The sequence below is a fragment of the Labrus bergylta genome, chromosome 14 (genome assembly GCF_963930695.1).
Source record: "Labrus bergylta chromosome 14, fLabBer1.1, whole genome shotgun sequence".
NCBI lineage: Eukaryota > Metazoa > Chordata > Actinopteri > Labriformes > Labridae > Labrus > Labrus bergylta.
In genome coordinates this window covers 9,253,279-9,310,768 of record NC_089208.1, presented here as the reverse complement: position 1 = coordinate 9,310,768, position 57,490 = coordinate 9,253,279, and the positions used below count along the sequence as shown (strand labels likewise).

Sequence of the window (57,490 nt, the reverse complement as noted above, 5' to 3'; positions counted from 1 at the left end):
TTTTAAAAGCAGCTCATTTGTCTTTGATTTTGAAACTCCCCTTATCAGCTTTGGTCAGAGAAAAGGAGAATGTTCTCAGTGAGGGTGTAAAGTGTTGAGAATTGGACAGCATACCCTTACTCCTCTAATCTGTCCAAATACACACTCATCCTCCCTCCCCCCCGGGTTCCTGGGGTTATCACACAAACCCCCCCCCCAAGCTCATGCCCAGACACCAGCAGCTGCCTCTAACACAGCCCACTTGCATCACCGGTAACACAGGATACACACTCACACACATACACGCACATACTCGTAACCGCTTACGCACTCAATCATATCTCAAACTGGAGTCGGAGTGAGGAAACAGAATGTCAGGGAAGGAAGCGCTGAAGCCAGTGGGAAAGCACAATTCGCCTCACGTCTGCAGGGCTCCTTTCTGACCGGCTCTGTGAGGGAGTTCAGTTTGGAGTTTGGATTTAAAGCAGGAGGGAACTTTCTCATTTTTTAGGCCTGAATTCAAGAGGAGGAAACTTAAGGTTTAAGTCAATTGAAACTGAAGCTCACTTGGATACCAGCCTGAGAAAATCTGGATTTTCAAACAGAGAAGACACACATCAGGAGGAAATTCTTGAAATTCTCTTTGTCTCTGACCACTCACCGCTCTCCAGGTCTCTCAGAGTGCCATCATCTGTTGCTTCCATCCAACTACAGGACACTCTAACACGTTCGACACACAGTGAGTAACCAACATTATGACACTACTCTTTTTTTAATAGAACCATCTTTAAAAAAAAAAAAAAAGGGGAAAAAAATGAGCAATCTTTTTCCTGAGCCTAACAAATTGGGACATTGAAATATTCTGAAACTGTTTCTTGGTTTATGTTATTCCTGGGTTTCCTTTTTTATATTCCTGAGGTTGATTAAACAACAGGGCCGTGTGCATGACGTCATTGGAAGGCAAGTGTTTGAGCTGCTCGATGATTGAATGGAAGACATACGTAGGCCTACTGTGCTGACAAACTCTCACTAACAGAACCTCTCCAAAGATGAATTCACATTCTCGGAACAATTGGAGTCCTTTGTTTTTTCAATGAAATCGAATCTAAAGGTCATATAACAAGAATTCCAGAACATTTTCTTAATGATCAAAAGTCTTATTCTTGGGGTCTTTATACGTCCTGGAGGAGATATTTATCTTCTTTTTTTTTTTTAAATATAAATCGTAGTGTCTCAAATCCTAAAATGCATGCGTCCAGTTTTAGGGCAGATTATGTCTTCATGGAGCATCACAACAAGTGAGCTGATAAAAAAGTAATCAATTGGTCTCTATTATAGACAGAGCAACAAATGAAAGATTGCTTGTAAGCCCAACGTGTTTGTACAGTACTACACCAAAGAACAAAGGGGAAAAGGCTATTCTTTCAAAATAGAAGTCATAACATTTTCCTGACACCCACGGTCAGAGATTAGTGGTATTTTTCTACAGATTTCAAGCCTCTTATTGTTCTTGCTCGCGGTTATCCTGGAGTTTGGAGGTGGGGTCAGTGGAGCCCATTTCCTTGCACTCAGAGCAGTGTGGCTATCTGTGTTGACTTTCCACACCTTTCACCACTTTACTTTAGTAACCCAATGCTAATGGATTAACATTCTTTAGTTCTGCATGTTTTTAATGGGGAGAATGAAGAAATCAGGACGGGCAGGAAAGAGTAGATTTTAATTAAACAGAAAACATTTTTTTGTGGAAAGCCTTTTTCAACATCAAGCACAAAGGGAGACACTCAAAATAGTTTGCACTCTCTTGTAAACAAGTTTTTAGTTTTAATTCAAACGTTAAGTCTTTGGAGCATGGTTAAATTGACTGTAATCTACTCTAATCTTTTACATTGTAGTCATAATTATCATTTGCTTTTACAAATTACCCAGCAAAACTATTTTTTCCCTGCAGCAGAAAGACCTCAAAAGAAGATGAGTCTTTCACGGAACGGGACCCTGGAGAAGACGATGTCTGAGAAGGCCCACTCTGAGCGGGGCTCCCCCTCCAGAGCGGGGTCAGGGGTCGTGGTGCCGCCTCCATACTCCCTGGGAGGAAGTGAAGCCCCTGACACCTCCCTGGAGTTACGGGGCTCTCTGGACTGCTGGGCATGCTCGGTGTTGGTCACTGCACAGAATATGATCATTGCTCTGATCAACGCTGGGCTGGCCAGCGTCGTGTTCGGCACCATCCTCACCCCGGCACTTGTCATGATCATATTTGGCTTCCTCTGCCACTCCACAGTAAGAAACAAAGCTGCCATGTTATGACTTTAAAAATAGGCAGCAATCAATGTGTGTGTGCGACAGATCGTGCATATGGTACCCGAACTCGATCCACCTTTATAGAATTTTTCCCCCTCAAAAGTTGACTTTTTCTATTTCACTCCCTTAAAACCCACTTTGGCCCTAAAGTACCCTTAAAATACACAATCAAGCCCCCTTGAACTCTGTTTTACCCCCTCCCTCCCCCAATGTAAATGAGTCCCCTGTTGCTACGTAGAACATTTTCAATTCAGGGGGGGGGGGAATCAAATTTTTAGGGGGCCCAACTATATTATTAAAGGGCCTATTTATATTTGAGGGGGGCATTAAAGTTGCAGAATTAGAAAAAATCGGGCAATATTTAAGTCTAGTTGTTGAAATAAAGTACGTTTAAGTGTAGGTGTTGGGATTCATATCAGAGAGGTAAAAACAGTAAAAACATTTATAGCAAGAAGCTCCTGTGAAAACCTTTCGGTATCTCACCAGAAGAAGTGAAAGAGTCACAAAGGTCAGGCTGCTGCTGCTGCTGCTCCAGTTTACCATGAACATACATGACACTGTCACAATCAAACGTTACAATAGATGGTTCCTTGCATTAAAATACAATGAATCTTTTGTTCAAACAGAAAATGATGTTGGCTGTCAATCAAACTCCGACCTGTGAATGCCACAGACAGTCAAACCACACAGGGAGAAAGAAAATGTTTTTCTAGACATCGGATACTGTTTTCAAAGATCTTACTGGATCTTCTGGAAGCTTAATTTTAATCAGAAACAGCTGTGACTAAGCTGCTCATGTTCCTTCTTGCAATGCATTGTGGGAGAGTGGTGGACCCCAACTGCATTACAAAGTGCATCGGATACTCCAATGTATTTATCACATACGTGTAAGAAAGAATACATATTCAAAACCTCCTTAAAATAGATATGAAATATTGAACTGTGCTGAAGGTTAGGACTCAAAGTATATACTGAAAACTATACATCCATGCTGTTACTCATTCACTGTCTCCTTGTTCTTCAGGTGCAGCCTCATGGCACCTCTCTGTACTGCTCAGACCTTCTGGATGATGGGGGCTGCGTGGCTCTGCTGGTTGTTGGCTTCCTGCTGCTGACCCCCCTGCTGGTCCTGGCTCTGGCTGCTTACTGTCGCCTGGCCCGACACCTCCAGCTGGGCATGTGTTTCATTCCCTACAGCCGCGCCGTCTACAAGAACCTGCCCGCCTCTCGCCACCGGGGGGGTGCAGCAGGAGGCTGCTGTGGCCAGCAGGGTACTGCAGACAAGGAGAGGAAGGGGAGTGTATGGGTGTAGGAGGAATCAGAGGAGGAAAAGTGTTTATATTTTTTTATATATACCTCTTTTTAATGACAAGGGTTGGATTTTTTGAGCATGGCTCCTTTGAAAAAAAAAAAAAATTGATCTTGCGATTGTATTTCTACTTCTAAACCCATTGTAAAAATATCATATGTCATCATTTATAGTGGTTGTGTTGAAATCAATATTGCTTTTTGTATACAATTTTTATGTAATGAATGTATTTTATACCTTTTTACAATAAAATGTCATTTAACTTTAAAGTTGTGTTTTACACCTGCACACTGAAAGCTAATGGAGGGTGAAACAAACCAAGCTTATTAAACTAAAGGTAACCTATAGTGAAGTTTAAATACACTGGAAATGGTAAATGGGGGGAGATATACACCCCCCATAGAACTTTGATTATTAGTATCTTAAAGCATTATTCAAAATTAGCACCATGTAAAGGAATAAAGGAATAAAGGTTTGGTACTTGGTTCTAATTTTTATTTTTTTATTACCAGCTGCCAACCCAATCTTCTTACCTTCATTCAAATTCACTGTTTAATCAAGCAGCTGACAGTCATCATGGCAGGGGCTTTATCAAAGTATTACTGTTCAAAATAGTGGCACATGTGCTATTCTGTTTACCTGAAGTCAGAATGTTTTAATTTAGTTATTTGTTAAACTTCATGATTATTGAAGAACAACCAATAGGCCTACATACAAAAATAAGTTGTAATTTCAAGTCAGACCAGCTGATTTTTATATGAAATATCTCAGAACAAAGGATGTGGTTTTTGACCCTTACCTACATCTTCTTGTGACTCAGAGGAAATATATAGTTTTACTCTTTTTCAAAACGATTATCCCTTGGTCTTTTTGCCTTCATTTGGACAGGACAGCAGAGAGACAGGAAATGTGGGGAGAGAGAGAGGGAGATAACATGCAGGATGCACCAAACAACATCCGGATCAGGGGTCGAACCTGCAACTAGTACAACGAGCACATCTAGACTCCTCACGAGGCACCCGCTTCACCAACCGAGCAAAACCAAGACAACTAGACTAAATTCAGACTAGATTAGAGATTATTTTAAACCACATGGAAATTAATTTTTCTTCTGAGACTTGACATCGTGATGATAAACACCATTACTAATAGTCAACTAATGTCACAGGATTACACATTTAGGGTACTTAGGGTAAAACCGTTCAAGGTATCAATAGGTTAATTTGAGTGTCAATACCCTTTGTATCCACAAGGTGGAGCCAGAGGTACAGATGACAACACATGAGAGCTGCAAAAACTTCAGTAAACATACAGTCAAAGTTTTTCAACGAGATATAAAACCTTTATTTATATATAAATTACAAACATAAGGCATGTGTTCCTTTAAAATGGTGGATAATACTGTGCTTCAATAGTTCTGTATTTCACATTGTAATGTTTGCGTGACTGATAATTCATCTGAACTTCCTGATGTGGACAGATGTGAGGTTAGCAGGGTTGGTTGTTGATGTTCATTAATAACTTGTCATGTGGGGCTTTGTATGGAGCTGTGAATGCACCGGGAGCCAGAGTGCCACGTCCGTCTTCATTCACCTGACCCATGATTATGTAGTTCCCGCCTATTGGAATGAAAATGAATGACATTATTACATTTTTGAGCAAGCAGAGAAGTTAATACATAACCATTGGTGTATGAAGGTTTACAAAATCCAAAATCGTGATACCTCTGCGGAGCAGCGGGCACTTCTTGCACTGTGCCACCAGCTTCACAGACATGGTCTCTCCCACTTGTGTGATTGTCAGGCGGCCTGCCTTGTAAGCCTTGATGAGGGAGATGCTGACCTGAAGAGTTCCCCGGGGCCCTGGGGCCAGTGAGGTCACCTTCCCGGTAATTACTGGAAAAAAAGGAGGAGGTTTCATTGAGAGCCAACCAACTTCTTTTACCATATCCACCCTCACTGATCATGAAATGGACATGATATTTCATTAACATTCTGTCATACAGAGTGATCCATGGTCTCTTTATAAATGTGTTTGTCCCTTTGCAGCTCAGCAAGAATTCAGCTTTTCATAACTTTTGACAGTCTACTTGAAAAGTTTATTGATTTCCTTCTTACCCAATTTTTCTGAACCCAATTTTAGGAATACAATTTAGGAGTATTTTATCCATAGCTTTAAGTGTTTAAAAGCCACAACCCCCAGTGATGGGTTCCTTGAAGTTTATGAACACGAAAAAGCAACAAAACACAAACAACGTTTTTTGAGCTTTCAGACATTTGTAAGAGAACTCTTAGCTTCCTATTTATTTATGTTTAATTTATTTTCTATTGTTTGTCCTAGTGTATTGTTCTGTTATCATTGTGCTCCACTCTGTAAATGGTCACTGTTGAAGGTTAATCTCTACTACTCTCTACTTGCTAGTCATTGTTGTGCAATTTTTTTTTATTTTTTTTTTTAAATGGAACAATAAAGTGACTCAGTGAAAACACAAACGCTGAATGTTTGAATGTTGCATATTTGAGGGGTAGGAAACTTACCAAATTCACTGGCACAGAAACTTGTTTTGATGGTTCCGTCTCGCTTACAGGCTTTGGCACACAGAGGATTCTGAGCTACTAAAAACACAAAGAATACATCAAAAATGTGATTTACTGTTCATGTACATTTTTCCTCTTCTGTTCAATATCTGACATGTCCACATGGCGAGACAGTATCTTCATCCACCTGGTCTCTTTCCATTGGGCCTTGTGACGGGCACCCTCTTGTCCTGGCCTGTGTTGCCCTGTCCTCTGCCTCTAGTGGGTTTGACTGGTCTGGGTCTCTGTGTGGGTGCAGGTGGTGGTGCAATGGTAGTGGTGGGTTTAGGGGCAACAGGTTTTACTGCAGGTTTTGGAGGAACTGCCCTTGTACCAGCCCCTGCATCAACTGGGGGTATATGAGAACCTTGTGGGATGCTGGTGTACTGGGCGAAGAAGCCGTCAGATGTCACACTGAGGTCGGACACAAACTGGACCAGGAGCACGTTGCCGCTGGTGATAATGGGCCTGGACAGAAGACAGGTGGAAGATAAGACAAAAGTTTTTTTCATTTTAAAATGCCAACACAGTGCTGTAGAAAGTAGCCATCACTTACTGAGGGGCCTGATCGCCACAGTATCTCCCAATCAGGCGGGAATCGTCTTTCTCCCCACCATTAAAGAACGCTACGTAGTCAAACCGACAATAAGTGTCAGCCTCCAACACAAACTTATCAAACTTCACCTGGATCACCTGGTACCCAAACAGAAACAGAAACATCACTTTATACTATCAGTTCAAGTATTTGTTCCATGTGGTGTGTAAAGGCTTTGTAATTAAAAGCTTTGCATGCTGGGAGTGAATAACTTTTTCCGACCATATTAGGCTCCACGGTGATAAGCCAGGAGCAGCTGGTTCCTGGTGGGTACTTCTTCTCAGGCCAGTTCGGCGTCTTGATCTCTCCCTGGGACTTTGTTGTCTTCCCCCCACAGAACTGTTGGTCTGAAACAAGTCATACACACTACATATATAAGGATAAAGAATCAATGAATTTAAGTTTCCCAAGAAGTATGCAAGGTAATAACTTTGTTTCGGTACCTCTTGATGACTTTTTTTTTTTTTTTTGGCACACTGCTGGTCCCAAGTTTCAGAAAATGTGCCCATCTGACGGCTAAAGTTGCACAGAGATGGTTTTCTTTATCTGGTTGTTAATGTTGGCTAAACCAAAAGTATTTAGGGGAAACATTCTGTATGAGGCATTGAAGTTAATGGTTAGCAATTTTACCTGGGGTAACCTGGGGGCCCCCATAAAAAATATGTTAATATCGACAAATGCAATGCAGTGTTAATTATGTTCACCATAAATGTCCTCTCTCCTATTCATGTCTCTCTTTTACCATAAAAATAATGATAAAAAGGAAGTATGAACTTATATTACTCTTATGCAGTAGCTCAAAGTGCTTTACATAAATTCAAGCCTTTATGAGAGTCCAGCTTCTTGAAAGACATGACAATCTGCTGCAAAAGTATCAGCACAGTTACAGATAGAATTATACGCTAAACTGTCCGTGTCCAGCCGATGATAATTTTTATATGAGGCAAACAAAAAGCTGCAAAACAAAGACATTTCAGGCTTGAGGGCCCTCCAGATGTTCAGGTGTTTGGTATTTATTCCATTATTTCTCTCAGTACCACAACCATATGCTGTATAATCCAGAGAATTAGACAGTAAGTCCCATTTTCCTTTGAATTGTGTCACCACGGTAACTGAAGAGTGTCAGAAGTTCAACAATGACTCAACAAAGCCCTGATTCATATTTTGTACCACTTTGAAAATATCCTTTTTTTAAAACAAGCCTAAAAGTCATATATAATGTTTTAATGGTCAATAATTAACTCTTAATCGGTTAAAATATTTGCCTTTGGCTATTGTTTATTTTCTCTATTTGACTTTGATAGAGTTTCATATCTTGGGATGCTTTTATTGAAAGTTTTATCAGTCTTCACTAAAATTGGATTGTGGTTCTCATCCTCTGAAACTTTTTTTCAGAATACAATGGGTCATTCAGTTCAATCTGTAAACATATTTTTCACAAGCTGAAAAACTAATCATCTAACAGTTTATAAATCCATCAGATAAGATGTTTGAATGGAGCCTTATAAGAGAGTGATACTTTATTGGACCAGTTGGTTTGAATTAATATCTTGAAGTTGGGTAGCACTCTCAAAAGATATGAAAAGCGAATAATGTCTTCTGCTTTGTTAGTCCTCCAATTTCATGCTTTTTAAATTAAGAATTTACTTGGGTAGAGATCTAAAAATCTTATTTACAGATTAAAATGTATGATTACATGATTTATTGTTTGCAGTAAAGCAGTACTGATTAAGTCTTATGTGCTTCATTCTGGGCGTAGTTTATACAACATGTGGTACGTTGTAGGCTGAATTAAAAGGGAAAAACAATTTAATCTCCACTTAAAGCAGTAACGACATACCATCTACGTATGGTTGGGCTCCACTGAAGTAAGCCACAAAGCCTCTGCCCTGCGTCTCTCCATCACTCCCCATCTCCAGCATCATGGAGTTTGTGGTGGAAATAAGAGTGCCAGGTCGGAAAGTTCCACAAAAGCGACCCAGTTTTTGCACCAAGTTGGAATTGCCATTGTAAACATCCAAATAGTCGTAGCGGCACTGTGAGTCAGCCTCCAAGTCAAAGATGCGGAAGGAGAGCATGACCACATTCCCCTCTGGGACCTTGAAACACAGAGATGGATATGAGTCAAACTCTGAGAGACTGAGAGAGGAAGGAGTCAGTATCGAGACATGCAGGAGGGTAAATGACTCACAGTGATATGCCAGCTGCATTTACTGTTAGGTTTGTAGAAGCTTGGGAACCCCTCACTGCCAACAAAGCCTGAGTCCGCAACCAGGTTTCCTCCGCAGTGAAATACAGGCCTGTGATGAAGACAGCAGTAAGACAATGTGGATAACATTAGACGGTGCTATTGGCAGTGTAAGCCTATGAGACAATTAAACTGCATTTATGAGTCTACAGAGCCTCACAACACCCACAGATACGAGTTGTTTTATGTCTTCTATAACAGTCTGTCTGTGAACTCTGACTACTCTGGTCCACAGAGGAATTGTTGGATTTTAAACACAGTGTACTGTTGGTAAACAAGTATTGTATGACAGTCAGTCCACAATTTATAAGCCTCCACAGGATGTTACTACATTAATTGTTTTCTTAATGAAAGTCTGTAATTAGATGACCTCAAATTTAAAAAAAAGGCAAACCCATCAAGTTATTTATGGTAACATGCACTTATGCTCACGAGCAGAAAACACAGGATTGATTTATTGACACAGTCATATTGCGGTCATGAAATAGTTCAGCCTTAAAATAGGTGGAGGGCACATTTCAGTTGAGAGGTCAAGTGCTGATACGTATTGTTTGTATGAAGTCTGAAAGTGTTTAATACAAAATAAACAAATGTATATTTGAATAATTTGTCAAACAATAAGTGATTCCTTAATTGAATGTTAAAAATGTTACTCCATTGTTATTTAGCCTATATTATAACAAAGTCTTAATGGAGTTAATTTTATAGCTGAAGGGTTTGAGCTTGTTTTAGTTCAGCTAACTTTGGCTGGTTAATTCAGAGCTAATTTCGCTGGTTTATGATTGTAAGAAAACAAAACTAAGCTCTGAAAAGAGCAAAAAACAAGACTATCTGAGTGGTGGCTCCCAGACTCTCATTATCAGGCTGGGTAATATAAAGCTAACAAACTGGCATAGGTAGTCAGCCAGGTAGGAAGGCAGTATTTGCATCCTTCTTAATGTAAGGTTTTAAAAAGTAAGGATGTTTGAATAAAGTGTCTGTTCACTATGATTTTTTACAGCTGCCACCTCTGTACCATCTGTGTAACATGAGTAACTTTCTCTGTGGCGGATCAGACTAACAGGAGCTAGCTAACTCAGGCTCACTATCAAGCTGAGCACTCTTACCTAACAAGCTGGACTAGCTAGTAAGCTATATAGGAATGTTAGCAGCCTTATTAATTTCATTTCATTTCATTTAATTAAGGAGTTTCGGTAGCAGTATCTGTTTACTGTGATTATTTACAGCTGACGCTTCTGTTGGGTTCAACTGAGTTTAACTTTAGATGCTGGTTGCTCTAGCTAACAGGCTAGAATGTGTTGTTGACTTTTTGAGTTTGCCAGAGGCAGGAGGCTGAAATATTGCAACCCAGTCATCTCTTAGTAGAAAGTTAAATACAACTTGACATGAAAATAAACAGGAAATAAATGCAATGAGCTATCCAGGTAAAGTGTTTCCCGCTTCAACAGAAACACAACAAAGCTGGATTTGAGACTTCCACATTTTGAGCACTGACAAAACTGAGACACTGTTGTTGATGGTTTCATGATATAATAATGTTACTGACTTAATTTGACGTCTCGTAATCTTATTCATTCCAATAATTGAAGCAGTTGTTCTATGACAGATTTATACATAAACAGTACATTAAATATTTGTGCATGCAATGTTTTAATCAAAAGAAACTCAGAATAACCAGATTCTGTATTTCTGACCCTATGAAGTTATGCCAACACAACTAAATTGGTCTAGATGGCTGCCATGGTTTTATAGGATGAGGAGTCAGGGTTGAAGTGTTATAGAAGCATTACCGAAAAGATCTAGCTCAGTTTTTCAGATAAAGATGACAAGCACATTTTGCAGTTGACCAAATATATCAACCACAGAGTTACTGTGTCAACACATTTTCTGGTGTTTTCCAAACATCCCCAGAGCTCAATGAATGTCAAAGCTCATTTTCAAGCTCAGAACATTTCCTATTAAAGGCCAGAAAGGTCACACAAGACTTTTTTTTTGTACAGTGTACATGAGCCAAGAAGAATTAGCCTGTTATTTAAATGTTATCATGGAATCTGTTGATGGAGATCGGTTTGTTTTGGGCTCAGCTGTGCAAATTATGCTGTTGGAGTTATTTGAGAAGGAGAAGAAGAGGGAGGATTCGAGAAGGAGAAAGAAGGTTCCAGAAAGATTTGTCTGTCATCCCTCTATCCTGGAGGAACCAACATGTACTCACATGCAATTGAAAAAAAACCATTTTCCACTAACTACAGACTCAGACGGCAGATCCCCAGCAAAGTCACAAGCCTGCTGATTAGAGCCAAGCTGTCCAGGGCTGGAGCCAAGTTGCTCTGATTCGACCCCACAGGCAGAACCCAAAGCATTAACATCTGGTTTAGCCACTGTAGACTCAGCGTGCTTCACATCATGAGCCAACAACCGACAGGACAACTCTGTGCCCAATCAAACAGTGAAGTGGAAAGAATGTACTTACAGACACAGGAAAGAATTCACAAAGTTGCTGACTAGTGAACTCCATTTGCTGATTTGTATTCAAACTAAGAATATTATCCCAAAGTACAATGATAATCCATTTCTAGAAGACAATTTACACACGCTCACCTGGTGGAGTTGCTCTGCTGAGCACTCGTCCATCCTAAGCTCAGACACAGGAACAAGGAGAGACCCAAGATGTTGCCCATATGCATCATGATGCAGCGTACATGCAAACCAAAGCAGACTGTTTAAGAAAGAGATGATAGTCAGAGGCGAGAGGTGAAAGACAAGGGGGGAGGAGGTGGAGGCTGTTGAGTCAGGATGGGCGGAGAGCATGAATAAGTGGGAGAGAAATAAGAGGGGCGAGAAAGAGTTGGAGAAGGGATGAAGAGTCAGACAGAGATGCTGAAAGGACAGTTGCTACAAAGAGCCATGAGGGGGGATGACGTGAGCAGGGAGGGAGGGAGGGAGAAGAACGCCTTAATTAGAGCCAGATGTTCCTGCAAAATAAACCTGGTTTTAGTACAACAAAGGGGGTCAATCGGAATGAGGGACAGAGGAAGAATAACAAAAGTTGTGGCTGAGGCTTTGCAGACATTCAGAAAATGAATCTTTTTACCAAAAAGGTTGAAATGATTCAAAGTTAAGGTAATGGAACGGCCCTGCTAACATCCATCCTTGATGTCAGACTAATTACTAGGTTTGGTGCACAGGTAAAGCTATACGGCCTGAGGCTCTACTGGCTCGAAGACTTGACAAGTAGGGCTGTAAATCTTTACATTCCTCAACAAATTATGAGACCTCCAATTTTCAAAAACCCTGCAGGATTTTTTCAGAATGAAATCATCATCTTTGGCCATCTATTTTAAACAAAATACTAGAAAGCGGCTCAAATCGGAATCACAGGGAGAAATATCATAAAATGAATGATCTCCTCCCTCTCACCGTACTTCCCCAAGCCCCAGGGACTCCTTTGGCTCCGTTACATCTGAGTCGTAGAGTTTCTATTGCCCCCATAATCTACCAAGGCAAGGAAAGCTCTGTAGGGAGGGGGAGTGTTGTTTCTCTGCTAGAATCCACTGATGAGCCAACCCCCTGGACTACATTACAGGGGCCTATGGAGGGGATGCTGTTTCATTAATAAAGCTATAAAATGAGCCACTTTTGCAGACTACAGATCTGCAACACCTTGCTGAGTCTGGAGGCTTAAAGCAAAATGGCCACCTCATAAAAGCACACAGCAGAGTGTCATGTGGCATATGACTTTAGCAGATTTTCTTACAATGAGGTTTAAATAATGGTCCTCTTTCAAGCTTTTTTTTGCAAGCTCAAACTAGTTCAAGGGAGGATTTTTGACAGTTTTGGGGCTCCAACAGAGCGGGAGGAATCAGAATTCTCTTGTCCTGCTGTGCTGTGTTTGTTTTAAGTCCTGATAAGAGACAGCAGAAGCAGGAATGCGATGACGTGCAGAGTCAGCTGGGGGGCGCACAGCGTCTGAGTGTGCAAGAACTCTGCAGCCTCTGCCATGATGTGTGGGAGTCACAGAGACCTTTACACTTAGAGGGAATCCAATCTGGATCCCTCGGACTGGACATGCATTCCTCTTTAGAAAGTCAATGCGAAGAGCAGCGGGGGAGTAGATGACCGATGATGGGGGGGGGGGGGGGTTGGAGAAATTTGGGAAAAATGGAAAATGATCAAGCACACAAGAAGTTTAACAAAGTGAGAGGCTGTTTTTGAATGCACCCTGCACTTAGGTCATGTTCAGGCCTTTCTGAGCCAACTCTATTATTGCAGAAAAACATTCTACCCAAGTTAATTGCTTTAGATGTAAAATATGATTGAATGTGAAACTATGCTGAACATCCGGAAAACAGAATGAAAGTGCATGTGTGCATATATTTTAGAAGGTGACAGAGCATAACTGATGATTTCATAACAACCGTTCCCCTCTCTGTCCTCTGTAATTGTGGCTCCTCTCATATTCCCTCTCCACCGGATAAAAAAAGATCAATCTTTCAATTATGCAGTGCAGTACAGTAGGCCGGATTTCATGTGACCTAAGCAATAAATTAAATCACAAGCACAGATATAAAGATTTGACTGGAAACTTGTTGTATCCTGCTTTTCATTATAGAAGTCCAACAAGGAATTGGAGATGGTGCCAGGAACAGGAAGACTCCAGACTGTAAGAAACATCAACATGTCATCCGTTTACTTTCTAACAACAGCTGAGTTGTTTCAAAGAGCTTGTGTACGTTTCCAAGATTTAAAGAGGGAAGACTAGAAGAAATAACAGCTTTTTATTGCATAAACTTCATGAAAAAAAGTAATATTGTGCATACAAAGTTCTCAGCGCTTAATCTGGTATGAACAGGATGTTGCACTGAAATTAAACTAATAAATCTAATAGTAAAAGTATGCAGATGATTATTTTTCCGAACAAAAGCTTTAATTAAAAACCCAGGATCACACTTATGTTGCCCTCACATGGCAGCTGCTAAGGAGACACATCTTTAGCTCTAAGTTAGTCCAGAGCAAGTAGCCTTATGAGAAAATCATTCATAGGAATGTGAAGCCCTTTTCACTGTGGAAAGAGAAATTGAGCAATAGATGCTGTGAATTTGCAAAAGTGACGAGCATGGCGTACATTTTGGACTCCACGGACTTGGTTGAAGACGGCTGACTAACTGGAAAAAAACTGAGGTCATGAAAAAGGGATAGCCATTACAGTGATATCATTTGAAACTGATGACTAAAGGTTAGACCTACTGTAGATTAGACTTTTCCCTCTTTATTTGTAGGCCCAATCTAAACCAGTGATGTAGCCTAGTGTAGGCTATGATAGGCCTTTTAACAGATAAAAACTAATAAAGCCTACCATCCGGATAGCTGTGTGGTGCAGGCATAGGCCTACATGTTGATTGAAGAAGTTTAGATTCTTAGCTCGCATTTTCACCTTTCAACAGTTATGTGTTTTTCAGTATTATTATTTTTTTCCTTCATAACCATGGATTTAATTTTAAACACATAGGCTTTGAAGAATGGAATGTTTTAATGCAGTCATTCACGTTATTTGAATGTTTTAAGCCTATATTATGAATTAGCTCACGTCTCTTTCTCAACACCGACAGATGGCTGTTTGTCTTCCTGTCGGTGGGTTAACATCAACATGCGGGAGCTCACTGTTGTCATGGTGACACCGGGTGGCGAAAACCCGGAACTACAACTAGAGTGTTGGAGCTGCCGCTGTATGTGAGAGAGAGAGAGACAGAGAGAGAGAGGTGGGTTCATTACACTGAAGAGATTATATGACTCTGATTACACCACACCGTGATCGTAACTCGTGTTGTACATCTGTTATCTGTGGTGGACAGGCTTTAAAACCCCTGAAAATACTCATTTATGTCACTGAAATGAAAGAGAGACAAAGCAGACCATTGATATTAGCTCGATAGGCTTTCGGATAAAATCATTTTAGCTCCAGCTTTTGAGATTCGGCCGGATAGAGAAACAGGGTTTCAGGGACAGTTAATTTAGTAACTTCAGGACAGAATATCAGACACACTGCAGAGAGTGTCAGATATCCTTCAACCTCCAACCACTAAATAATCTAGCCTATGTTTTGTAGCATTTTTGTGCTAGGTGTGCTATGTCCTGTGTCCTTGGGCAAGACACTTAACCCCGCACTGTCCATTGGTGTATGACTGGATTTGTGTTCTACTCTCTGATGTCCGTCTGATAAGTGAATTAAAAAAATGACTAGCAGTAGGCTATAATGTTGATAGTCCTGTGAATAAAGCTTGTATAAGGACAGGAATTAAGGTATTAGTTATTACATACAGTATGGAAACTGCTTTTACCTACATGTCCTTATATTGGCACTACTAGACTGTAGGTAGGTGTGTGTGTGTGTGTGTGTGTGTGTGTGTGTGTGTGTGTGTGTGTGTGTGTGTGTGTGTGTGTGTGTGTGTGTGTTGGTCGGCAGCATAGCAGAAACACGACTCTTAGAAGAGATAAATGTCGAAATGTGCACCTTTATGGCTCCAGGTCTCCATGTTATTTTAAACACACTTACATGTCATTAGGATAAATTAAATAAAGAGCTGTATCTTTGAATTGATAATAAATTTATAGGTATTCGTACAGGTCAGATAAGGTCCCATAGTTGCAGTCAAAATTGCATCTGCCCATTGTTGCACACCCACAAAGCACATGAAGCACACACAAAAGTACAAGTTGTCACAGGTACTGTTTTTTCCAATATACATATATTTCATGATGTTCATCAATATAATAAGACATTGATAGATTTACACTACAATTATTTTATGTACTTTAGTTTTCCATTCAGTCTCCTCTCCATTACGTTTAATTTCTAATTCCATACCAAATGACAGCACAATAAATCTATTCAAATAAAAGCAAGAGAAAGAAAAAGATCAAATAAAACTGATCACATTGCCAATGATCCTCCAGTCTTGTCCCTCCTGTGAGGCCAGACAACCAGCGGCAATATGGGCTTTCATCCCAGAAACCCCAGTCCCAAAGAGAAATCAAAATCTTTCCTCAAGCGTAAACCGATTTAAACAAAAAAAATAGATCTTGTAGATACAAACAGCAATCTGGTGTAAACTGTAGACTCATTCTAAGCATTTTGGACAACTCAAGGTAAAAATAGTCATTTTCCCCCATTAATTCCCCATTTGCTTAACCTTTCTCCATCAGTGCTTACACACAAGTATGTGACATCTGGATTTATTACTAAATCAATGCAAAAGAAAAACACAATATTTGGTTAAAAAAAACATACATAAAGCAGAATATTGTACATTTATAGCCACCCAGTGAATGTTCAGGGACTCAAAAAGGTTCCCTCCTTTTACTGCATTCAGCCCATTTGGTGGTGACAGTAAACGTTAGTTAAAACTCTCCACTCTGTACACTCCAAGGATTTCAGTAGTTTTTAATATCTGTCTTTCTCATGGCAACTTGTATTTTTTTGATCACCACCAAATGAACCTGAATGCAGTGTTAGATTGAGATCCCCGAACGGTTCCCTTAGGTTGACAATAAAACAATATTCTCCTCTGAATCATGTTCCCATTCCAACAACAAAATGAACAAATCACAACAGAAAAAGTGCCACGGTGTTAAAATAGATGCGCACTTCTTTTTATACAGACAATAAAGCAACAGAAAGAGGGAGCACTCACTTCATTTTCACTACTGTGATCAAATTGGTTGAGCACTCACAACGGTCGGATTTATAACACAGAAGTCCTACCCCAATCAGTAGTGTGATTTCACTTCAGTCCACTGTGTGGTTTAATCCTGCAGGATGGCTAAAAGGACCACTTTTGTAACCCTATTGCGATTTTCTATTACCATAAACCATACACTTTGATTAAGTACTTTTTTGTCATCATTTACGTTTTGGTAAAATGCCAATGCCTTAAACCTGAGGATATAGGAACCCCCTACCCCCAAAACACCCCCATTATACAACACCAAACAAAGCAGATTTTTACATCAGTTTTCTTTATGTTTAACAGCTATAGTTAGTTCATTTCTTTTTCATGTAGGAACTTGGCAGTTAAATGGAGACAGAAAAAAGTAGAGTTGTGCTATTATTAGTTATAGGATCATGTGTCTCAAACTTTTACCTTCAAAGAAGCTCTTTAAACCAGGAATCACATGATCACAGGTGGGCGCTGTATTTTAGATTCAAAGCATGGGGGCCTTATGTTTTGGTTTCATTTGCATATGTTAGAATGGCACACACAAAAGCCAAACTGACACACCGTATAAACAGTGTGCCGTAGTTAAAAAGGTCCTGTTATTGTGGATTGATTAGGGTTTAAGATATTTCAAACAGACTTGGATAGTTTGGATAACCTGTTTCTCTCCGCTTGTTTTTGATGGCAATTGGCAGCACAAGAATGGAAATCTGGTCTTTGGTAATCTTTTACAATTTATTGTTGTTCTATTTCAGGTGAAACATGTAGGGCAATCAGGGAAATGTGGGTCGGTTAAGGTTTGGGTCCTTTGTAATAGAACTAGCCGGCAGATCTGTAACCTCTCTGCTCGTGTACTTCAGTGGTCAAGGAAACAACGTGCCCTCACTCTGAGATTTAAGCGGCCTAATCTGTTGGGATAAACTGGGGATATTCCCAAGACAGAGCTATTCTAACACACACATGCACACACATTGATGCACCTGAACACACACAGAAACACACATATTCACTGTAGGATGCAGTGAGTTTAGCTAAGGGGGGCAGGTTGGTCTTCTCAGCTGGTGGGGAAGATAAAAGTCATGTTGCAAAGAGACAAGGCTACTAAGGCATCACACACTCCTATTTTCAAATTGTGTGGTTTCATGGTCTTTATATCTTCCTTTTGACTGTAGCCTACTGTTAGATCTGAAAGCCTATCTTCTTACAGTTTAGCATTGTAAAGTAATGGCATCGGTAAGCAAGAGCAAGTTGCCTTCAAACTTTAAAATCCTATTTCAGGAGAGCCAGACATGATTGAATAACTGAGCTCCAACAATTTTAGGGCCGAGATTTCACATTCACAAGTAAAATACTGTGAATTTAGTTTAAACTCCTTTTTAAAATACCAATTTGAGTCAAAAGGATTTTAAGTTTGTGTCATTTTATAGTTCAGTGTACAAGGCTTTAATTCTTCAGAGCGTTAAAAAACAGGTGTGTCACACTGCGTTCCTGCTCATAAAATAGCCACAAAGGGTACACAGGAGTGGATGTAAAAGTAGGTTGAAGACCAGACCAGCGAGCGCACCACTGAAATAAATTACAATAAGGATAGAAGCCTCTCCCTTGTTGCTTGGCAGTGTATAACGCACAGAGCTGGATTACAAAAAACACAGCAGACGAAGGTAAAGAGGTGAATCGTACTGATCGCACACTTCCTCTTTACCCGTCTGTATCACACAAAAATATACTATAATAAAAAATAGAATCTATTATATTTAAAAAAGAAAAAAAGGCCTTAACTATAGGGAGAAACACTGAGACAGAACCACTGCGCTAGCAAAACACTCGTCTTCAGAGTGCTACTATGTTTTTGAAGAATTTTTTTTCAGTCATGCTAAATATCTGAGCCTACCCCAAAGTTGCACAACTTAACTCAACTGGGATTTTTTTTTTCCTGTTCCTCATTAGCCTCTTTCCCTGTTTCAAGATTTGCAAATAAGGCTAAATTATCCCTTTTCTTTATGTGCTCTTCATTTGGAGAGGTTTTGCTGCACAAGGATCTCCTTTGGCCAGGCTATTGACCAGCCCGACAGCGCCATCAAAAACAAGGATGGTTTGTGCATTTTAAACAGATTCCTTTTTTTTTCCCTGCAGTCAGCCACTCCCCCGACACTAACTTCAAGTGTGAGGAGTTTCTGACTGGAAATGTTCTACAGTAACTAATAGAAGTGACTGAAGACTAAGGCTTTTATGTGTCCATGTAGTAATGGGCCAATGAGTATTAATTAATTGTCAATATAGGCATTGGCCCCGCTTTATCTTCATTTTCACAAGCCTGTATCCACAGTTGTATGCTTATGACATCTCCACAGTATACTGTAAGTGTAGGATAACATCAGTTATATTACAAAATAAAAACATTTGGACAGATTGAGCTTTATCCCGTCTATCCAAAACTTACCCTTACAGCTATTAACTAGAACTATTTTTTTCCTATGGTTTGTATGACTGACGTTTTCTACACAAGTTCATCGCATGTATATTTTTTCTTTTTAAAGATACTTACATTTAAATGTGCTACGGTAAGACCATTTGCACTAGACTGCAATGAAGGAATGTTTTCGAAATAAGACACTACGTAATATAGAAATAAAAAAGAAACATCTACAGACATTGGTCAAACTGTACTATGGCAGTATTGAAATAATCAGAAGAAATTGAGGTGTTCGAGCATGCTGAGAGACAGATGAGCGGTGGAAGTTAAAGACGCAACAGATGAAAGTTAGTCGATGGAGAATGAGAAATGACACTTCGATGATTGGGGGTCAGATGGAAAGGTCTGTGGATGTAGATTTGAAGGGATACGTTGAACAATTCATGCATAATTTTTTTTTTTTTTTTTAAATGTTTGATCAGTTACAGTAACTGTAACTCTCTCCGAGAGCCTAGAAAGAAGAAAACTTGGATTTCGATGGCATCAGGTTACAGAAATCTGGAGCTAACGATTTGTTATGGGCAGTTTCGTTGATATAGTTGCTTCAATTTTTGTAACTTGATACAACTTTTTTTAAAGTCCAAGTTTTGGTTCTCTGGCTTATTTTGAACTGTCTAAAAAGACAAGAGATGGACTGGATACTCATTTGGGTATTTCCTTAATAAAGTGGAGTTAACTCCAATGTGCAAAATTACACCAAAAATAGAGAGTAAGCAGGGGAAAGACAGATGATGATAACATGCAATACACACTGATTAATAGGCAGTATTTAACGCTGAAGCATACGTAAAATTAATACAAAAAATAAAAAATACAAAATGCACACACACACGCACACACACCTACAAAACAGTATATATATCAGAATAAAACTCTACAAAGAACTATATATATCAGTTATGTAACAATTATCGCCAATCGTTGTTTCCTTTTCTGTTGTTGCATCATCACAAGTGTTTGGTTCTCATTATGGCAGGTTAGAAAAGCCAAGAGGACCCAGAAAGGAGACAGGGCCACACACTCACAGGACAAATATTGACAGGGGGTCCAGAGGCCAGGTGGTGGAGGTGGGGGAGCCATGGGGCCCTGAAGGGTTTAGGGGTGTTATACCAAGGCTAATTGGGGAGATATATAGAATCACTTTTTCATGGTTAATTTCGTTATCGATTTGAGGTTTTTTTTCTGTAGCGAGGATGTTGGGCTTAGACTGGGGTAGGAGCGTCTCTTCTTAGGTGCTGAAGTACACTGTGGAGAAAAGAGATAAGGGTGATGAAGTCTCATTGATCATTTCAAGGAATGCTTCAACAGGAAGATTATATAACATCAATATGACAAATATTTTATAATGTGTATATAAATAATATGTTTTCAAGAAAACTATCTTTTTCTTTCAGAAAATATCAAATTATTAAATACAAAATATTGTGTGTATAAAACAGAAAATGTTAAACGTTTTTGTTGTTTTATGTTAAAAGACAACATTTTTAAATCTTTGTGCACAAAATAGTTCAATAGATATCTTACCAATAATGACGATGAGGACAATCACGCATATCACGCCCAGGATAATCATCATCTGTAGTCAGAGGTTAGACATAGCAGGTTGTTAGAAAAACAGATGAATGAAAGTATATGACCCTGTTTGTAAAACTAATTCTCAATTTTACAAATAATGAAAAAGAAAGGCAATCTCAGCTCAAATCAAGTTGATAAAGTACAGACTAGATTTCTCTTCCACACAAAACATTCACTCACTTCATATTTTGAATCATTCATTCTAACACATCATTTGTCAACTGTTGCATAATCCTCAGTTACATTCACCTCACTGACTTCAAATTGCAGCACCCCTAACCCTTTTTAAACACTAAAGCCAGCATGAGTGCAATGGCAGTACAATCACCATCGTGTTACACCATAATGATGCAGAATCTATTTGTAAAATGGCAAAATAATATTGATATTCCTGAAAACAGAAATTATGCATGTGGACAAAGAATATAGAGAAATCAACAATTGTGATTGGCCACTTATTCCGAAAGGTTAGCATTTAAATGAGGCAGTTTAAAGCAGCTTTCATACAAACATATTAAGTATTAGACTAAGCATGTGTGCATGTCCTCACCTTGGCATTCTTCCACCAGTATTTATTCTTGAGTTTTGCAGCGCTGGTCTCAAACTGAGAGGCTCCAGCCTGCAGGGCATCAGCCCTGTCGTCCAGTTCTGACAGCTTCTGATCACGCTCCAGAACCTTATCCACGTTTACACGCATGATATCCACCACCTAGGGAGAGACACGGAACAATATAGTGTATCAGGACCGCATGACTCAGTGTGATTGTCTAACAGGATGAAGCTGTTGTTATTTGGTCTGAAAATGTTTCATTTACATGTCTGATAATGGTTTGTGTTTTTCAGTTTGTGCAGTGTGCAAGCAAGCCGAGAGGACCACGTTACCAGTAAGTGACCAATGAGTATACTTAAGCGCTAGTAGGCGCGTACTAACCTCATCCACTTGTGCCTGTGTCTGCTGCAGACGACGGTTGCTGGTGAGGTTGGGAGGCTGATTCCCTCCCTCTGCTGCAGGGGCTCCAGCTGGGGCAGACCTAATGATACATAAATAAAAACATTCAATATTGATACAACATACATGTGTCATTCATCACAGATGTAGAGAAGGAGGGGGGGGGGGTCAACAGGAAATGATCACACAGCATTGGTGTTGGAACTCATATCCTAAGGTCATTACGATGTGTACTTAGCCCCACTTCTGCAATGTGATATGTAATGTTATTCTTATGTACCCTAAGAATGTGATAAAGCAAAGACATTAAGCTTTGTATCGTCATAAGAACACTCTTTATTATGTATACTCTGTTATTTTTTATTCACTTATTTGTCTTTCAGTGTTTTGACTTATGAGCGTGGAGTTATGGACAGTGCTAGGAGCTATAAGATAACAGAAACGTGTTGGAGACGCATCAAAAGAAAAAAAACGACTCACATTTGAATGAGAGTTGTTATCAGTTCTAATTTGTATATTTGGAACAAATCCACACGTTATCACTTAAGAGTCCAGATAATTACCTTCAATCACAGAAAAAAAGACTCAACTACTGCAGGCTCTGCAAAAGTCATGTAGAGCTGTCATGTCATGTTGTATTGTGACCTACATAGACTTATTCTTTTAGACGCACTCTGCGCCAATAATGACCTCAGGGAGAGGCAGGCGGTGTAAGCGACAGTGTCATGTACCACTAAAAAGTGAAAGCTCTATGAAGAATGTCTCGTCTTTATGTTAACACTTTCCTGTACCATTGCTTTTTAGCAGTGAGGGGAAAAAGGTGACCATGAATATAACAAGTGTTTATGGTAATATCAATATTATATTTACAGAGACTTGCTTTTGACCAACAGTAACATTACTTTTGTTTCTCGTATTGTTCATATTTGGTTTTGAGAGTTCTATGTGAATCCTGTTGCATCAAGCTGCTGTTATTGTCTATAAGTAGAATAAGTAAAAACCTTTGTGAGTGTGAGGTTTAGGTTCACAACACAAACTGCAGAACATCTGTATATCATACAAACAGTTAGTGTTAGAGCATCAAAACCATGGAACACAGCCACATATAAGAGCTGTGCCACAACCACCTGTAATGTAAAGGAAGAGGCAGACTATTTAAAGTAATCCATTTCACCATATACCTGACTGTTGTCACAATGCTCAGACAGATTACGACAGTAAAGGGTAATGCAAGAAAGCCTGTCTTAATGCATTAATAATAATGCTTATGACATATAGTACATATAGTAATACATGAAAAAAATAATTTGATTAAATATTAGAGAGATAAAGATACATAGTCTTACATTTAGGCCAATTATGTTACATTCTTTAACCTTTAGGATAGGCCAGTTTTCAATAATATCAGGGGTTTTTTCAGATTTGGTTTAATCCTTAAAGAGCCTTTTCTATACTACTAACTGTGGATTCATTTGTTAATTTTTTGTTGTTGAGGGGAATTATTAAATCATTAGATCATCAAGATAAAATGTAACTTTGATTATCATCACTCATGCAGAATGGACAGTAGGTACAATTACAACCACACACAGCAAGCACAAAAACAACCAACAATGAACATACGCCAACCAAGACTATTCAAAAATGATCTGAAATGTGATATGATCATCTCTACTGACTGCTATCACTTAATTTTCAATAACGTGCGCCTTAATCAGTTCAAAATCTCGAGATTAAATCATAAACGTTTTTCAATTTGATGTTGTAGCAGATACAGAGCACATGAAACAGGCCGTAGAGGATTAACATGCTTGCATGTAGTTTCATGAGGCTCAGTATTCAGTAGGCACTATTGCTGTCTATCCAGATTAATCAATAAAAATAATAAAAGCTGAATGGAAGAAACAACTAAGGCTGTAGTATCTTCTAATGAATAAACCTTAGTCGTAACAGCGTCACCACTCATGTGAGGCAAAACTGTGTATAAAGGTCACCTTTACATGCTCACACTTCACTAATCCTCTAACAACAACAAATCCTTTGAATAGTTGGCCTGATGGTGCAGGTGGTCCCTGCTAGCTACCTGCCAGCCGTAATGGAAACTGCCAATAGAAAACACTAAAGGCAACATGCTAAATCTGTAACGGTGTCTATCATTATTTGTCCTAAACATGTATACATTTATATATATTTTTGGAAAAAAATTACCAGAATAGAGTTTTATTTTTAATGAATAGTTCAACTTTGAATCAGCAACTGTGTGTCTGGAGGATCATGACATTCACTTTCTTATACTCACTCCTATTCTATTCTTATGACTGTCTGCTTCTTTTCAGCATGGTGTATCGCATCAAAGCATTAATGTATGCCATCATCACCTCTGAACTGGCACCAACCAGGAAGAGCTGCTAGAGCTGTGACAAGATTTCTCACCAGCTTCCACATCCTGTGAACACTGATGGCTGTGTTAGATTTAAATCTGATCTTGGCTGGTGCAGTCAACAGGTAATGCTGGTGGGAAACCTGACCTGGTAAACCCCTTTAACTTGTCTCAGAATCTTTCCAAAGACATCTTGGCAATACATTTTAGCCTTCGCGTTGATCATAATTGTCTAAACCTGCAGATGATGTTTTTGTGCAGTCAACTGCATGGATCAGTTTCTCCCTCTTTTCAGGGCCTAACATGTTAACTTACTCATCATGTTGGGTTGGCCTGGTTTTACATTCATCTTTTTAAGCCCAATTCTTAAGAGGGTTTTAAATACATGCTTACTATACTCAACCCTTTTCAAGAAAGAGCTCATATTAAAGTCTAGTCCTGCAGTGTACCAAAATGAAAGGTCTTTGTGAGATTTTCAGGAGCCCCTTATGAAATTAACATGTATTTTAAGGGTGAATCGGCAGATGAAATGCTATCCTCCTTTGTCCATTTAAACTAGTTGCATAACTGTAAAAGAACACAAATACAGCTGGATTCTGTTTGGGGTGGCCCCTGTCATGAATAAGCACGCTGTCTGACTTTGAGCACTGGAGAGCGACATTTCAGCACTGGACAGCGCCACAGCAGCTCAGACCTGAAACTGTCTGATCCCCCCCTGCCTCACTAAACCAGTCTGTTTGATGTTACCGAGCTGGATCCTATCCCCTCAACACTCACCTCTTTCATTTCTCTTTCACATTTCACACACATATACACAAGGCCCTACACGATGTCCTGTAAAAACATCACGTTTCACGACGAGCACGACGGGGCCTGTGAATACAATGAAAAGCCTGCGATATAGAGGGCGGGGAAGGTTCCTTATAATGACAGCCATGATTTTAGTGACAAATGAGACTTATTGCCCACAGAGGGAGTGTTACCACCCATTTTAAAGGCATGTCGTGAGTTGGCACCATTTTCTTTAACCGTTTTAACTGCTTGCCATGCAAAAAAAAAAAACTGTCAGATGGGAGACGGTCACGGCTATATTTCCTTAGCTTTCGTTTCCCAGGGACTTTATTGTTTTGTTTAAAACAGAAAGAGTCGAATAGGAAATTTGAAGGAACATTTCATTATTTGTCACTGACAACGCAAACATGATGAATTGTGGTGAGATGTAGGCTATAGCTGTCCGCCCTCACACGACAATCGACGAAATACAGTAGGAGGCTAGGCTATCCCCACCCCCCGCTGTAGGTTGCACATATCACGTAAACTAGGCCTAAGCCTACTTCAGAGCTAATAATATCATCGTGTATTAGACGGTCTGTAGAGTATTCGTCGAATACTCTCAACGCGTTCAGGGTTCAACATCATGTCCTTGCTATTTAAAAAAAAAAAAGGCATCATCACCTGTTCTGTAATGACAAGAAAGCAAGGGCAAGAAATGTTCATGAAGGACCGAAGGACTTTTATTGAAGGCTACATGATATTTCCCCCTTTTGTGGCTTTAATTAGCCTGTGGGTAATCACACAGACTGGTGTCCTTCTCAAAAGCAAACCAGTCCAAACTGGAAAAAAAAAAAAAAATGTGTGCGTGCTGGCTCCAGGTGGAAAAGCAAGAGACGACTAAATAAAAGAGACGTGCGGTAAATACGGAGCTGGTTCGTCGTGTCACTGTCAAAACACAGCTAATTACGCGTTGGATAAGATTTAAACCTGTAACGAGGTCTGCTTCAAGGTTAGGCCAACACGTTAGCAAACAACACTTCGGGTCATATCAACAGTGTCAATTACCCTGAAACATCTAATTCGACGACAATTTATTACAATGACAAACGGAGGGACGTGACACCAGACAGAAAATAACCGCAGAATTAGATGGCAGGGATACAACAGGAACCATTCAGACGGCGTAAACCCGAATATCCTGCTATTATCTGTCGCCAGGAGAAAAACTGTGACACGCTCATAAATTGGCATCGGTCGAAATAAAGAGCTTTGAAAGGGTGTTTGTACTTACATGTTCCTGGTTGTATTGGCTAGACAGCTGTGCTGAAATCCGGACTGGAAATGTTAGCGTGTGCTAAGTGGCTGGCAGATGGATGTGGATTGCCTTCTGCGCTCCTCTCTACCCTCTGGCACCCTTTGGTTGGTTATTGTGGCGTTTCCCTGCCTCTACAGTCCAGGAGGATCTGCTCGCTTAGATATGTCCCCACTTCTACAAAAAAAAAACAACACCTTCCTTTATTCTTCCTAATTTCTACGGCGATGCGGAACCTGCAGGCTATTTACTAGTGCCTGGCGTTGTCAGGGTCCGTGCAGTAAAGAAGGTGTAATAAACAGCCGCCTTGGATTAGGTGGACAAAGATGGCTCTGTGACGTCAATGAGACGAGTTTCATGTTGAAATGGGTGGCCGGATACTTCAAACACAGCGCTCTAATAGACAGGACAGCGCTGCTTTCTGACGATGCTGTTATTGTGGCGATACGCACATTTTCTTTCCATGCATTGTGCATGTTTGGACAGAGTTGGGGTTTAAAGCTGCTTTAAATGAGCTTAATATGATTACAAGTCTGTGTGTCAACAAAATGGCGTTCCTCGAAAGGGGGGTGTGGCAAGCTTCGCAGCAGATGCTTGGTTATCGTTGATAGTAGGCTATGCATTGGGATGTATAGTTGAGAGTAATCTAAATGCAATTAACAAACTGTCGTTGAAGGAATTGGTTGGTCGGACTGAGACGAACCTGCTTTACATCCAGGCACTGTAAATTCTTAGTCTTGTATAATAAATGTGAGGATGGGGGTCTTCTAAGGCATCTGGGCTCAGGTTTGGACTTCTTTGCTTCCTGAGAGGGGTTTCCAAGGCAAATTACAATAAACTCTTATGAATAATAAATATATAAATATCAAAGGATTAAGATTTGTCTTACATGGTTAATACCCCCTTTTTGTGATATAAATAAGTGGATGTTTTCATTAAGATAAGTCTGTTATGAATAGCATATTTTAACCTCTCAGCAATAAGTAATTATACAGATTTATGTCTGTTTCTGAATTTCTGTGGCATAGTTAAGTGCTTTGGTTGATTGAAGTATTATATTCACTGGCAATGAAAGAAAGACATGGTGAAGATGAGAACAATTTGAGGAAGTTTAAATGATATTATGATTGTAATGTCTGCACCATAAACCCCGAAACAAGCAGAGGCAACTCTCCACTAGTGCAGGATCCAATCAGTAATCTGTACATCACGAGTCATCGCTGAGTTTTATCCTTGGCCCTGCTTTACAAGGCAGCATTTTTGAATCCCTGCATACGGTGACTCTGATGGAAAAAAATGTTGCATCATCAATCTGTTGATATTGTAAGAGATACTTTATTACATAATGTTGGAATAATCCCTACTCAGGTTAAATCCAATAACTCAAACATTGTGTGACATATTGAACCCACACTAAACCTAACACATCTTTTGGCTGTTTCTGAAGTATTAGTCTGAAAGGTACAAGTGGATCACAACGGGTTTGTCACGAGTTAGTAAATCCACTCTCAATTCCACTAGTGAACTCCTGTTAGACAAAATACATGCAAGATTTCCCCCCCTGACATATAGTGTTGTCTTGCTTGTAAGGAAAATGAAAGAATACATTGTTTTCATTTCTGTCTCTGCATTGACTGAACTTCATATACTACGCTAATGTGGTTAATAGAATAAAATAATAGGATTACATGTTCTTCTTTCTGCTTCACATGCTGGTTAATACATTTCAATATCATCAAAGATCAGAATAAAAAGGAAGGAAAAGACTACACAGGAAGATCGGAAAATAATGAATAAGAACTTAAGACAGTGAAAGGAAGGAAAAAAAGAAGGGAAATTACAGGCCAACCAATCAAAATGCTAAACTAGACAATTTCCACATTTCTGCTATTTTAGGATTATTCTCCAGCTTCTATGTGACCTTAAACATCATCCGTAACTGAACCTCATTCAATCACTATTGCCTTATTTCATCTTTTTACTTATTATTAGGCTTTGCTATTACATATCTTTACTGTATCTACTTATATTTTGCTACACAGTGAGTGAACATTGTTTTGCCGAATGATGAAACAAATGATACTCTGACTGTATGTACAAGTCATGTATGAATTGAGTTTTTCAATAAAGGATGTAGGTTTCATCGTTTGTCCTTCACGTGACGTCTGATTTAGAGAATATTCCCACAGCCCACAGGGTGGTGCCATAGAACCACTTGGTTTCATCACTGACATCCCTAACTAATATGAGCAGAAGCTACCAGCCTCCCGTAGTGTGACCCCCCCCCCCCCCCTAATGGTTGTGACCTCAGTGACATTTAAGATAATCCCACAGTGTTTGTATATCTTTAAATTTAAACACCCTGTTCATGTGTGGCATTGTTGTGGTTTGGTAATCATTCAACTTATTTACTCCTTTATATCCTATTTAAATGTTGACTGAAAATAGAATAGTTATAGTACTGCATACTTCACACACAGAACCAGATGTTCTGGGTAGGAGCTGTAAACAAATCCATTGTCATGTATTACCTGTAACGCTTTCTTCCTGACTGTAGACGAGGTAAGAATTGTGACTGTGTGGAAGATACAGATGCACTGCTTGTATTGTGCGGCTCAGACGTGCATGTCTTGATCTATAATTGATCAAAGCATCCCCCTGGCTTCTCCTGAAAAATGTAGGCAGACTCGTCCCACTCCTGCCCCACAAGTCCTCTGGTTCAAAGTCTGAAATGTTGTAGAGGGATCTGAAGTGAAGACAATTCTACTCAGACATGCTGAACCACAGACAGCAACAGAAGATAAAGTCTACAACAGAAGAACTGGGAAGATTTGACTCAAAACAAATATAAAATGTCAACCTATGGACTTTTTCTTTTTTCAGTTAAGTGTATTGGATTTGCTCTATAATGATATCCCCATGTGTTTCCCTGTCACATGGATCTGGTTGATGAGGTTTTTTTTAACTTGGGATTATATAACATATATGCTGTCATATTTGCCGTGAGGGCTCTGGAGCAGAACATGCATGCACAGTCAAAGAAGCAGTCGAAACAGAGTTGGGAAATTTATTTCTGTTAAAAGTGCCTTTACAGTACCCCATGAGGTATACAGTGTGATGAGAGGAGACGTGAGGTTGTCAATGGCTCACTAATGATTTTGTGTAGACAGTGTTATTGTTGAATGGAGTTACACTTTATGTACGCACAGTTTCAAAAAAATCTCAATTTCATGGCACAGTCAAGCAAAAACAGAAAAAGAAAAGACGATGAATCCAGAAATCATGGTTTAATGGTAAAATCCGGACACTTCAAAGTAAGGATTTCATTCACAGTTGTGGTCCTATTTTGCATTTACTCACATTCCAACAATCACAAGCACGTGCCGCACCAAAACGATCCCTTAGCCACTCAAAGAGCTGAAGCAAAAACATCCAAACTAAACATTCCCTGTGAGGCTCTCCGCTTCTTAATAAATCTTTCTAAATATTGCTTTTTATTTTTATTTTTTGTATTCATTGGTGCAAAAAAATGGTCTGTGACGATTAAACACGAACCAAAAGTAAATCCACACGCACCTGGGACAAACTCATGTTAAGGAGTGATATTGCACTGCTTTTCATTTACTAAAAGGTGTTACGCTGACATCTGTCAGTACACCCACGACACAGGCACCCACTGTGGGGTGGAGGTGGCCTGCTCCATGGCCTCCTCCACGCCTTTCACACTCTCGTCCACGTCGTTGTTGACGAGAATCACGTCGAAGAAATGTCTGTATGTGGCCGCGATGGCTTCCGACTCTTTCTGGATCATCATAAGGTTTTCTGTCTAAGAGTGCAAGACACAGAGGGTTAGCTGTTGTCTCCAACTGGAGATTTAAAGAAATGAATCAAACCCAGAGAAGTTTTCTAGTACCTGGGCAGCTGTAGTGGTCGGTGCGATGAACACGACAAGAGGTGCAAAGTCAGCAGTCCGCAAGACTTTCAAGGTCTGCGTCAAAGAAGGAGAAACAATTTTTTGTTATGCTGATTAATTACAAGGGTGCTTCTTCTATAGGGAGAAAAAATACCATGCCACCTTTACCTATGAAATGCACCTGAAATTCTTAAATAATAACAAAATAGTTCATTTCATTATTTCTTGTTTCACTGCATGCAATCTATACTCAGACCGTTTCAATCAGGAGCAGTTCAAAGTAGGAGAATACTCCTTTTACTTAACCCAGGAGAATGACATACAATAATAAACTCCAACGTTTCACTCTTCTTAACCAACAAACAACAGCAGTCGAATGTTGTTAAAATGACACAGTAAACGTTGAGTTGTATTTTTTGTCATGAGGTAAGGCTAATGAGTGCAGACGATGAAACAGGAAGTTGTATTTCCAACTACTGGGTAGCTTAGCACTAGTTTTATACTTTCAATCAACTCAAAGAGCCATTAAAAGTCACCAGTTGACTTGACAAATTGACTCGGTAAGTTTGAGACAATAGCCCAATCTCCTCCAATCACAGCCTTTCCTTGAATCTTTCGTCTCCAGAACAACCTTTGTAAAACTAACCTGTGGTTCTATGTCCAGCACAGCGATTTTGCCCTGCTCTTGGATCTTCTCGATGGTCTCGATTTTGGTTCCAAACATGTTTCCCTGGAAGCTGCCGTACTCCAGCAGCTCGTTTCCGGAGATGCACTTGGTCATGGCGTCATTGGAGATGAAATAATACTCCTGTCCGTTCTCCTCGTCCTTGCGCTGCGGTCGGGTGGTGTCTGCATGGACGTAGTTGAGATACTCAGCTTTACGACACTTCCTCAAACTAAGCTGTTCTCGTGAGAGAAAAAGTTACGTGTTATCTACTTACGCGGGGCAGGGTAGGAAAACTTCTCTGGGTATTTGGTCAGCAGTGCATTCTTAATATGGCTCCTTCCTACACCTGGTGCACCTAGAAAGAGATTCATTTTTAATTTTAAAGGACATTGTTTCTCAAAAAACTAACCTATTTAAATGTTGCTACTGCTATTATAGTTGTTCAAATTTGTGTAAATGTGTAACAATTACACAAAAGCATGTGACTCAAAATATATTACTCTTTCCAGCTCTCCCTTTTAAAAGGGATCTCCGAGTTCATTGAAATAAATCTGGTAAAAAAAATTAGCATTTACTTATAAATATCTATTATAAAAAGAAAGTTCTATCAGATTCCTCTAATTTTGACAACATTCAGATCATTTCTAAGTGTGAATAATGTTGTACTGTAACTTTAAAGTAGAGCACGACCGATGAATCTGCCAACCGATAATATCGGCAGATATTATCATTTCAAGTGACTATCGATATCAGCGGATTTTATTGCAGATATGCTTGTTACAATTCACTCAGCAGACGCTTTTATCCAAAGCGACGTACATCAGAAAATATGCGCCAATATTACTTAATTTATTCACCAGTCAATAGCATTTTATTTGAGTGTCATTATATTAAACTAGCAGAGTGTGCTTTATGGATTACAACAAGCTTTATCACTCTCCAGAGTGTAAAGCAGTGATGTGCAGTTACTTTCCAGTTGACTGACCATCTTGTCTTTATTGTATATCTTTTATCTTTTCAACAAGTGTTGATAACTGCATTTTAGGGATCAACGCAATAAATGTCTGGATCTATATCAATCTATCTCTACAGATTGAACATAGATCTATGAAAGATTTCGGCCTATAAATCAGTATCAGATTTTTTTCGGTATCGACCCCCAAAATCTCATATCGGTCGGGCCCTACTTTAAAGACTTGATATCCCTAAGAAATTATAAACCGTTATAGGACACTTACCGATAAGCACCAGTGTTTTCCTGTTAAAAGCAGGGAGCTGAACAACCTCCTCATAAGAAATGACATCCAGCTGGTCAAAAACTGCAAAAAATACATTAAAATGCTTTAGACAAAAACAAAATTGAGAAGAAACCATGACGGAAAAGTGAGTAAAAAGAGTTTCTTACTGGAGCTGTGTTTAGCCAGGTACTTGTCTTTGCACTTCTTTTTCTTTCCAAACGGGCTGCAGGACTGGCTGCCCTCTCTGGCCTTGCTTTTACTTGCCACCCTCCTGCCAAGGGAGAGGAGATTGGGGATTAAATTAGTTTTGGTATCTGAGCCGAAGGACATTTTGTCAGTTTTTGTCATGTCAGTTTGACATGTATGAGAGATCTGTTTACCATTCCTGCAGCTCTGGGGAGGGGATCAGTCCAGCAAAGTCTGCAGCACCGCTCTCCACTCGGCCCTGCCACCAGTTTGGGTCCTGCTTGTTGATGATCTGAATGATGTCGCCGGTTTGAAACTTCAGACCTGCTTCTTTGCACGGGATAAGGTCATCCTTGGTGGGGTCATAGTCAAACTGGGCCCTCATGAACATCTGTAGATCAGAATCACAAAAAGTATAACTGTATCCTTGAATACAACAATTGTTCTGTAGATAGTGTTCGTCAAACTGGGAAGTCTGTCCTATCATATCCATCCCATCAGTCTCTGGTAAATACTCTGTATTTATTAAAGCTGATAGACTTTACACATGAATGTTTCGGTTCACCTTTGAACTTATTCCATTCCTCTGAGCTACAACAAGACACTGACATGTAAAGGTAGAGTTAGAGCTTAAAGACAAGGGTGTTTGTCTGAATAGCATTCTCACCATGAATACTCATAGTAGAACTTTCGAACATGAATATTATTTTATTCTGAAAATGTTATTTAGAAAATTCACCCTTAAAAAGAATTCAGAAGCTCATGATGTGATCTTTGACTGCTCAACTCTGATTTATCAATTCTGACTGCTGCTGATGTACAGATAGGACGGTAAACTGAAGCTTTTTTTTCAACCCAAAACAAGTTTGACCTCTGTTAAATAACAGAGTCCTGGATAAAGGAGTCCTGTTAAGATCCACCAAGTAGAAACAAAAACTACAGTTTTTGTACACCTCTTCTTCTTCTTCTTTTCTTTAGAGCAAAGTTTATGTGCCAACCTAAGCTGTCAAAGATCACAGCAGGTAACAGGTAAATCCCCGGTACCATGAATTATAACTATTGTTAGTAGAGCTCATGGATATTTGTGGTTTCCCAAAGTCGCTCCAGCAGTTTCTCTACACATAAAAGGATAAAAACACACCCACTGATGACGATCAGTACGATCAGTGGGAATACAGGAGCGGTCTGGGTCACCCAAAATGAAGAAGAACATTTGAAGTAAGTCTACATACTATTGGACTACAAGCTTTTTAAAGACTGCCATCACTGACCACAGCATGAACCTAATTCAATAATAAAAACTTTTAAAAGCAACATCACATACTGTGGTTTATTAATTTCTTGGTGGCCATTTCATTAAGACTTCTTCATATAGGTTGTAAAATCGATAGCACACATCCTGCAGGCAGCCATTTTCACGGTACAGGAGGATGTGATTGGCTGCCGGAGAGCATGTGATGAGTTGTGGCCAGCAGATGGCAGAATGAAACACACTAACAAAGTGTTTCAGGTCAAACTAGCAGAAACTAATGAAAGTAAATCATCTTTAAACTTAAACTATTTTCATATTCACCTGGTATGTTCATTGACTAACAGAAGATTCACCTAATAAAGAACAAAACGCTTTCAAATAAGGAAGTTATGGAGGAAAAAAAAAAAAAAAACGGAAAGAAATTAGGCTAGTTTTCTCGGTTCATGCATGTAAATGAGAACAAATGGGGCACAAAATGCATTCACAACTGAAGTACAAAACACCACAACACCAAAGCTGAGAGCATAATGCTGCTGGTCGTGTTATTACTTCACAAGCTCGAGATCGACTCTGCAGGTTGGGAATGATCTTCATCGTCACGACTCCATTAGTTTCTTTCTGTAAAAAGAGATGACACAGGATTACTTCCCTTTTTTTATACACCGATCATTACGCAAAGATTTGTGCCAAATAGTTCACTCTAAACAACTTACCAGGATCTTTTGTAGCTGATCTACAGTTTGGTTTGTCACACTTTTCCCATTGATTTCTGCTATTTCATCCCCTTCATGTAAGGACCCTGGAGGGAAGAAGAGTCCAGGAGAAGTGTAATAAATAAAACACACTTTGAAAAAAAGCTACTTGAGTATTATGTGTCCTCCTGGAAACAAATCCAAGACTTTTATTCCTGTGAAATTTAAGAGAACTATGAGTGAAAAAGGCAAAAACTGCAGTAGAAATTGTTTTTTTGGTCTCCATAGAATTACAAAAAATGACATCATGAAATCACCTAAACCATTCAAGTCCAATATGTTTGAAATATGTTCACCTTAATATCTCACTCAAAGTTTATAGATCATCTTATTTATGGCTTTCTCAGTTATCAAGGTCATGACCCGCTCCAGTACACAAGTGTGCTAATGCTAATAATGCTAAAACAGACCTGCCATGACTGGATCAAACTATTGACCTGTTAGGTCAAGAACTTACACACACACACACACACACACACGCACGCACGCACGCGCACGCACGCACACACAGCGGGTCAGAACTCTGCCCACTAACACAGGAATCTAATCAATATGTGATGACTCACCTTGTCTATGGATCATTCCCCCGTGCAATATTCTGGCCACTGTGCACCTTTGTTTGTCGTTCAGCTTCAGAGTAACCCCCTACATAAAAACACAGAGTCAATGATGAAGAGTCAGCCACACACATCGCATGTATGACACACATGGTGTTAGAGTGGAGGCAGATCATTTCGTATATACCATTGGCTCGGAGGGACTCTTTTCAAATTCTACTTCTTTCATCTTGGTCAGCTCTGCGCTGTTCATGTGTTTGGTACTGCCGTTGGTGTAGACGTCTGCTCCTTTGTTCTCATAGGTTTGCATAGTCGTCTGTAAAAAAGAAAAAGAAGGGGAGGGTAAAGTTTGGATAAAATGTATAGTTTGTTCTCTTTTCTCTCAAGGAATAAAATTTTAATCTATCTTTAAGCAAATAATTCACCTCATCTTCTTGAAGATTTTAGAGTCAGACAGCTCAGATCATTTCACTTTCCAATAACCGCACTGAAAGCTTTTTTTTTTTTTTTTTTGCTAATGTGTGCTAACAGCTATGTTTCATTTGCAGTTTCAACATATGTTCGAGGTTGAAAATTAACCCGGCGTTAGAACACCTCATTAACCCCGTCCTGTGATCTGGTCCACCAGGTTCATGTGGTCATGGAGACCACCAGTGTCATCAGGTGGTCATCACCGACGAACATCAATGTAAGGAACGCTAAATCCTCCAGCACGATCTAAAGTGAAGGGTTTGAATTCACTTTCAAAGACCCCGGAGACACGATCTATGCTGCTGTTATTAACTCAAGGAGTGGTGTGAAAGCAGAAAAACCCCAAACCTCCAGAACATTTCAACAAGTCTATAGTAAACGAGGATGTCTCTGTTCTCAGAGAAGAAATGCACCTTTTTAAAGCAGCATGAGAAAGAGCTCCTCCGACTAACGAAGGGCAATGCTGTTAATGTAATACGGGAATGTATTAGGTTGAAGATAAGATAACGAGAATGTAATGAGTTGTGATTCCTTAGCAGTAACTTGGTATTCTGTGTATGGCTCACATGTCTAATATACAACAATGTATTCACAATATTATATGGTTTAAGGATTGGTCACTTCAGCTGCATCAGCAAAAAACTTTCTGAAACATCAGCAAAAAATAAATTAAAGTATTATCTATCCTTCAGAATCAGCACTACAATAAACCAATAAATATCCTTATGGCCCTCTTCCTCGTCCTTTACGACTGAAACTCCTGTTTAAAAAAATATGTGCTGACTGTGATTTGATGTGGAACAAGGGCAGGGATTTCAAAAGAGTCAAACGATAACAGACTGCAGTTTGTATGTCTTTTTTTTTTTTTTTTTTTGTGTGTGTGCAGCAACCTGATAGTTATTTACCAGCTCTGTGCTGTTCCATGTCAGGACTGCACAGTACCAGGAGGGAGAGGACTTGGATGCTGTCCCATGCACAGACAACAGATGAAATTACATCCTCTCAGGAGAAGAATCTGTACTGCAGTTTTTCTCGCTGCAGATACAATCACCAAACAAACACATATCCATAGCTGAAACACCCAAACACTGATTTCTATCTCTAGAAAAAATCCAAAGGGTGTCACGACTTGTTATTTGCTTGTTCCTGGAGCAAACATTTCATATATTGGAGGTGCTCTGCAGGCAACAGGAAATTCATTTTGTGAATGTGTGGTGGTCTTATTACTAACTTAATGACAGTGCAGAAAAGGACCAGAAGTTGCTCTTTTAATGGCATTCATGTGGTTTTCTTCAGTTAGAGGGACTATTTGTGGTGCCCATTAAATGCAGCGACAGTATTATATTTTCCTTATTAGAGCAGCTAATGGCTAAGGGTCAAACAATCACACCTTAATAATCTGTTTTCGCACAAACCTGCTGAAACAAAGGACTAATTCCCTCCCTTAATCTGCTAACAGATGATGTCATCCCTACCACTTAATGCTAAAAACACAAGATTAGATTAATTAGCAATCAACAGCAATGACTTAAATGTTTCATCATGATTTCAAGAAAGAGCTCCACCAACTCTCACAGTGTCATAAAGACATAAAAACACATGATGATTAAATAGGTAATCATCTGGCCGGACACAATGACTTCCAATCACGGCTAACAGTCGACACGTGTTGCTGTCGCTGTGGGGTCAGGAAGCCCCTCTGACAAACGTGAATGCCAGTTTTGGGTGTGGAAGAAGCAACAGGATAAACAAACACTGGGGTGAAGAAAGGAAAGAGCAGAGAGCTTCCTGTTCTGGATCTTACCACGTCATGTGTACACATGAGGTTTGGCTTCGATTGAGTAGATTAAAGACAGTATAATGGGGGGGGACATTTAAAGTCAATACTTATTGTTCTATACTGATTACATTACATTTAAATCTGGCTCTTCATTATCTACACTTTCTCGACAGATAAGCAGCCTTTCATAAAACATTAATAATTCAGTCTCTCTCTCTCTCTCTCTCTCTCTCTCTCTCTCTCTCTCTCTCTCTCTCTCTCTCTCTCTCTCTCTCTCTCTCTCTCTCTCTCTCTCTCTCCCCCCTCCCCTTGTATTTAGAGGTGGATCTATTGAAGGAACGCAGCAGCAGATCGATATCTGACCTTAATGACCCTCTGTCTTTTTAAAAAGAAACAAGCACAATGCTTCAGAGGCCTGTCTGGCAAACTCGAATGATCACAGATGCACAGATTTTGGATCATACAAAAATATCTGGAGGGGTTTTAAAAAAAAAAAAAAAAAAAAAAAAAAAAAAAAAGGCATTAAATAGTTAGTCTTCCATGTATGTCGGGGCCTCGTCAGACTTGTCGAAACTTGTTTGAGTCTTCACAAAACGACTTAAAGAGCAAGTTTAGGGTGAAAGTCTCTGAACAAAGACCTCTGTAGTTTTACTTGAGTTTGAATGCATGAGTGGCTGTCTAAAGGGCCAGTGCACAGTGAGTTTGAAGTGTGTCCTCAGTGTGAAGCAGAAAAAGAAGCCTGAGGTGCAAAAACACAAGATAAATAAAAAATCCACAAAATCAACCTTTCTTTATGTAAAATGTACTATCATAATGAACCAAGACATAACAGTAACACGCATCTGCTGTTTGAGATAATGGACCATGTGACCTCACTTAAAGTCACTGATTTGAAAAAAAAAAGAAAGAGAAAAAAAAGCATTGAGTAGAAGAAGAACACACTATCGAGATTGTAGCTCAAGGCTATTGAACCGTAAACAGCTGATGTCAGGAGAGGAGTTTCCTCCCTTCACTGTGGCTCAGTGCTGACTTTTCAGATTCAGAGAAGAAGTTCAGAACAAAGAGCTCCCTGGATACTAATGCCTGCCAAATATAATGCCTAGAGTTAGAGCAGGGGTTTAAAGTTTTAAAACTCCTCTGTGGTCCCACTTATAAGGTTTAGCCTGCAGTCGGTGGTTTCAGGATATAATCAGGGCTTAAAGACGTGTTTACATCTTAAAGAACGGTCTGGTACAGTGATGGAAGTAAACAACATTGTCAGGTGACATTAATTCTTCAGCAGGAGTCCAGTATGGCCCTGAGGCAACTTTACACAAATGGACTATCATTAACTGAGAACATTGTCCCATAAAACAGGCTTACTGAAGTTACTTTAGGGTCGCTTTCACTGCCACATTTGAACATGTTCACATTTCTATTCGTGGGATTCGTGTATTACAATGTCTTTGGGATTTATAACAGGTTTACATCAGGCTCTGTCTTATGATCAGGGTCACAGCTACAAATATAGATCCTCTGACGCGTTTCCCCACTTTGTCAAGTGATTTCCATGAGTAGCCTCGTTTTGTGGGAAATGCAGAAGTGAAATTGTCAATGCAATGTCTACAGAGTCCCAACAAAAGCTGACCGAGCAAGTCCTGGACATTGCAGTGGTTACTTACACAGCCCTGTTGATTTTGTGTAAGGAAACTTCCACATGCAGGCTGTAGTTCTTTTGTTTAAACAGACCCACACACTCAGTTGCTGTACATAACATAACGACGGTCTATTTTTAGAGACCCAGTCGAGGAATAAACACACGGGTCATGTGCTGCTGCTTCCCGGAAGCAAACGTGAACACCGACACCTGGGGGAGCATACACAAAATAAGGTTAAATAACGACACCCTACCTTGTCAGACTTTGGTTTGTTTTGGAGGAGCTGCTCCAGGTACAGGTCGGAGAGGGCTGTCCGGACGCTGTTCACAGGCTCCAGTATGACAGCGGGTTCGTTTTTATTGGATTTTAACGTCATCTTTCCCTGTTGGCTATAGAAGAAGAAGAAGAAAAAAAAAAACCCTGTGAACCCGACGTGCCCCCGCTCAAGGTCCGCAAGAGGGCTGGTCACAAAACGCTGGAAACAGCTGATAAGGTGAGATAAGAGTCCAAGGTTCTGATCTGCAGCAGGTGAGGAGCATGAGATATGTGCTGCGGGGACACCGCTGACAAAGCAAGTAAACATGTAACTGACTGCTGCTCGCAGGGGCTGGCTCGCGGTGCGTTCAGGGCACTACTGTAAGCTCCGAAATTACGCTACACGACTTGTTTACGCCACAATGCTTTGAAGTGCTTCTGCGCGGAAGTTAAAGCACAATAAACCAAGCAAACTAGGCGTTTAAACATCTTTTCATTGGACTAGCACATACCCTACTGTAGGCTAGGCTACCTTATACGTTTCTTGTCCATTTGTGTAGGCTACATAATATGCCCATCTACTCTTTATTGTTCAACAGGCTAAATAAATGAATCCTGTGAAGAGTGAAACTGTATCCCTGTTTGTTACGTAGACTTTGTCACGGTTGACGCTGTAATTTGACGCTTTCTCGTGTTTTATTGTCTCGTGAAAAATGTTCCGTTAGTTAGACTATAATGTCACATATCTGCCCCTGCAAACTACACGTTCACTACCTTGTTTTCATTTAAAGCCCGGAAGACGACAAGGAACAATGCGAACATTATGGCATTAACAGGCTTAAAACAAATGATAGCCTGCGCAACAAAAGTCGTTGAGGTGACTCATCAAAAACAACCTGAATTTGTATTTTCCTTAGGGCTATTTCTGACCGTTCTTGCAGATTCAATGAAAATAAGTTGAATTTCCGACTGTACGTGGATGCAGCATTACCGCAGCATTCCCAAACAGAGTGGGACTGTCGGGCTGCAAGGGAGAAACATAACGGAGGCATAGGCCTACTGGTTGAGAACCAAGCAGCTCATGATTAAAGATGTCAACATTTAAACACATGTTGGGAAAGTAGAGCTATTCTGCAAACGATCACAGCATAGTAGGCTATAAGGCCCACTGTAAATTCATTTCCGGGCAGGCATCTTCGAGCCATCTGGAAAACTGTGTTGTAACCAGTCTATGGCTGTAACATGCACAAGCGGGTTTAGCTTTGTGAAGTGTAACAGTGAAGTCAACAGAGGGGGAATTGTTTCAGAGGTTTTGCAGACAGAGAAATCACAGCTTTTTCAACAGCCATTAATCAGCTAGTTTACAAAAGACCTACTAAATTTCCAGCTCTGGGGTCTAATGTAGGCCTACTCCCATGTGTGGGCTACCATCAGTCACAGATGCAATATTATCAATCAATAAATCAATCAATCAATAACAATTAATAACAAATGTTAGCCCATTTCAAGACACTACAAAAAGAGCAGAGGTCTTGACTTTGTTATGTTATTAACATTGAATAAACATACATTTCATTTTGACAGTAGTCTGACTTTTAGAATAGTTGATGCACAGATATACTAAAAAAAAAAACATTTTCCCACATAATGCTTTCAACAGCCTTTTCTGACTTAGGCTAAATGAAATGTAAGACATTTTCACAGTCTGCGTTTCAGGCTCCTGACACAACACACAAAAAAAAAAGAAGAGTATATTTTTTAATTATTTATCAAGGTCACACTCAACAAAATGAAGGGGGAATCATCAGTTACCAGAAAAGACATACAAACTTCTAGTAACTGGTAAGCAATATTATCAAAATGTTGGTTGTACAGTGACGTTAGAACTAAGCTCTTTCCTCTTCCATACAGAAAACTTTAACGCAAAGTCAGACACAGAGTGGTAAAAATGATGGCTGAAGGAAGCTGCGTCTTTGATGTTAGACTTACTGATATTCATGCTGTTTGCGTGCCTTGTCATGTTTTTCTATTAAACGTGTGATTTTGTGCAGGAGGGCAGTTTGGAATAGGCAGGTATTTTTGAGTGAAGTAAAAATGTTTGTATGCAGGTGATCTGTGTAATCTAAAAGGACAATTTCCAGAAGGGACTCCAGAGGGAGCCAGTTTGCAGGATTATTTCACTTCCTCTATACCACTGACCTTCCACCATCATAGTAAATCGATGACCTTGCCCGAATCACAAGCTACATTGATGCAAAATGTCCCTTTCTGCCCTAAAACTATTACCTTTTGAGAATATGGATATTAGTTACAATGTATTAAGCAATTAAAATCATTATGTAAGGATCATTTATTAACCACAAATGTCAATTAAGTGCTGATAATAAAAGTACAGCATTAAGTTACAGACAGCACATCGCTGACAATCGGTCCCTTACAGCACAACACGCTACATTTTGAAATTGATACACAACATTTAACTGATAATCAATTCATTGATGAGACTTGCAATAAATAGTTTTTGCTGATAATGTTCCCATTTTTAAATAGTTTTTGGAATTTCATTTTTCAATTAGGACTTTAAAGAGTCTCAACCATCACCTCTGAAATATCAGGGGCAAGTGCCCCACCATGATTTTGAAATCTGAGATGTATTTTGTAAACATCTTAAATTGATTTTCTATCATCTTGAATACAGTGTTTTAATAATCATTACTGCAGTACTACATCAAGTATTAAAGTATTGTCAAAATGGTGTCTGAGTTCTGTGACAATGTAAGCATACTTGTTTACTTTCACCTCTGGTACGGCTGATCCGTGGGACGCAGGTTAGCATAATTAAAAATACTGATGAAGCTGTCAACTATATGATAATGATGAAGACGTGCAAAATGTAGATGCCATATTTCATTTTTCAAAAAGAATGACTGTGGTGTAAAAACACACGTTACTGCGTATTATTGTAGTCAATACAATTCTAATAGAAAATATTTCTGTTCAGTGACATTAGTGTTGAAGTGGGAGTATTAAACACTTGAACAAAACTACAGAGCTGATCACCCTCAAAGTCCTAAACCTATGATCACCCACAACTGAAGAGCCACAAAGAGCTCGGGAGCCACAGGTTGAGTATCACAGTACAGCAACATATTTACTTCTATCTTCTTAAAAATTTTTTAATTATGTAATGAAAGTCATAAAAGATCATTATTCATATAAACATCCTGTCTAATACTCGTGTTAAGAAAGAGGAAGTCTGTTTGTTGCAACTGTTTCTGTATTAAAAGGGATTTCACAGGATGTCCTCATCGCTCGCCCTGCTGTGTTTCTTCTCATCAGGCTCCATGAGGACAAACATGAACTGAATAAACAGTTCTCCTAATTCAAACGCTCATGGATCTTTTTTAAAGAGGTTCCCCATGAAATGAAAGTACATTGATATTTTAAAAAGCAGACATTAACACAGAAACCAAAAATGCTTCAATCTGAGGTATAGGGCCGCATGATATCAGAAACAACTGACATGACCATATCCTTTCTATCTGTGATATATATATCTATATATATATAGATATTGCGTTATGACAATAATAATGCAGTCTGCTTTTTATGTATATTAAGCCTGCATTATCGTAGAAAATTGTACAATGAGTGATTATTTAGTTCAATATTTAGATGATGAGAAGAAGAGCGGTACATAGACACATTAAAGAGTGCATATAGCTATAACTCAGTTTTATGTCTTTCTGCTGTTTTTCTTGCTTTACACAATACATGTGTTTGCAACATGTCCGTCCATGAAAAAGTTTCTTCAAACACTCAATTGGCACAAATTAATGTGAGGGTAGCTGGTTGTTAGCTGGAGCTTTATATGTCATTACAGCCTCCATCAAACATCATATACTGAGTGAGAATTCATTTCTTCTTTCAAAATGATAATGTATTTGTTGTGAAGGCTCATATTGCGTTAATAATTGCGAGCCCTAATCTGAGGATAAGGCAGATGGTAGATTTAGGGTAAAAAAAAAATCCAAGTAATATATCTTTTAACACTGGAAACCAGATCAGAGCCTGTGACAGTAGTTATGTGTGATGCTTAGGGTCATTAACGAGCCAACATCGAAAGGGCCTTTTATGCTGTCAGCTTAGCAGAGCACATCATTTCACAGTTTCACCCGATTGACTCTCTAGATGCTCTCTTCAGTGACTTGTTGCACCAATCATATCTCCTGTCACACCTACTTACTCCCACTAGTTGCGCTACTGCTCCATAGTTTCCTGCATCCTGTTCTCTCTGACTTTGTGAAACACAGATAGTATTTTGTCTTGAAACATTATACTTCAGGGGGAAAAGAGTTCAGGTGCTGTTCACATAGAAAATGGCTCATACCATGTAGTATTTTGAATTCATTTGTGGTTTAAGAGTCATCTGTTTCTGTTTCGGCGATGCTGTCACTACTAACTATTTCATACTACTGCCTATGACCAGTAGGTGGCGCTATGACTAAGACCGATTATTGATGGCAGCTCACTGGAAGAGTTGGTTGCCTCTCAACTGGAAGGTTGGGGGTTCGATCCTCAGTTCTTGCAGCCGCATGTCTGACGTGTCCTTGGGAAAGACACTTAACACCTGTGTTGCTCCCTCTGCTTTGTCGGCGGTGTGTGACTGTGTATGAATGGGATTTAGTTAATACTGAAGGACACTATACACAGCAGTCTCTGCCATCAGTGTGTGAATGTGGTGTGGCCTGTGATGTAAAAGCGCTTTGAGTATTCCAAAAGAATAGAACAGCTCTATACAAGCCCAAAGCCAAGATCATGGAGATATAGATGTGGGCAGGACTGACATCAAACATGAAATCTGTGTAACAGAGGAGATACTGTCATGGACCATTGGGTGATGCTACGAAAATGACAAAAAATACTGTTTAGATGTGCTCAGGCCAGGATTCTAATCAATCATGTTTAACATGGTGAGGATTGATTATATGAGAGTAACAACGACTTCCTATTCATTGACGTGACACCGAAGTTAGCCAAACTGAACTTTGATGCAAATGCGCAATCATCACACACATCATCACCATGATGTTAAAGCTAATCCAAATTTGAGATCGATATGTTCAAACATTTGAGAAGAGTAAATCAAAGTCTAAAACATATGATTTCCTGTTTCTTGAATGGGGATTTCATTGAGACCCTGCAGCCTTCTCATCTAATCTCTACAGTTTGTTTCTTACCAGCCTTCTTTGGTGCTGACTGCTGGTTGAGTTGAGAGCATGTGAGGACTGTTTACTCCACTGCTCCACTGCTCTGTTCTTCAACCTAATATCCTACACAGTACACCTATTGTACACGGAGGTGTTTCACTTCTTTCTAGCTGCAGTGATATCTTTATTACTGGATTGGGAAGAAGGGAAGTTTGTGTGTAAATCATTATGACCACTGTGTTCCTTATACAAAGTACTACAGACATAGCAAAGCATACCTACCAAAGATAAGGACATACAAAACCATCACGTATCTTCCCAGCTCGCTCCAGGTCATTCACAAATGAAGGTCATCAAGCTAGCAGCTATGACAGTATAAAGGATATTTAAATCAAATCAATATACCTACAGCTAGCAAAATATACAAAAACATACACAAAATAATGTGATAATAAAAGGATGGATATAGATTAAAACTTACTGTAGGCAAAACAATGGACACCCAGGCCTCCCACTGGGAACTGCACAAAAGGGGAAATGGGGGGAAAACGGATATAGAAATACCACAGGCGAAATCAAATGAAGGAAGGGCTGCAAACTGCTCCCAAAGTGCTCTCAGACAAACATAAAACAGACGATTGCCAGATAATTTGACGTTGTAATAACATAAAACAAGAAAAGATACAGGTGCATGTTTGGTCTGTTGAGAGGAAGACTAAATAATATGTCAATATAAAAAAGCAGAACCATAGACTACAAGATCTAAAATGATCATATTGTACAGCTAATTCAACACCTTTGTAGATTAATTAAACAAAAACTGAACATCATAAGGATGGATTTATGCATGGTTTTTGTGTCAGAACAGCATCAGTTGACAGGTATATCATTCAGGCTAACCTATGTAGCAACTTAGCAGCCTACCTACTTGTCCATATAGTAGCCTATCAATAGGTCAATGACAGCTCAAATGCACAATGCATTCAGCACATCCAGACACATCTCATTTCCAGGATTTATGGGGCCATTTCATGTGCAGCATTGGGACTTATAGAAATAAATGAAGGAACTTATTTCACTATGGGAAACCTCCGTCGGCATGCATCATGAGAAAAAATACAATGACCTTATGAATCACTAAATGTTAGGTTATAAGATCATTCAAACACGTAAAAACAAGAAATCGAAATGAGTCAAATCAGCTTTTAAAACAGATTTCAGATTTAAAAATGATAAATAAAAGATATCTGAGACACGTGATTAACAGATCCAGTGTGTCAATCACTTCACATTGCTCTACAGAAATACAACTATACAGAAAAAAATATTAATTTATAGATAATTTATTACATTTTCACCAAATGTATTAATTAATTCTGTTTCCAAAGTTTTTGTGTGGGATGAACCGCAGTGCCCGGAGAAAAAAACCCACACAGACACAGTGGGAACATGAAGAGTCCTGACAGACAGGTGCCAAGGGATTCCTGTCTGTCAGGACTTTATGTGTTCCCCTGTGCTGCTAGGCCTGTTACAGCCTGTGTGTTTTGGGGGGAGTTTTGGGGTGGGAAGGAGGGGGAGGATGGGGCCGTCACTTCTGATCCATGTCCTGCCTCCTCTGCTGCTTGTATCCGAGGTGGCTTTCTGAGGTGCAGAACTTCTCAGCCTACCTCAACATGATCTCCTCACTGGTAGCACACAGCTGACTGACTTCCTCCAGCTCTTTCTGAAAGCGGTCAAGCCATCAACGTTGGTGCTCTTTGTCCTTTTGGAGCTCCTCCACTTCCTTTTGCAGATCATAATTGATCTCCTCCTGTCTTTCCAGTTTGCAGATGAGCTCGGGGCTGCTGCTGGCCTTTCCTTGGAGCTGTCTTTGCAAGCTGCTGATGTTCCTGCTGAATACCTGAAGACCTTCACCTCCTGCTCCAGGGACTCTTTCTCCTCTGTAAGTCTCTCTACCAGCATCAGGTCCTTGTTGGCTCTCCTCCAGTTGTCTATGGAGGCTGCCAGCCTCTTTAAACTCCTCAGCTCTAACCTCCTCATCTCTCAACTCCTTCTCCATGATATCTCCCCAGCTCTGGGATTGTTCCATTGCTGTTCTTAGTTGAATCAGTGTCTTGGATATTGAGTTGTCTGAGGGTTTAACATTCAACACAACCCCACAAGCCTTAAGCTTCCTGACAAACAGCGACAACACCCACCCACCTGTAAGTCAACTCAATCACCTCTGATTTTACCAATGTAGGATTCACTTTTATTTTTCATTTAATCAAACTGTAGTTTTTACCAAGAAAGAAATTGCCTTAACTGTTTTAGAACTAGGTTGTTAACATGTTTTTTTTCTACAGTAAAAATGTAGGCTACCTTTTGAGCTATGTTGGCTTTTGCAGGCAGCATCAAGTGGACACTCAAGGGAACTGCAGGTTTTTTTTTTTTGTTTTTTTTTTTAAATCTAAAAAAACTTCATTTTCAACACTGGAGGTTGTTGCTTGGCTCCAACAAAAAAGCTACAGGATCAAGGCGTTCACAGGTTTAAGCCACGCCCTTTGGACCCCTGATTGGTCCAAAGGGCGTGGCTTAAACCAAGTGCCATCCTCCACCAGCCAGGTAACTCAAAAATGAAAATATAGTGATCAGTACAACATCAATATGTGTGTAATCCTTCAGTGTAAAAATCTGTGCAATGTTAGATTAAATGCAATAATAAAAAAAATATAGGCTACTAAATCAAACTAAGGCAGTGAATTGTTGTGTGTTGGAGCTTGATTTGTCATTCTATAAAAAAAACTTTATCTTGTAAAGGAAATTCAAATTGGCAGACTGTTTTGTTTGGAAGGTTTGGTTAGGATATACAAAGATATTATTACAGGCTGGTCCGATGGGTGGCGGTAATACGCTTGCAAGCTGATCTTCCAACCGCAAACTAAACTGAAGAAATATCTACACCATTCGCTCTGTCATTTGTTGTTATGGTTAATCTTTACAGCATTCACCCATTTAGAGGCCTAGGTTTTGTCCAATATTTAATCCTGAGATTAAATGTGAGTCAAATTGGGCGTGAAGCGTGAAAAAAGGCTCAGTTCCGGAACTTTTCATTGAGTTATAGGACTCCCCAGTGCATCATCGACGAGAACAAGAGGATCATAATTCTTTTTTCTGCCTTTTGGATTAAAGTTGTGTTCACGGCCGGGATGTTTGGAACAGTGCAGCAGAGATTGAGAGCTGCTTTGAAACAGACTCAGCTGCTGTCTGGAAGCTGGAGACAAATCACGCAGCGCTCAGCGACTGTTCAGTTACGCGAAGACCACCTCGGTGAGTTTTATTCTATTAATCCTATTTGAAGGATTTGTTGAAGTTGAGCTCCTCATTAAGCTCTGCTCATGAAATCACCAGAGCTCAACAGCGGAGGGACATGGATGCATTTGAACTACTTGTGGCTGCGGGATCACTGCCGCTCCGAGACTTCATACAACTCCAAGACTAACCAGAGAAACCTGGACACCGCCAACATAGACCTGAACATCCGTCCTGACAAGACAAGTGTGGAGGATGGTCAACTCGTCCTCACGTGTAAGTCATCTTATTTACACTTCTACAAACGTGCATGTGTTTTTAAGGTGAGCTGGGGTCTCGTGACTTGTTCGGATATATTTTACTTTCTGCAGGGATGCAATAATGCATTTTAATAAAGCGAGATTAAAGTGACTGTAAACTGCCTCCTGCCCCCCCCCCCCTCATCTAAAAAGCATGGTTTGTTATAACTTCTTTTGTTGCAGATGTTCCACTGATATTGTGCAGTAGTATCTTTGGTGGGTCCTGCAGTTTTCATAATTTTGTGATGATGTGTTAAAATCTGGGTTTCCTATTATTTCATATTATAAACTTTTTTTTTTTTTTTCAATGTTTCCATGCAGGTAACACATTTTTTCTAAATTTCAATCTGAAATTAATATGCACTTCAATCATCACATTTTTTAATGTTCCAACACCGTGTTCTGAAACTATTGCTTTACGTCCAAAAATGTGTTCTCCATATTTGCACATGTTTTTTCAACACACGACATTCATTGGTTTGTGAACTTAACAGATGTGTTTTATCAAACTCTCACGATGCACAGAAAACCCTGAGGTTGACTTTGGTCAGGTCGTTCCACTCTGTAGAGGGACGGGTTAGTATGTTGGTCGTTGGGAATACAATGACGTCTTTTTTTTTAACCCTGATTTGTGTATTATATTGGGCAAACACGTTCTATACATTAATCTGGCCCTCGTTCACAGCACTTCATCAATATTCACTTGACAATACAAATGCGCCTCTGAGAGGAGTCGACTGGGACATCACACAGAGCTTTTATTCGACTGAAGAAAAACTTATGTTTCATGTCGTTTCCTTTGGTTAAAACCTGTTTGAGTATTCAGTAACAGAAGTCGGAACCCTTTGAGAAGATATATCACCTTTTAATAGATTCAAATGAAATGTATCGGATAGATTTAATGTGCTAGATTTTAGCTGTGCAATCATCTATGATAGTACTATTTCCAAAATGTCTTTATCAAAAGAGTGTTTTTCAACTTTTCCAAATATTTCTCTGAGCAGGTGAAAGTTTGAGAACAAAAGCGCTGAGATAACTTAACCATAAAAGAGGCTTTATGTGGCTTTACACAGAGGCTTTACAAGGCTTTTACCATGTGTAAGCAGGTTACAGGAGGACCTCTACAAAGGCGAGGAGAAGTTGGACTTTAACATCTGCACTGATAATGTTTAATGAGAAAAGATGACCTCGGTTTGCTGGGTGTGTTCAGATAATGGAAGAAGACCGTTTGTGTGTGGTTACATTAGAGCTGAGAGAAATGACAGGCCTCTTCTTTCACATGATAACAACGCTGACAAGTAACAGAAGGATCAGAGATATGGATCCTCAATTCCATATTGTTTGAAATGTCCCCCTGAAAAGAGGAAATCCCACACACTGCTTTTGCTCAGCATGAACAATTTATTAGAAACAAAACCTCCAACTTTTTGGACCTTTCTTCTCTCAAACAAATTCCACCGGCATGATCTGAAGTAGACAATGCCCCGCCGAGAATGTGTGTGCTCTGGTGTGGGAGATCTGGTCTAATTAGAATATTCTCTCAGTCATCTGCACTAGCATGACCAGAGTCACTCACCTCGAAGAAGATGTGTGAAATGTCTCTGTCACACGCTATATTTGAGCAAAACGTTGATGTGCAGTGCGTGAATTGATGAAAAGTATCTCATTATCAAAACATCTTTTGCCCCCACATGTGATGATGGATATGACATCAACGTTAACACGTCGGGCACAAAATTCTTTCCAGAGTTTCAGAGTTTTTGTTCCGACTTAAGCAGGCATCTCGTTTTTCCAATGACTCCGACACCACGTGAATGCAGCCGAAGTATTGGCTCAATGATGCCACCACTACTTTATACATGATGAAATGTCCTTGATGATGACATCACATTATCTTGTTTTTTTAAAGATGTATTTTTGGGAGATTTTTGTGCCTTTTATTTGTAGAGATAGGACAGTGGACAGAGCCGGAAATCAGGGAGAGAGAGAGAGATCAGGGCACGACATGCGGGAAAGGAGCCACAGGTAATTTAAGAATGTAAGAAAGTAAGAGCTGTTTGTGCTTTTAAAAAAAAAAAAAAAAGAGGGTTTCTAACACTTATCTGCAGACAAAGAAACCTCAGGAAGGAGCTGCTAGCCAAGTGTTTGTTATGTGATTCTTGGGAATCTGTCGTTTTTTAGGATTCAGTGTACTGAGCCAGGCGCTACAACAGTAGACGCAACAAAGTGACATCCAGATAATTGGTGTAGAGCTGTTGATAATAGTAATAATAATAATAAACTAGACCATACTGAATCAGTTTTTGAAAGAGCCAAAATGCCCCCATAACATCTCCTTTGCCGTTTCTAAACCCTCATCCTCCGCCTAATAACCTGCAAGAAGCAAAGCACTAAGCAATGCCTCACTGAGCTGTTCCCTGGAGAGGCCCGAGGAGGCAGAGAAAGTAATTCAACCAGCAGCTGCCTCCCATTACTTATGTCTCCAGTATTTTAGCAGCCTGCTCCTGCACACAGAGGGATAAAAAGCCATGTGGGATTTAGTATCCTGTTTTGGAGTAAGAGGAATAAATGGCCTCACAGCAGCAGCAGCCAGGTGTGAAAATGAAACAGGTGTAAAAAAAAAGAAAACAGGTACACATCTACACATCCCCTCCTGCCTTATGATCATAGAAAGTATACATAAAGGATGTAGCCATCGTGATGTCACCTAATTGTTTCATGACTACCTTTTCAAACCTCAGTTTTAGCATTTTGGTTGGATTTATAGTCATAGTTTTGAAGCACACAGATGGCGGGCACCGTATTGGAAAAGCTGTCTCAACCAAGCTTGTAACAACCTTGTAACAGGTAAAGACATGGAACTGAGGCAGGCCTTTACTACAATTCTACAATGTTACAATTCACTTAGCAGACGCTTTTATCCAAAGCGACGTACATCAGAGAGTAAGTTCAACACTAATCCATTCATGCACCGCCACCGAAGCAGCTGGAGCAATGCGGGGTTAAGTGTCTTTCCCAAGGACACATCGGACATGTTGCTCAGCTGGGGATCGAACCCTGAGAGGCAACGACTCTACCAACTGTGCCACAGCTGCCCTTCTTTAGCCTCCTGACAAACAGCTACAACACACCTCTTAATCAGATCAGCCACACACATGCATTTTAAATTTGACTTTAACTGGGTTTCCTTGGCTCTCCTAGCCAGTGTCAAGTGGACCCTTGAGGAACTGTAGTTATTTTGCACCTCTGCATTGGCCTTATTTTTCAACTATGGAGAGTGCCGCTTGGTCACTCCAAGGGACGACGCCTGAATCATGCATGTTTTTGGGGGTAAATATAATTTAATTAGTTAAGTCATATACACATTCTAATCCATTACAGTTGTCATAAAATATGAGTAAACTATAAAGACCAAATCTTTTGTGTACCAGGCTGTAAACCTGTTTACAGTTTGTTGAGTTCAGAGTATTGATATGGGACCTAATGGGGATTGACTTCCTTTGTGATCCAGCCTCAAATGGCCACATGAGGAACATGGTTTAATTTTTAGCCCTGCCTGTGTCCCCCAATCTTACATCAAAGACATGTGCCATAAGTCAGCGGCATGTGGTGTAAGTTCAGTGGCTTGTGCCATTGTCGATGGCATGCCACTAGGTGGCCAGCGCCTCTCTCGGTTTCTGGGTTTAATGTTAAATTAAAGTGTGATTGTTTGATTATGTTTGTGCTGCCCCCTAGTGGCACGTTATAGGAAATGGCATGCCACTAGGTATGGTATACGGGCGCATGCTACTGACTTTGGGGAAATGTCGTTGCTCCCTAGTGCCATGCTACATGCCACTTTTCCATCACGCCGGTGCTCCTTTTATTTCTCAGGTCAGGTCTTCCATGAGCAGAAAGATAATTAAACAGTTTAAACATTCAGTTTCTAAAATGAGGAGCTTCATACTGACACTAGGAGCTTTTAATTAAACAGCAGTGTCGGCGTCTGGCAGCTTGGAGATGTTGGGCTTTCTGTGTGTGTGTGTGTGTGTGAGTGTGTGTGTGTGTGTGTGGGCGTCTGTTTACACTACTCAGAGACCGACTGATGCAGCCTCTCTGTGGGCTTCTCAAGCTTTGATTGGATGTTGGATTGTTATACTGTATTCATAAGTGCACAAGAGTGGCTCTGAAGCTTACATAAACTGACAAATAGGCACCCGTCAGCCCCGAGACATTTGATGATGCACGCTCTCCTGTGGGCAGACTTTCACTGGCACTCTCTCTGTCTGTGGTTCATACTCAAGGTCAGCTGAGTCAGGTTGAACACTGGCCCTCTCTAGCTTGGTTTTGATAAATGCTCAATGTCAGTGATGCAGAAGTAAGCTGCAGGCCTCATTTTAAACCTCAGTTGACCTTGCTGTCTTTGCATTTTGTCTGTTGCCTTGAAGTACTCATCAAGCACAGAAGAACCACCATCAAATCAGCTAGTGTTAGCCCACTCTGCCCCAGTTCTGCTCTTTGTTCATCAACCAACACATTTCTTTAAAGCTTCTGTGAGGAGAAGACTATCAGCTACAAGACTTTATATTTCTATCCAATAATTTGTGATGACCCATCACTGCTCTCACTGGCTCATTGTCAGACGAGGCAAATAAGAGCTTGCTGCCAAAACAGCTTCTGTCTATATTTTCCTCGCTGCAGATTCACAATGGTTGGAACGTTTGACTGTTAAAAGACAGGAGGATGATTTTTTTCATCAGAAAAATACTACTTACACACATACAGGACAAAATCAGCAAAGAGATAAGAGGTACTGCTTTGTCCACAGGAGTCACAGAGATGCACCAAATAACTAAAGCTGCTTTAAAGCATACATTTAGATATGACTAAGCCTTTTGAAAAAAGAAGTCATACCATCCATAGCATTTGAGGCAATGTTTTTTTTTATAGTGCTATATATTTTTTTCCCATTTCTGTGTCCCAGGGCCTGATGGTCATGTGACAAAGTACAGCCTGAGCTGGCTCGCTGAGAACAGCTATGAGGCAAAGAAGAAGAAGCCCGTCCAGCCTCGCATCCTATGGAATGCAGACATCTACAACAAAGCAAATGTACCTGCTGCCAAGTGGGACAAGATCATGAGCTGCGATGACGAATTAAAGATGTTTCTTCAAAACTACCTTCTGTATGGGTTCGCTTTTGTAGAAGGCGTCCCACCTACAGTTGAGGCCACAGAGGCTGTTACCAAGAGGGTTAGCATTATCAGGTACTAAGTGGTTCTTTTTGGTCAATGCTGTGGTGAAACGTTTAGTGTGTCCACCTTCTCCTAATCTCCTTGTGTTTCTGTTCACAAGGGAGACTACATACGGAGGAATGTGGAGTTTCACTGCAGATTTTTCCAGAGGTGACACCGCCTACAGCACTCTGGCCTTGGACCGCCATACTGACACCTCGTATTTCCATGAGCCATGTGGGTAGGTGCAGGAGAGGTGGACTGAATTGTGTTTGTAAATCGTTAAAAAGCTTCTTTTTAAAATAACTTTCTAGAGGAGATGCCAATAGCCTAGCGGTTGTTTAGCGTGCCCCATGTACGAAGGCTATTGTCGTCATCGCAGCAGGCTTGAAGTTTGAATCCAACCTCTGCCTTTTGATGCGTGCCATCCCCCACTCCCTCCTCTAAACATCTCTATCTCTTCAGCTGTCCTATCCAATAAAAGCAAAAATGACGCACAAAAAAACCTGCAAAAGAAAACCTTGACATCTTGACAAACCTTTGATAAAACCCAATGAAAACACATTTTCTTTTAGAAAAGTGTCACATTAAAAATGTACACGTCTAACTTGATTCTGTGATTGTTGCTTCAGGATCCAGGTTTTCCACTGTATCAAGCATGCAGCGACAGGGGGAAGGACCCTACTCGTTGATGGGTTTTATGCCGCCGAAAAATTACGGCAGAGGTCTCCGGAGAACTTTGAGCTGCTCTCAAGCTTGCCCATCCCCCATGAGTACATTGAACAAACCGGCAGTCATAAAAACCACATGATTGGCATTGGCCCTCTGCTGAACGTCTATCCATGGAATAATGAAATGTACCTGGTCAGGTATGTCAAACAAAAATGCTGTGTTTAATACATTTCTTTGTAGTAGAGAATGATCAGATATTGCATTCACATGCACAGTGTTTCTCTTTAATTTCCATTCTATTGGCTCCGTGGTTAGATACATTAAAAAATCCCTATTTATGTGGATTCCATCCAACATATTCAAATGGCAATCACTTTCCTGATGTCACACTCGGAGTGGAAAAAACTCAAATTCTGTCTTACTATAGTAATGCTTATCCAGGTTTTTCTCATCTATACATGAAAGGAATTTGATAATTACTATTGTTTGAATGCTATCATTAGAATGCTAATGTTGACATCCAAACAATTACTAGCATACACTACTGTTAGTTCGCAAAGTTAACTTTAAACTAGCTAACGGCACTGTAGGAGCCAATTTAGTGTGTGTGTATTTCAATGGGTTTTGTTTATATCTTTATTTATTTACTTAATTTGGACACTAGGTGGTGATAATTGATCATTTGGGTTAATTGGTCAGGTGGTTGGTTGAGTGTTTATATGTCACAGGTGAACAGGAAACGAGGGCGTCGGTGATGGGAAACATACGGTTCTTCCCGTAACACAACATAACGCAAGTAGGCTATTTAACACGACAAAAGAACGACAACCAACAGTATAATCTTGGAAATAACAACTCATCATATCATCATCACGGTTCGTCTCTGCTTCATATGTGACAATAAACTGGAACATCAGAAAGTCATTCAATTTTGGACATTTGTTTATTTTTTACGCGTCAAGGACTTTCCATACACCTTTGCAAGTGACTAAAAGCAAGATAAGAAATTTGGACATTAGATAGTCACTACAAGTACTCTGAAGTTGTGCCTTTAACTGTAAATTGAAACATTCTCAAACAGTGTTAGCTCGGAATTGGTTGAATGCTATTAGCTGTTTTCTAACAGTAGTTATTGGGTTTGCGGAATATGTTTAGATCCATAAAATACGATGGTCCTGATATTCACTATCCGTTGTCTTTCTGGTTGCTTACAAGTCTTTTAAGCAGTGAAACTAATAATAGAAAAATGAAAATAGCTGCCCTGAAAATATGGTGAGAGACATTTGAAATGTCATGTTCTTGCGGTTAACTCAAAATTTGTTCTGTGGCTTTAAAAAGTCTAGCTACACAACACATATGTGTTTTAAAGTTATAATAGGAGTGAAATAATTTTTTTAATATAATTATTTGTTAATTTATTATCTTGTGTATTTAAAATTATAAATGAAATACTGTGTTAAAAAAAATAGGAATGATGAAGTGTTTCAACTTGAACATTTCTTCACAACAGATACAACAACTCTGACCGGTCAGCGATAAACACAATCCCTCATGACCTGGTTCAGAAATGGTATGTGGCTCACCGAGAGCTGACGACAGAGTTGAGGCAGCCAGAGAACGAGCTGTGGGTCAAACTGACTCCAGGAAAGGTAAGAAGGATATCAATGCTCTTTTTAAATGTCTGTTTCAATCAACTACAGCTTGAGGGAAAATTAAAGGCAACCAAGACTTACAAATGTAATCTGAGGATTTTACCCTCTCTTGTCTTCATAAGGTCATTTTCATAGACAACTGGCGCGTCATGCATGGGAGGGAGTCTTTCACCGGCGTGAGGCAGCTCTGTGGATGCTACCTGACCAGAGACGACGTCCTTAGTGCTGCACGTGGCTTCGGTCTACAGGCCTGATCCTGGACATGAAGAACCCTTCACATCTGTGCCTTGTTGTTTAACCTACTGAGCATCATGACAACACTCTGTGCCTTTCACCTCCATCAAATTTAAGATATCTGTATATATATATATATATATATATATATATATATATATATATCTTGTATTGTTCATGACCTTGACCTATAATTTGAGACGTATAACTCACGATGACTGTGGCTTTCTTTACGATATTCCAGGAGTGGTTTCTACACGATTGGTTTTAAAATGTAATGTGCCCTAAATGAATAAAGATGGCGGACACCACATGGCTGTCTTAATTCAGGTGCTGGTGCGTATGATATCCTTAAAAGTTTCCAACAAACCTCTCTCTTTAAGATCTTAAAGAGTGGATACAATATGGCTTTCTGTAAATGATGCATGGGAATAATGTGTGCAAAGCTTCTCCTGCTACTCTTGGCTTGGGTTGTAAATTGTAAGACTTAATGAAATTTAGATAGTGTGTGTGTGTATACTTCTTCGTTGGCCTCATAAACATGCCAAGCAGCTCGGTTAAAGGAAATATACAGAGGGCCCCGACATCTTTAAATTAACCAAACTATCATAAATTTGTGGATAATATCTAAAGCATGGCAGAGGGAAAGCTCGTAGTCGTTAGTTGAATTTATGGATGATGTAGTGCCAAAGAAGTTGCTGTTTGAAATATTTGATTATAATGGGGAAATAATATATGTTGACATGACTCTTGTGCAAAATGTTCTTAATTAATCAGCAGCTGGGTTTTTATATAATGCATTGACTCAGTAATTTAGAGAGTCAAATGGTTTAAATCTACACTATTGCTCTCAAAACCATCAATAAATAAATAAAAAGAAAGTCTTAATAATATGAAGACTCAATAATAAACTCAATAGACTCAATATCCATCTCAGTTGTGATAAAAGTGACACAAATTAAGACATAAATTAGATCCGAAAGAGAGAATTAAGGCCCTTCAATGTACGTATTTATCTTGGAAAAAGCTTCTTAATGTAAACAAGTTTTAGGATTGACTTGTGTGCAACGAATGCTTAAAACTAACTATATCAAACTGTGGAACCCTGTATCAGTAAACAATGCACTTGTGGTTAAAGACAATGTTTTGGAATTGCTTCAACACCTTACTTTTGTGGGATGATTCATAGGTTTTTTTTTTACTGCTTGCCCCACAATCTTTTATCAGATCAGATTCATTGGGTTGTCTTTGGCTTTGGAAACTCTCTGAGATCAGTGTTGTCATTTTTCCAACAGCTTCTGACCAAGTGTTACTGTGAGAAACTCCAATGTGTGTTTGCTGCCACCTAGTGGACACTTTATGAAGACAATAACAGTCACACAGGAAGAGCTGAAATGTATAAATGTTATCTGTACGCTATCACAGTCTCCATACACAGCAGACAGTTTGTGTCATTAACAACATATTAAAACCATGATAAGCCTTTAAATGACTAAATTTGAATAAAGACTTTTATCCTTTGGTAACATGCTTTTTATGGCTTTGTATGCTGTATATTATATACTGTATGCACATACACACACACATACACACACATATATACACATATATAAACTATAAAGAAGTAAGTTTGTTTAATTGTACTACTCAATGCTTCTTCATGTCCTCTTGTGTACTTTAAAAAAACCCTTTTTCTTGCCTTACCTCATACGAAAATTTAAATATGTGATCTTGTATAATGTAGCCTGTGTAAGCATCATGCTTCATATGAAAAATACAAAGTAGATGCCATGCATACAGGTTTCTAGCTGTGGCTAATTTGCAAACCCTGGCTAGGCTTTTGGTAATTAAAGCTGTTGGTCACCATTAATGTACAGGTCATTTAGTAAATTTAAAGTAAGACATGTCAAATGAAAACCACTCTTAAACAATGTTGGGAGGTATAGAAACCATCATGATTCAGAAGATCTTAACAAAACACAAGTTCAAATGACCAGAAGCGTCTTTTCATTGATGACATTAGGGAATGACGTA

The 57,490-nt window shown here is 39.6% G+C and overlaps 5 protein-coding genes across 9 annotated transcripts; 2 read left to right on the top strand and 3 right to left on the bottom strand.

Annotated features, from left to right (window-relative positions):
- The first annotated feature begins 211 nt into the window (after positions 1-211).
- Positions 212-3,855, top strand: tmem88a (transmembrane protein 88 a). Of its 2 annotated transcripts, none has more exons than XM_020643338.3 (3): positions 212-718; positions 1,931-2,256; positions 3,302-3,855. In XM_020643338.3, exons 2-3 carry the CDS (start codon positions 1,948-1,950, stop codon positions 3,587-3,589), a joined length of 597 nt encoding a protein of 198 aa, XP_020498994.1. In that variant the 5' UTR covers positions 212-718; positions 1,931-1,947; the 3' UTR covers positions 3,590-3,855. The 2 variants fall into 2 exon arrangements, with proteins under 2 accessions (XP_020498994.1, XP_020498993.1); XM_020643337.3 differs by having other exon boundaries at positions 215-718; positions 1,928-2,256.
- A 1,045-nt stretch (positions 3,856-4,900) lies between these two features.
- Positions 4,901-11,884, bottom strand: pcolcea (procollagen C-endopeptidase enhancer a). Of its 2 annotated transcripts, none has more exons than XM_020643310.3 (9): positions 11,604-11,884; positions 8,949-9,057; positions 8,598-8,856; positions 6,980-7,104; positions 6,719-6,855; positions 6,311-6,630; positions 6,124-6,198; positions 5,311-5,481; positions 4,901-5,205 (listed from the first exon to the last, which is right to left on the bottom strand). In XM_020643310.3, exons 1-9 carry the CDS (start codon positions 11,690-11,692, stop codon positions 5,075-5,077), a joined length of 1,416 nt encoding a protein of 471 aa, XP_020498966.1. In that variant the 5' UTR covers positions 11,693-11,884; the 3' UTR covers positions 4,901-5,074. The 2 variants fall into 2 exon arrangements, with proteins under 2 accessions (XP_020498966.1, XP_020498965.1); XM_020643309.3 differs by having other exon boundaries at positions 6,124-6,201; positions 11,604-11,883.
- Positions 11,885-15,494: 3,610 nt separating this feature from the next.
- Positions 15,495-26,519, bottom strand: vamp2 (vesicle-associated membrane protein 2). Its single transcript, XM_020643316.3, has 5 exons — positions 26,160-26,519; positions 21,697-21,796; positions 21,316-21,474; positions 20,715-20,766; positions 15,495-20,435 (listed from the first exon to the last, which is right to left on the bottom strand). Coding segments are annotated over exons 1-5 (330 nt in total). The 5' UTR covers positions 26,162-26,519; the 3' UTR covers positions 15,495-20,418.
- A 2,714-nt stretch (positions 26,520-29,233) lies between these two features.
- On the bottom strand, positions 29,234-39,022 carry mpp1 (MAGUK p55 scaffold protein 1). Its single transcript, XM_020643347.2, has 12 exons — positions 38,887-39,022; positions 34,933-35,061; positions 34,755-34,833; positions 34,150-34,235; positions 33,986-34,054; positions 32,379-32,575; positions 32,166-32,269; positions 31,999-32,079; positions 31,035-31,115; positions 30,740-30,942; positions 30,094-30,168; positions 29,234-30,006 (listed from the first exon to the last, which is right to left on the bottom strand). The coding sequence occupies exons 1-12, from the start codon at positions 39,007-39,009 to the stop codon at positions 29,830-29,832; spliced, it is 1,404 nt and encodes a 467-aa protein (XP_020499003.1). The 5' UTR covers positions 39,010-39,022; the 3' UTR covers positions 29,234-29,829.
- tmlhe (trimethyllysine hydroxylase, epsilon) lies at positions 39,001-56,982 on the top strand. Of its 3 annotated transcripts, XM_029279222.2 has the most exons (10): positions 39,001-39,126; positions 45,921-46,040; positions 46,171-46,302; positions 47,270-47,407; positions 47,489-47,665; positions 52,652-52,931; positions 53,020-53,139; positions 53,531-53,767; positions 55,081-55,219; positions 55,345-56,982. In XM_029279222.2, the coding sequence occupies exons 4-10, from the start codon at positions 47,287-47,289 to the stop codon at positions 55,474-55,476; spliced, it is 1,206 nt and encodes a 401-aa protein (XP_029135055.2). In that variant the 5' UTR covers positions 39,001-39,126; positions 45,921-46,040; positions 46,171-46,302; positions 47,270-47,286; the 3' UTR covers positions 55,477-56,982. The 3 variants fall into 3 exon arrangements, with proteins under 3 accessions (XP_029135055.2, XP_020499005.2, XP_065818836.1); XM_020643349.3 differs by lacking the exon at positions 46,171-46,302; XM_065962764.1 differs by lacking the exons at positions 39,001-39,126; positions 45,921-46,040; positions 46,171-46,302 and adding an exon at positions 46,688-46,702.
- The last annotated feature ends 508 nt before the right edge of the window (positions 56,983-57,490 follow it).

What these genes read in the sequence shown, in the direction of transcription:
- mpp1 (XM_020643347.2), bottom strand. Translation starts at nt 39,009, where the DNA reads ATGACGTTAAAATCCAATAAAAACGAACCCGCTGTCATACTGGAGCCT. An exon ending in AGAGTCCCTCCGAGCCAATG is followed by an intron (nt 34,834 to 34,932) that starts GTATATACGAAA and finishes GTTTTTATGTAG; the next exon opens with GGGGTTACTCTGAAGCTGAA. An exon ending in GGGAATGATCCATAGACAAG is followed by an intron (nt 34,236 to 34,754) that starts GTGAGTCATCAC and finishes TCTTCCCTCCAG; the next exon opens with GGTCCTTACATGAAGGGGAT.
- tmlhe (XM_020643349.3), top strand. Translation starts at nt 47,287, where the DNA reads ATGTTTGGAACAGTGCAGCAGAGATTGAGAGCTGCTTTGAAACAGACT. An exon ending in AAGAGGGTTAGCATTATCAG is followed by an intron (nt 52,932 to 53,019) that starts GTACTAAGTGGT and finishes TCTGTTCACAAG; the next exon opens with GGAGACTACATACGGAGGAA. An exon ending in TATTTCCATGAGCCATGTGG is followed by an intron (nt 53,140 to 53,530) that starts GTAGGTGCAGGA and finishes TTGTTGCTTCAG; the next exon opens with GATCCAGGTTTTCCACTGTA.
- pcolcea (XM_020643309.3), bottom strand. Translation starts at nt 11,692, where the DNA reads ATGATGCATATGGGCAACATCTTGGGTCTCTCCTTGTTCCTGTGTCTG. An exon ending in CAGCAGAGCAACTCCACCAG is followed by an intron (nt 9,058 to 11,603) that starts GTGAGCGTGTGT and finishes TCTTCATCACAG; the next exon opens with GCCTGTATTTCACTGCGGAG. An exon ending in GCCCAATGGAAAGAGACCAG is followed by an intron (nt 6,202 to 6,310) that starts GTGGATGAAGAT and finishes TTGTGTTTTTAG; the next exon opens with TAGCTCAGAATCCTCTGTGT.
- tmem88a (XM_020643338.3), top strand. Translation starts at nt 1,948, where the DNA reads ATGAGTCTTTCACGGAACGGGACCCTGGAGAAGACGATGTCTGAGAAG. An exon ending in GCTTCCTCTGCCACTCCACA is followed by an intron (nt 2,257 to 3,301) that starts GTAAGAAACAAA and finishes CTTGTTCTTCAG; the next exon opens with GTGCAGCCTCATGGCACCTC.
- vamp2 (XM_020643316.3), bottom strand. An exon ending in CACAGGCACAAGTGGATGAG is followed by an intron (nt 21,475 to 21,696) that starts GTTAGTACGCGC and finishes GTCTCTCCCTAG; the next exon opens with GTGGTGGATATCATGCGTGT. An exon ending in ACTGGTGGAAGAATGCCAAG is followed by an intron (nt 20,767 to 21,315) that starts GTGAGGACATGC and finishes CTCTGACTACAG; the next exon opens with ATGATGATTATCCTGGGCGT.